The sequence below is a fragment of the Nicotiana attenuata genome, chromosome 6 (assembly GCF_001879085.1).
Source record: "Nicotiana attenuata strain UT chromosome 6, NIATTr2, whole genome shotgun sequence".
Taxonomy (NCBI): domain Eukaryota; kingdom Viridiplantae; phylum Streptophyta; class Magnoliopsida; order Solanales; family Solanaceae; genus Nicotiana; species Nicotiana attenuata.
Window position 1 is genome coordinate 69703572 of NC_031994.1, and position 66863 is coordinate 69770434.

General features: G+C 38.0%; 2 protein-coding genes and 1 long non-coding RNA gene across 3 annotated transcripts in view; 1 reads left to right on the forward strand and 2 right to left on the reverse strand.

The window, feature by feature from the left end:
- LOC109228309 overlaps positions 1-1659 on the reverse strand; it is a 1763-nt gene extending 104 nt beyond the window's left edge. Inside the window, exons 1-2 of the long non-coding RNA XR_002068362.1 lie at positions 1504-1659; positions 105-280 (exon numbers count right to left, since the gene is read on the reverse strand). This is a non-coding gene — a long non-coding RNA (uncharacterized LOC109228309). The remainder of the gene's footprint in view (positions 1-104; positions 281-1503) is intronic.
- On the forward strand, positions 34811-35643 carry LOC109227952 (expansin-like B1). The gene is made up of 2 exons (XM_019393141.1): positions 34811-35050; positions 35452-35643. Exons 1-2 carry the CDS (start codon positions 34811-34813, stop codon positions 35641-35643), a joined length of 432 nt encoding a protein of 143 aa, XP_019248686.1.
- Positions 37165-43704, reverse strand: LOC109227163 (histone-lysine N-methyltransferase, H3 lysine-9 specific SUVH6-like). The gene is made up of 3 exons (XM_019392213.1): positions 43503-43704; positions 43321-43387; positions 37165-40631 (listed from the first exon to the last, which is right to left on the reverse strand). The coding sequence occupies exon 3, from the start codon at positions 40550-40552 to the stop codon at positions 37295-37297; it is 3258 nt and encodes a 1085-aa protein (XP_019247758.1). The 5' UTR covers positions 40553-40631; positions 43321-43387; positions 43503-43704; the 3' UTR covers positions 37165-37294.

Below are 66863 nucleotides of genomic sequence, written 5' to 3' on the forward strand. Positions count from 1 at the left end.
CCAACAAGAAAATGGGAACAAATTAGTACTTGATAAGCAACTGTCCGCAAACTTGAAAAAAGATAAAAAGCACCAAACATTTCACTTAGAAAGACATTGAGAACCTCTTTCGATGATATTTGGATTTCACTGCAGCTTCAGACAATGCTTTTGTTCTACATGAGGTTCCCGAAAGTGTCTCATCATTGTCATGGAGCATCTCTCTTTCTTGCGTCCTTCCCCATGTTTTAGGCATCCAACTAGCTAAAGCAATTCCACTGCCCTCCACAGTACTCTGTGTCTGTATAGATAAAGAGAATCAAATATGTGAGTTATAGGGGTGTTCATAAAAACCCGAAAAATCGAACCAAACCGAAAACCAAACCAAACCGACCAAAAAAACCGATACTTTTTGGTTTGGTTTGGTTTTGGTTTTGAATTCTAAAAACCGATCAAATTTGATTTGGTTTTGGTTTTAATCAGAAAAAAACCGAAAAAACCCGAACCAAACCGACTATAGGAGTAGCTATTTCAAATTTATTATCACATCTATATATATATATATGTATATTTTTATACAAAGTTTCAAAAATTTAATGGTAAATGTTAATAGGTTGCACTTTTAGTATAGTTCTTTACCTTTACATTCTAGTTTGATTGGTAATGTTCCTTTGTTACGTGTAAGAATCCATTTCGTGTTAAAAATAATATATTTTTAATTGAGTCCTTAAATTATTCATCACTATTTGATTCAATTATCATCAATATATCTTGGTAAATAATAGATTTCTCAAATGGCAATTGATTTGATAGTGTTACATTGAAAATGTGGTCGTCGGAATATGTGTTTGGTAGTGTATGTCTTTTATTTAAGAAAAAACCGACAAATAACCGAAAAAACCAAAAAATCGACAAAACCCGACATAAACCGAATCGAGAAAAAACCGACTTAAATGGTTTGGTTTGGTTCTAATATTTGAAAAACCGACTTACTTGGTTTGATTTCTTTTTAGGGAAAAACCGATCCAAACCGAACCATGAACATCCCTAGTGAGTTATGTGTATGTGTAGGGACATATGTTGCAGACTGAAACTCCAAGAAAAGCTCTAATTTCCTCTTAGTGTCCCTCACAAAGTTCATTAACTAATAATATCTGTTGTTGCTGAAGAAAAAAATTACTTTAGATTAAGAAAAAAAGTCAGATTTTGCTGATATTTGTCCTGTGCAGATTAAAATTACCCATCGCACAGAAGGAACCTTGATGAGTACACCCGTAAATGTACCCCTCCATCAAAAATTCAACAAGTTGCTCTCATTACTGGGACTTACATTGAAGAACTACATTACAATATACAAGAAACTTGGATATGTCCAAAGTAAACATATGGGGGGAAATCATATGCAACACTTTTCTTTGCAGAATATTCCATGTGCAAAAATTTTTGAATTTTATGATGCACAAGCTCAAACTAATTATTCTACTGTCTAGTGAAAAAAAAAAAGTGATTCTGAGTAAGAGTTACCGTTCTCCGCTTATCCTCATATTTTCTTCTACTAATACCCTCAAGGTAAGATAATGTCCGATCATAGTGCTACTAAATGCTACTCCAATGGCATCACTGATGAGCCCTAGAAAACGGTTTTTTTTTTTTCACCTTTGATTTCCGATTCTTGCCTTCTTAAACAAAATGAACGAAGAAGAGGAGGATACAAAAATGGCTCCAACTTTTGCCCTAAAAATCGAATTGTCCCTCAACTTTCTCAAATAGACATTTTCCTCCCTTATGTCTTACGTAATACTACATTTTGTCCTTAACCTTTTTAATCCCCTCTCAAATACACATTCTAATGTTATAGGATTATAAGATATTATATTGTTTTCTTAAATTATGCCATACTTTATTATTAATTTTTATCTAATTTAAGTTAAAATATAAATATATTTTTACCGAAATATATTTTCTGCTATTTTATAAACTTTGTTTGAACATTATATTATTATGTATGCTAAATTTGTACTTGTGCAGTTGTGCTCCACTTCCTCCATTTATTCTCTATTGTTTACTTTCACATATAATTTATGTTATATCAAATTTATTCTAAATTATACATTTAAGAATAAATAGAGCAATCCTGTTGTGAATTTGTTATAAAATTTACTGCTTTTAATATTACATACATTATATGTATTTATATTCGCTCTATCTCTCTCTTCTATTGTCACATGCAAATAGAAATTTGATTCTTTCATTGTTGATTGCTATCAAGTGACTGATACAAGCAAATTATTTATTTTTTCCTAAAATTGCTTATTTTGTTTATTTTTTTCATTATTAAACGTTATTGGCTTATTTTTATTGCTGCATAACACTTTTTTATTCATAAATAAAATTTGGATAGTTATATAAGTAAATGAATATGTAAACTTTAAAAAATAAAGAGAACATAATATGACGACTGTTATAAATAGAATTCTATTTATGGTGAATGTCGATATTTAGAGAGATTCTAGGGTTTATTACTTGGTGGCTAAGTCAACCTCTCCCTATAAATAGAGGGTTCTATTCCATTGTAATTCATCCCAAAATTCAATAAGAATTTCCCCTCTCTCTTTCTCTACAATATTGCTCTTCTTTTGTTATTATTTTATAACACGTTATCAGCACGAGACTCTACCGTCTCAAGAAGATTAAGAAACATGTTTTATGTTTTCAATATCCAGTTGCGCCTATGCTGAAAGGTTGTGTATGTAAGTCGGTAGTGTTCGTTGTCTTCACTTACCTCTTAGACAAGAATTAGCAAACAATTGATCAAGACTTAGAAGACTTTTCAACTGTGAATCAAGATTAGAAAACGTGCAACAGTCTTTATTCAATGGATCAAACAAATGTCGATATCTCTCCAGGTAAACTTGGATCAAAGTTCAATTGTAAAAATATTTGTTTAATTGATTCATGTACGACACATACAATATTCAAAGAGAAGAAATATTTCTCTCATTTAAGTATGTGTAAGGCAGATGTTACTACAATTTCTGGTAGTAGTAATTTAATTGAAGGCTCTGGAAGAGCTACTATAACTCTGCCTAAGGGAACAATACTTATCATAGAGAATGCAATGTTCTCCTCCAAGTCCAAGAGGAACTTGTTGAGTTTTAAAGATATCCGTCGAAATGGATATCATATTGAGACAATAGATGAGAATAATCTTGAATATCTCATCATTACCAAAAATGTCTCTGGCCAGAAAAGGGCTATTGAGAAGTTCCCATCTTTGTCTTGTGGCCTGTATTGGACAAGAATTAGTGCAATTGAGGCACATTCTATTGTAAACCAAAAGGTTACCGATTCCAATACTTTTGTACTTTGGCATGATCGATTGGGACACCCTGGATCAATTATGATGAGACGAATTATAGAAAACTCAAATGGGCATCCATTAAAGAATTTAAAGATTCTTTTAAATGATGAATTTTCTTGCACTTCTTGTTATCAAGGCAAGTTAATTATTAGACCATCACCAACAAAGGTTGGAATTGAGTCCCCTGCGTTTTTGGAACGTATACAAGGGGACATTTGTGGACCTATTCACCCACCTAGTGGGTCGTTTAGATATTTTATGGTCTTAATAGACGCATCTTCTAGATGGTCCCATGTGTGCCTATTGTCATCTCGCAACCTCGCGTTTGCAAAATTAATGGCACAAATAATTCGATTACGGGCACAATTTCCCGATAATCCAATTAAGTCTATTAGACTTGATAATGCTGCTGAGTTTTCATCCCAAGCATTTAATGATTATTGCTTATCAATTGGGATAAAAGTGGAACATCCTGTAGCTCATGTTCACACTCAAAATGGCCTTGCAGAGTCTTTAATTAAACGTCTGCAATTGATAGCAAGACCGTTACTCATGAAAACGAGGTTACCCACTTCTGTTTGGGGTCACGCCATTTTGCATGCAGCAATGCTAGTTCGTCTCAGACCGACAAATTATCATAAATATTCCCCGTTGCAATTAGTTTTGGGTCATGAACCTAATATATCCCATTTAAGAATTTTTGGATGCGCAGTATATGTGCCTGTAGCACCGCCATATCGCACCAAAATGGGTCCCCAAAGAAGGTTAGGAATATATGTTGGGTTTGAATCGCCCTCCATTATTCGCTACCTCGAAACATTAACGGGGGATTTGTTTACTGCACGATTTGCAGACTGTCGATTCGATGAGACACTTTTCCCAAAATTAGGGGGAGAAGTTGGTGAAACCAAACGGGAAATTTTGTGGAAAAATCCATCATTATCTCATCTTGATCCACGTGCCTCTATTTGTGAAAAAGAGGTGCAAAAGATTATTCATTTGCAGAGAATAGCAAATCAAATGCCAGATGCATTTACGGATATGAAAAGGATAACAAAATCACATATCCCTGCGGAGAATGTTCCAATCCGTATTGATGTCCCTATTGGACAATCTTCTAGTGTCATAGCTAATGAGTCAAAAGCACGCCTTAAACGTGGCAGACCATTAGGTTCCAAAGATCGAAATCCTAGAAAAAGGAAAACAAATGATCAAAATGACACTACGAAAGAATCTCATGAAGAAATCCACAATTTAATAAATTCTGAGATTCATGAGGAATCCACTGAGCCCGAGACTCAAGAAAATAAGGAACTATCAATAAATCCAATCGATATTGAGACAAATTTGAATCGAGTGGATATAGTGGTGGATTATGTCTTTGCATATAATGTTGCATCTAGCATTATGCAAGAAAGTGAGGATCTTGAACCTCAATCTGTTGGAGAATGTCGACAAAGACTTGATTGGCCAAAATGGCAAGAAGCAATCCAATCAGAGTTGAATTCACTTGCAAAACGTGAAGTTTTTGGGCCTGTAGTCCAAACACCTAATGGTGTTAAGCCTGTTGGCTATAAATGGGTCTTTGTACGCAAGAGAAATGAGAAAAACGAGGTACAAAGATATAAGGCACGCCTTGTTGCACAAGGATTTTCACAAAGGCCTGGTGTCGATTATGAAGAGACATATTCACCCGTTATGGATGCTATAACGTTCCGTTATCTCATTAGTTTTGCTGTCCATGAAAAGCTTGACATGCATTTAATGGATGTGGTTACCGCCTACCTTTATGGCTCACTTGATAATGAGATATACATGAAAATTCCCGATGGATTTAAAATGCCAAACGCACATAATTCAAAGTCCCGGGAAATGTTTTCAATCAAATTGCAAAGATCTTTGTATGGTCTAAAGCAATCAGGACGAATGTGGTATAATCGTCTTAGTGAGTATTTATTAAAGGAAGGCTATATAAATGATGCCATTTGCCCATGTGTTTTTATAAAGAAAACAACATCGGAATTTGTTGTACTTGCCGTATATGTTGATGACATAAACCTTATTGGAACTCCTATAGAACTCCAAAAGGCAATTGATTATTTAAAGAAGGAATTCGAGATGAAAGATCTCGGAAAGACAAAATTATGTCTTGGTTTGCAAATTGAACATTTGGCAAACGGAATTTTTGTTCATCAATCTACCTACATAGAAAAGGTATTGAAACGGTTTTACATGGATGGAGCACATCCATTAAGTACTCCGATGGTTGTTCGATCACTTGATGTGAATAAGGATCCATTCCGACCTCAAGAAGAGAATGAAGAGCTACTTGGTCCTGAAGTACCATATCTTAGTGCAATTGGTGCACTAATGTATCTTGCCAATACTACAAGGCCTGACATAACTTTTTCAGTTAATGTCTTAGCAAGATATAGCTCTGCTCCCACAAGGAGACATTGGAATGGAATCAAACACATATTGCGGTATCTAAAAGGGACTACCGATATGGGCTTATTTTATGGCAACAATTGCAGTCCCGATCTTGTTGGTTATGCTGATGCTGGGTATTTATCTGACCCACACAAGGCTCGGTCTCAAACAGGTTATGTATTTACCTGTGGAGGCACTGCCATATCTTGGCGATCGACTAAGCAATCAATTGTGGCTACTTCATCTAATCATGCTGAGATAATTGCTATTCATGAAGCAAGTCGAGAATGTGTGTGGTTGAGGTCTATAATACATCTTATTCGAGACAAATGTGGTGTGAAATGTGACAAACTACCCACAATTTTGTATGAAGATAATGCAGCATGCATAGCTCAATTGAAGGGAGGATTCATAAAAGGAGATAGGACAAAGCACATTTCACCAAAGTTATTTTTCACACATGATCTTCAAAAGAATGGTGATATTAATGTGCAACAGATTCGTTCAAGTGATAATATGGCTGATTTGTTCACAAAATCTCTACCAACGTCAACCTTCAAGAAGCTAGTGTACAAGATCGGGATGCGAAGGCTCAAGGATGTGAATTGATGCTCTCATCAGGGGGAGTTAATGCGCGTTGCACTCTTTTTCCCTTACAAGGTTTTGTCCCACTGGGTTTTCCTTGCAAGGTTTTTAACGAGGCAACCAATAGGCGCATTTCTAAACATGTGTACTATTTTTTCTTTTCTAGAATTTTTTCCCATTGGGTTTTCTTTTAGTTAAGGTTTTAACGAGGCACATTATCTGTTGAATAGACATTCAGGGGGAGTGTTATAAATAGAATTCTATTTATGGTGAATGTCCATATTTAGAGAGATTCTAGGGTTTATTACTTGGTGGCTAAGTCAACCTCTCCCTATAAATAGAGGGTTCTATTCCATTGTAATTCATCCCAAAATTCAATAAGAATTTCCCCTCTCTCTTTCTCTACAATATTGCTCTTCTTTTGTTATTATTTTATAACAACGACACTAAAATAGTAAAAAGATACTAGGTAAAAGAAAACACAAGGTTATTTAAAACAAGTAAGCAATCGAAATAATTGAAAATTTGAACTATATAACTCTAAATAAGTAAAGTGAGAGATATAATTTCAGTAATTTTCAGTATACACGATCGTAGAGTATTTCCTTAAATTGTAGAAGTACAGTTTTTTCTTGATCTCCCTATCCCTTTCTTATTGAATTGCTCTGCTCCTTTGCGTTAGAGCTCCCTGGTAAATGTATATATTTTCTCTACATTTGGTGCAGTCGGATCGGGGCTTTTGCATCTATACTCGGTTATGGGTCACAATTGAACCTATACCTACTTTGCAAAAAAGTTTGCAAGCGTACCCATTTTACGACCAACTTTAGACTTATGGGTCTGAAGTTATAAAAAAAAAAGCCTGAAGTGAAAAAATTGCACTTCAAATGCACTTAAGGCCAAATAGGTTTGAAGTGCAACCAATAGTTTCATGCACTTAAGGCTAATAAGTCTGAAGTGAAAAATTGCACTTCAGATGCACTTAAGGCCAATAAGTTTGAAGTGAAAAATTGCACTTCAGATGCACTTAAGGCTAAAAGGTCTGAAGTGCAACAAACGTTTTCATTCACTTAAGGCCAATAAGTCTGAAATGAAAATTTGCACTTCAGATGCAAATAAGGCCAATAAGTCTGAAGTGAAAAATTGCATTTCAGATGCACTTAAGGCCAAAAGGTCTGAAGTACAACAAACGTTTTGCTACACTTAAGGCCAATAAGTTTGAAGTGAAAAATTACACTTCAGATGTACTTAAGGCCAAAAAGTATGAAGTGCAACAAACGTTTTCATTCACTTAAGGCCAATAAGTCTGAAGTGAAAATTGCCCAGAAACGAAAATTTATTCTTCGAATTATAACAATCCAATATACGATTTAATACCTAAATCTACTCCAAATGAGCTCACATTTGAAACATAGCCTCCAAATATCATCAGGAACAAACCTCAATCATCAATTTGTCAAAACAACCATAAATCTAATGAACCCATTTTGCAATTAAGAAAAAAAAATCCTAAGCAGTAGTAAAAAAATAAAATGTCATAACAGCTCACCATTGTAAGACATCATAAACTACATTAAAATATATTCACAACCACCATAAAAAATCATTGCCACCCGAAGAAGAAGAAGAAGAATAAGAAGAAGAAGAAGAAGAAGAAGAAGGAGAAGAAGAAGAAGGAGAAGAAGAAAATGAAGGAGGAGGAGAAAGATATCTGAAGTTGTTAATGGGTACAGGTTAAAACTTTTTTAAAAAGTGAGTATAGGTTAAATGGGGGTGACCGAATAGGACGCCCCGTTCAATTTTTACGTTGGATTGTGCTTTGAGTTGAAAGAAAGTACGTACATGAAACTTCTTGTTCTTCTTGAGAAATGCGGGCAAGCACAATAACTTTTTGACACAATGATTGAAGAGGGATTGGAACCCACTCCAGAATTCTATACAGCCTTGGTTAGTGCTTGTTAGGTTTTAGTTTTAATGATGAAAAATAATATAACTGTTTTTGGTATAGGAACTCAAGGAAGCATCCAAGATTGAAGAAATCAAAAGGAAGGAATCAATTAACCATCTGGAGATTCGGAATGGAAATCAATCAGAGATTGATTGAAATGTAAAAAAAGCATAAAAAATCTTGCAAGATGATCAATCAAGCTGCTATTTTCGGAAGGATCAATAGTCAATGAGTAAAACTCGCGTTATCAAAGCCTGTAGAAGGAAAGCTATTAATGAGAAAGAGCAACGGCAAGCAGCTATTTTCGGAAGGACCAACAATCAAGGAGTAAAACTCGCTCATCAAGATCTGTAGAAGGAAGTCTATCAATGCCCTCTCGTCAAGGAAGAGCAACGGCAAATAACTTTATTCTTGAAAAAATCAATCTCTTTCCAAGGATCAAATCTCTTGGGTTGTCAAATCTCTTAAGCAAACAGCCTCCTACAAAGTATTTATACACATCCTTAAGGCTTAAACAAACATACTTTGATCGAACCAAATACTCTCTCTTTGTTCTACTGCAAACAAACATTATAGCACTACTAGATCTGTTGTATAACAAGTTAGAGAAAAAAGAGAGAACAACACTGGTGAGGCATTGTATCAAAGAGAAATGAGTGATATAGGAATTGAGCTATTGGTGTAGATAGCTCGAGAAACTCATTCACTGAAAGAGAACTCCCTTGCAACCCAAGGGGGCTGGACTAGGATTCACATTGAATCCGAACTAGAATAAAAATTTTGGTATCTTTAATTCCTGTACTTTATTTCTGCATCTTAAATTCTGCCCTTACTATTATCACGTTATTACATCTAGTTGACTAATTAGAAAACTAGTCAACTTTTACCGATAAAAATATAAAAATAAACAATTCATCCCCCTCTTGTACTTTCGATTGGTATCAGAGCAAGGCTCACATTTTTCTTTTGCTTAACAGCTTGTGAGAAAAGATCATGGCAAATTAAGTTATTATAGGAGCACTCTTCCAAGAAGGAACTTCGCAAGTGAGGCAACCATACTTCAATGGACAACATTTATCTCACTGAAAAGTGCATATGGAAATATACGCAAAGGTCTATGATGTTAAAGTCTGGAGAGTTATCAAAAAGGGGAACTATCCTCTGCCAGCTGCCGCTCAAACACTTGTTGATCCAGAAGATATAGATTCATATACAGATGAGCAAATAGCAGTTGTACAAGTCAACAATAAGGCAAGGAATTTGCTCTACAATGCTATAAGTGGTGAAGATTATGAGAAAATCTCCAGTTGCGATACAACCAAAGAGATGTGGGATAAACTTAAAGTTACATACGAAAGAACCGGCAAATTAAGGAAAACACATATCAACATGTTGGTTCATGATTATGAACTCTTTCAGATGAAAGAAGGAGAATCTATTGAAGAGATGTTTGCCAGATTCAGCAAAATCATTAGCGATCTAAAAGCTTTTGGCAAACCATACTCAAGTGGTGATCAAGTTAGGAAGATTCTTAAAAGCCTACCCACTACTTGACAGACCAAAGTAGTCACACTTGAACCACATGATCTGAATAAGCTATCGTATGATGAACTTCAGGGAGAACTCATAGCATTTGAGAAAACTCATCTCAAGAAAACAAAGCAGGAAGAAAAGAAGAAAACAGTTGCATTCAAGGCCGCAACTGAAATAGCAGAAAATAATATCAATGATGACCCTGAAGCTCTTCAAGAAGAGATTGCCATGCTGTCAAGAAACATGAATGGTTTAATGAGAATATACAATAATGCGAGAAAAGGAAGGATGCCACCCAGGCGATCTAAGCAATATAATGAACAAGACAAAAATGATCGCAAATGCTATGAGTATGGAAGATTTGGACATGTTCAAGCTGAATGTCCAGATCTAAAAAGAAAAATCTCAGAGGCTTCAACAAGAACAAATCATTTGGAAGCTGGAGTGACAAAGACAGTTCAGAACACGAAGAAATAGCAAATCTTTGCTTCATGACAATTCAGGAAAATGACATGAACAAACTGTCAAGATGCTGGACAAATGAGGAAACTTCAGATGATGAATGCAAAGATGACAATGAGAACTATTTCATGGCACGAGGTGAACAAGCGAGGAACACCACATGAGGAGTCATAAAGGAAAATGGTACTTAGATAGTGCGTGTTCCAGTCACATAACAAGCGATTAAAACCTGTTTAAAGAAGTTACAAAAATAGATGGAGGCAGTGTTAAGTTCGGTGATGATTCAAAAGGAAAAATAGTCGGTCCGGAACAGTCCCTTTCAATAACAATTGTGATATCACCGAGGTCTATCTCACAACTTCTCTGCACCAAGATCACCCTAAAAGAATGGAGTCATTGAAAGGAAAAATAGGACCCTGCAAGATATGGCAAGAACTATGATACTAGAATATTCACTACCAAATCACTTCTGGGCAGAAGGAGTAAGTACTGCATGTCACATTCTCAACCGATATCTCATAAGGCCTATTTTGAAGAAAACACCTTATGAATTGTGGAAAGGTAAACGACCCAATATTAGTTACTTTCATCCGTTTGGAAGTAAGTGTTTCACTCACAATAATGATAAGGACAATCTTGGAAAATTCGATCCAAGAAGTGATGAAGGTATTTTTCTGGATTATTCATTGAAGAGTAGATCTTTTAGAGTTGATGTTTTAAGCGTCAATACCACACAAGAGGGGGTGATTTGTGTGGTACCCAATTTTCATTTAACTAAACTATAGAAGAACCTGGTGTTCCGACTACTACTATTTGCGGAATAATAAATACCGAAAATAAAGAACACAGAGATTTTTACGTGGAAAACACCTAGCTCAAAAGGTGAAAAAACCACGACCTACTACTCAGTAGGATTTTCCCAAACTTCCACTAAATCACTGAGCCAAAATAGCATTTACAAAAACTCTTTGTAAACCTAAGGATTAACTCTAATCCCATTGTGGCACACAACCTCAACTGTTGCGACAACTTCAAGTTAACTCTAACTTGAACACACTAGGTACCTAATACAATTGCTTCTATGAAAGCTGAAAGGTACAATGTAAAATCACCTACTACAATTGAACTAGAATAAAAGATAGACACATGGAATTGATTCTTCTATCTCGTTCAAGTAGCTTCAGGATTGCATCTCAATCACACATAAATTGCTTGTAAAATCGCCTTGCTCTTTTGCTCTCAGTTTAAGTTTAACTTCTGCTTATGTGCATTACCTGTAAAAGAGAACAACACTAACATTTAATAGGTTAGTAATCATAGTTTGACTGGGATTCAATTGCTACTCTTCTATCATAGAAGAGTTTATGATGATCTCAAACTCTAACACTATCTTCATCCTAAACTGTGTTCTCTTCATGTAAGGAGTCTTTCTCTCCTTATCCAATATGCAACCTTTTCGATCAAATCAGGAGATATTGCTGCTTGATCAGTTAGACTTATCTCCTTCACGTGNTGTGCAATACCTGTAAAAGAGAACAATCACTGTTATTTAATGAGCTAGTAATTAGAGTTTGATTGAGACTCAATTTCTGATCTTCCATCGAAGTTGAGTCCTTGAACAACACAAACTCCAACCCTATCTTTTCATCCGGATTGTTTTCTCTTCTCATAAGGAGACTTTCTCTCCTTATCCCATATGCAACCTTTTCGATCAGTTCAGGAGATATTACTGCTTGATCAATGAGACTTATCTCCTTCACGTGCATCGTATATGTATAGGGTGACAAACACTGTGCTTCACATGATAGACCTGGTCCATGACTGAGTTCATTTGTCATTCTTCAAAACTTCACCTGTTCTTGGGCCAACATGTCCCAAGTCACCGGTTTAGAATCCCGAATCAAGGAAAGATTTGACTCTGTTTTACAGTCAGCGACCACAGAAATCCGGGTAAGGAATTCTGTTAACCCGAGAGAAGGTGTTAGGCACTCCCGAGTTCCGTGGGTTTAGCACGGTTGCTTTGATCATACTTGGCTTGATCAAATTGTTTAATTACTAATTTTAGAACCTATGTGCTTTAGCCTTTTTTAAGAAAAATTATCTTGAAACGGGTCACGCGTACGTGTACCCGTTTGTTTGGCGCGTCAAAAATCATGTCACGCAAACGTATCCACAATTAATAACGCTTTATTAATATTAAGAAAGTTTGGTCGAAGTTGCGCGAACACATACTCCGGTTTTGTTTTTAGAAATCGTAATCATGTCACGCGAACGTGTCCACAACCGCGATAGTATATTGAACGTGCCTAAAGCAAACTACGAACATTTGTCATTTTTATATCTAAGTTATGAAATTAATACGAGGGCCGTGTATGATTAATTGTGGATGGCACACCTCGGACTATATGAACTAAATTAATTAGCGGCCTATTAGCAACCATTTTATTATCAAGAAGGTTTAATCGAAGTTGCGCGAACGCATACTCCGAATTGATTTTTAAAATTGAAATTATGTCACGCGAACGTGTACACAATCATAATTGTATTTTAAACACACCTAAAGGCTTTTCTACGAGCGCTGATTTTAATTAGCTAAGCTACAATATGTGAGAGGAACACAACTTATGCGCAAGTTGGAAAAAGGGTAAACAAGTTATCATGTGCCCAAAACCCTTGGCCAAAATACTGAAGCCCAAGACTCAAGAAGATGCGGCCCATTCAAGTCCAAGACATGACAAGGTCCAAATCCTCTATTTTTAAATAATGAACCACCAAATTCCACGGCCCAAACCAGACTGCCATTAGCCACAACTGATTGTTAGCTAGTAATTCAGAGAAACTTCATTATGTGTGCTTTACTTTTCACAAATGCTTTCAGCTTTACTCAAAAGGTTCTTATTCCCAGAATGTTGTTTCCTGCAATCACTCCCTCCCTCTCACTGTATCTCCTCTAGCAACAGACCTTAAGCTTGCTAGCCTTTGATAGACAATTATCATCCCTAAGTATGAACTCATAAAAAATATGAAAACAACACATCAACTTTTGAAAGTTTGCATCAGTTCTACAAAAACACTCCGACACCTGAATCCAGATTCCCTTAATTTCAAACAAGCATCAAGCAAGAGCAATGAACCTATCTTCCCTAAACCTTAATGAGACTAGACAGGCCTGTTTTAAATGCTCGTCACATTTAAGCTATACCAAGATCAAGCAGATTCAAGCAGCCAAACATAAAACTCATCATGATAACACTGCAGCAGTACGAGATCCAAGCAAACATTCATCAGTTATGCATTCGACACTAAAAGCAATCTGTGGCTCTAAGCATGAACAAAGAACCAAGCAGCAATCGTTAAACTTAATTCATGGATCGATTTTCTCTTCAGCATATCACTGCTCCTTCGAGTGTAAAACTATATGGATAAGTAGTTTAGCAATACACCAACAAAACTCCAATTCAATCCCATCTTGAGTAAGAAAATTTTCACAAAACTACAGAGAAGCAGAAAGCTGCCAAGTTTTCTCCATCTAACTAAAAGAAATCATTGTTTGAGAGCTGAGATGATCCAATCTTATTCAAAGGTGAAAACAAATCACTGGAAATGGAAACAAATAGATAGAAAATACAAACTGGTCGGGATTCAAGTGTCAAGATGGTCTGTACATTTAGCATCAAGGCATGAACAAAACTACACGCAACTGGACTAATTTGCGACTAGTACATGAACAAGCATGAAATTTAAGGAAAATACATGAGTCATTCAACTGATTCAACTAGCAATAACACACCAACTTTGACAGCTCAGGATGCAATAAAACCGAACAAAGTTAAACTTCGAATAATTAGAAACCAGATTTCGAACATTTTCCCCAAAACAAACCATGGTCGAATAGTGATAGAAGGGCAGATGAGCACACGCAGCTACATGATTAAATGGATTTCAAGATCGAAGAATCATCTGAACACTCGTTAACCAACATATGAAATCATGGAAGAGTTGAAAGCAGAACAATAAATAAAACCGAAAATAACCACACAGTCCTCATCTATTGTTTTAACTGAATCATTTTACAGTTCGTCCATGGCTCACTTCACAACAGAAATAAAAAGGAGGAACAGAAGTGAACCTGGAATGAAAATTGAACTAGCCACAACACTGAACTAGACAAAAAAAAACAGCAGCCACAAATCGATGCCTCGAGCAACAACTAATCCAACTATCTCTCAATCGAACTCCATTTTTAACAAAATCGGGATTGAAAGAAGAGACAGAATCTATCTATATATTTCGAAGTTTGTAGACAGTAAACCAAACAACAATGAAATCACAGGATACTGAACATGTTTTTGTATTCTTTTTTTTTTCTGGAATTAAACTAAGAATGAAGAGAGACAATAGAGAAGAAAAAGAATATTTTTGGAACCCTAATTTTAATTTCTTTCCGAAATTCCTCTCGAATCCTTTCCAAAATCTCTCTCCCCCCCTCTACACAAGAAAAGTCCTCACCTTATATAGACCTCCAAAAGATCTCGAACCTTCTTCCTTTCTCTCCAAGCAAATTCCCCAAAACAAAAAATCCTCTCCCGAACAGATTTCTCACCCTCGTTTCTGATGAAAGAGGGACAAATGGAGGGAGTAGATTAGCTCAAATCCAATCTAACGCTCCCCATTTTTCCTTATTTTCATCTGAAGGGTGAAAAAAATCCGAGATAAATCAAAGAAGCATGTGAGGGGAAAGGGAATCTGTCAGAAACGGTTGTAATATGGTAGGAGGAGAGAGGGGAAACGCGAGGTATGAGATTGGTGTTCACTCGCCATGGATTTTGAGCGATTTGGGGTCTGATTTGGGTGAGGGAGGCGAGTGAACAGTGAGGTGTCCGTTTGGGTTCTTTGGGAATTAGGGTTCTTTTCATTGTAGGTATATTTGGGTGATTGGGGTGCTGTGGGCCGTTGGATGAGAGGAAGTGAACGGGTGAGATTAAAAGGAAATTGGGCCGGGTGGACTTGGGTTGGGGCGGGTCGGCGGATGAGTGGTGAGATTTGGGCTAGGAGTTTGTTTGGATTTGGCCCAAATTGGTCTTCAAGATCAAATCCCCACTCCCTTTTTCTCTTCTTCGTTTGTTTTTCTTTTCCCTTTTTAATTAATTAAAAAAACTAAATTAGACTCTTAAATTAAACTAAGCTGTAAAATTAAGTTAATTACCTACTAAGATATTTATGAAAGTTAATTACTCCTAAATTAAAAGAAGAAATTACTAATTTAATATTAAAAGGCTAAAAATGCAAAAATGAGCCATTTTTTCTGATTTTTCATTTTTATAAAACAACTAATTTACTAATTAATCTAAAAATGTAAAAAATAAACCCTAAATTCAATGCAAGGTATTTTTTACTTTTCATGATTTAAATAAAATAAACATGCATGGACAAATGCAAACAATTAGCAAAAATCCTACGAAAAATCTATAAAAATTGCAAATAATGGGAAAATTTTATTTTCTTGAATTTATAGGAGTAATTCTTATCGGGCAAAAATCACGTGCTCACAAACACGGGTAATTACTTAGAGCTTTTAAACGGTTCTACTACCTCATTTAGAGATTATGCCTATAGGATTAATAACGCCTATAATCTATAAACTCATTGTTCCAACATAATCAGCACTGCATGTGCGCTTAAAATCAAAAATCACATAGAAACCATGTCTATAGGTTTAAAGTGACGCCTTGAACTTGAAACTGCTTATATGTAATGTAACATCTGCCTGCGAGCATTGGTCTTTATGTGTGGAGGCTAACCTGGGCCTTTAACTGCCTTTACATGAAGTTATATTTGTTTTGTATGTCCCAGTTTTATCATTTTGAGCAGCCTAAGTAAAGTCTAGAACCACCCAAATAGAGGTCCAATGACTCCTGGATCATAGGCATGGGACGGGTAGTGCACGCAAAGGGTACAACTTAGAATTAAATTAGAACGCTTTTAGGTAAACAACTTTAGCATAGTAATCGGGTAGCAGGAGATGATAGTCTGTGCCCGCTGAATAATATGAGCAACTCCTACCTAAAAGGAGTTGCGAAGTATTATTTATGTTGCACGAGGTGATCCTTTAGGCTAAAAAGCTTAGGATCCCCCTCCCTCCCTTTTTTCTTTATACACTTAGTCATAGAAAGTAGACCGTTATAATTGTATCCTTGTGGTCTTTAAGATGTGTATCAATTCTCATTGTGTTATAATGAAGTTTTTTGACCTTCTATTCTCTTCGTTTATGTGATCACCTCGCCTAATTATAATCCACAAAGTCTTAAGTTCGGCCGGGACCCACAGTTGTGGACCTCGAAGAGTGACTAGCACTTTCTCTTTGAGGTAATTTGAGCCCTTACCCGATCTTTGGTGGCGTTGACTAGTTAAATATAGTTATCTGCATAATAGGTGCCCTAACGCACCTTAAAACCCGTTAGGTGGAGACTCTTCTTCTTTTTACACTCTACCTCACATTCAAAAGAGTTGTCACATGTCGAAACCCGCTTTCGCGAGAAAATGGGGCGCGACATGTACAATACCTTGACAATCTGTTAGCTGAATGATATTTTGTTGAAGTTTCCTGTGCTTGATCACAGAGAAAAAATATCTGGTGTTGTCATCTCCCGGCCTTATCCATGTTGCTTTACTCTTTTGTTGCAAGAATAGCTCAGCTAAGTAGGAAGATTGTCTGAATTTCTGGAATAACTCCTTTTCTTTTGCTTGCAATGCTGCATCCTAAGGGTGTAAATGTAGTTCTGCCTGCGCCTGAGCAAGATTAGTTTTGTCTTCATCATCTACTACAACTACATTACTGAAATGTTGGCCATTTAGCTTCCTCAATTTGTGCTTCAGATATTTTAGTTTTTTCACCACTCTAAACATATTGTATCATCTACTTGTTGATCCCACCCTTCCTTTACTACATCAAGAAAGGATGAGTGACTAGCCCATACATTGCAGTACTTAAAAGTTGCTCTATCTCTTCTAGGGCCATCAGTTAGCACTAACATCATAGGACAATGATCACTTATTCCTTCAGGTAAGAATTGAGCTTTGAAACTTGGCATACTATTTAGCCACTCCGTATCAATAAACACCCAATCTATTTTGGACATCACTCTTCCATCTTCATGTCTATCATTCCAAGTATATTTACTTCCACATCTGGGCAATTCAATCAAACCACAAACATCCACACAACTTTAAAATTCTACTATTTCTGACATCCTAATGGGGTTTCCTCCAATTCTATCATCTGGTTGAAGTACAGAGTTGAAATCTCCCATCACTATCCATGGCATATTGAGTCCTGCACTTATAGACTCCAAATATGACCATAATTGTCTTCTCTCCTCTCTTGTATTAAAGGCATACACTACTGTTGACAAGTATGTAAGCCTTAAACTAAGATGATTAACCTTGCATGTGACTGCTTGAGCAGTTATACTGATTAGATCAATTTGAAAGCAATCTGGTCTCCATGTTAACCATATTCTTCCATTGTAATATTGCTCTAGATTAGTAATATATCTCCAACCTCCAAATAATCTGTTTGCTAGTTGATTCATCCTATTGACTTTAACTTTTGTTTCCAAAATTCCAATCATACCTATATTTTCTTTTGTACAAAGGAGCTTTACCTCCTTTTGTTTGTTAGGGGCATTAATTCCCCTAACATTTCAACAAAGAATACTATCTATGATCAGAGGAGGGATTAACTGTCCCACACCCATTCTTTACTTGACTTTGTACTCCTTGAACATTTTGGTCTACTAACTCACTAGGAGCATGAGCTAGGGGTTTGAAAGTGTTCCGTTGATTGATCTGAACTCCTCTATTTCTTTGTTGTTTGCTAATGGTATTCCTTTCAGTATTAATAGGTGTTACCCATCCTGCTGAGTTTATCTCGTGTCTACCTGCTGGCCCTTTGCTTGTATTCACACCTTGTGTCTTCTTTGCAGCCTTTGTCACTGATTTTTCCTGCTTCTGAGCTGGTTCTTGTTGTTTTTGCACAGGTGAAGGTTGCTGCACCTTCTTTGCTCGACATTCCTTTTCCTCATGATCATATTTCTTACAAAACTTACATAAAGTAGGGTTCCAATCATATTTTACCTTTTGTTCCATAAGCATTCCTTTTTCATTTTTAAAGAAGACCTTTTCTGGTGGCTTGGCATCCATACCTACTTCAATAAGTAATCGTGTAAAGCTAAGCCCCATCTTCTTTTCTATGTGATTGTCTACCATCAATAGTTTACCAATTAAACTCCCTATTTTGCTTAGTCCCTTTAAGCTCCAGTATTTGAAATCCAAGCCTGATAATTTCATCCAAATTGGAACTGCATAGAGCTCCTCCCTGGTAAACTCCATGTCTGGATGCCATGCTTTCACAATAAAAGGTTTGTTATTAAAGTGGTATATACCTCCCTAAACAACTTCATTCTTCTCTACTACATCATCAAATCTCACTAGGACTATCCCATTTTTCATCATAGAAATCTATTAATGCCATGTTTGCCCCATATTTTCTGGATATAGCTGTTCAAAAATGAGAAGGGAGGGTGAGCCCCCAATACATAACACACTACAACAGTTTTTCAGTATTCCAATTCTGTACTGATATCCTCTGTTTCAATTTCAAATATAGGGTCTTTGCATGCACCTCTAGAGCTATGTATTCTAGTTTAAAACCAGCATTAGTACCTTTGTGATATTGAAGTTGTCCCAGATGGAACCCTTGCTTGTGACTTCATCCATGCACCTCTGGAGCTATGTATTCTAGTTTAAAACCAGCATTAGTTACCTTTGTGATATCGAAGTTGTCCCAGATAGAACCCTTGCTTGTGACTTCATCCATGAGTTCTGCTTCGTCTGCCCATGAGAGCTTGCTTTGACTCTTTGACGAGCTTCCTGAAGCTTCTTTTGAGGTGGATGTGACCTCCAATTGCTGAGGTTCCCTAGCTATTGAAGATCCCCCAATTTCCTCTGAGTTTGCATCTCTAGATTTTTCTTGTACAGTCAGACATCTCTATAACAGCATCCCTGTATAACAACATTTCGCTATAAAATCCAAGCTTTTCCGGAACCAATTTTTATGTTATGTTATAATATATGTTCTCTATAACAGCACTTCGCTATAACATCCAAAAATATTCGGAACAAACGAGGCTGTTATAAAGAGGTTTGATTGTACTGTTCCATTGATTTTTGTCTCCATCTCCTGCGATTTCGAAATTTCAATTGCCTTTAGTAGCTCATCCTTTTTCTGTTGATTTCCCACTAACGCAGCTGCATTCCTGAGCCAGGAATGCCTTCTGCGATGGATTCCGAGCTCTCTTCCCCATGAACGGCGCACGTTAAGCTAACATGCGCCGAGAGAGAAACGGTTTCCTTTCTTTACCTCCACTTATGACTTGGTTATGTAAAGTTGAACAGCCTATTTATCTCTCAATCAAACACTCAGCCAATACCATTTATGTACAAAAATATAGATATAGATTCTAATAACTACTACTCCTATTAGCTATGAATTTACCACCATTATAGTATTTAACTCAACATCCAATTTTAAAAATGGACATTAAATAAATGCACGTCAATTCAAATAATCCAATTTTAATGGAGATAAAGAGATTATTATAAAAATATTATTTATTTCTTTGTATTAAGTATATTCTGTCAATTAATTTTTTTATTTTAAAAAATACAAATAACTTAGGTAATTGGATCAGAGGCAAAGCCAAGTATCACAAGGAAGTGGATTCTCTAACTCTCGACATCTGACTCTTTAATCTTCCTACTAAAACAACGCCTTATATATAGAGAAGAAGTAGATTTATTTTTGAGAAATTGAAAAAGTAGGCAGAAGCTATTTTTAATTTTCTCTTGGCAAAAATACATTTAAAAAAAAGATTATATGTACCAAAATACCACTCAATTTAACATAATATTTAGCTATTCATTCTAAACAAAATTATCCTAATGTATAAGTATTTCCTTTTTGTATATGATAACTTTTGGGGTGAACATTTTTATATTCGTGACATAATATTTTGATGTATTTAAATCACTGAAAGAATAAAATACTTTTTATTTGTTTTCAAAATCGTATTTTACTTAATAAAAATGGAAAATTTAATTATAGTCTTTCATAGTAAATATATGAAATTATTTATATACTTCAATAATATTAACTATTTATTACGTAAATTTTTTTATGTCCTTATTTGTAGTTTGACACTTAAGAACACTTTTTAAAAAGCTTGGCCAAACATAAATTGTTACTTAATTAAAAGTATTTTTCAAATTGATTTCCAAAACACATTCAAAAGTATTTCCAAAAAGTACTTTTAAAATAAATACTTTTCAAAATAAATTGATTTTAGAAGATCGGCCAAACCGGCTATTGCTCTCGCACAAAAGAAGCCATCGACTTTGATGTCTTCATCTATAAAGAAGGCATGATGTTATTTATTTAAAAAATGTAATGCATCAGTAGCAAGAAATATGAACTGTTTTCCGTTTTTCTTTCTCATAAAAAATGTTTTCATTCTTCATTAAGTTTACAGGCAGTGGCAGATTTATAGTCAAATATATGGGGCAAGTGAATCCATGGTCTCTCCGTTAAATTAGATATTTTTTGAATATATTTTCTAGAATTGATCTAATAAAATTCGTTGGCGCCCATTCTCCAAAGAGGCTAAATGGTGCATTTGATTGATGTTGAGTTATTACATAGAAGAGTATGGATCTATTCACATTTAATACTTTCTTTTTTCTCCATTTTTTTAGTGGTGCACCCATGTTATAAAAATTCTAAATCCGCCACTGCTTACAGGAGATATAATATTTTCTGAAGAGTATGATCAGGCAATTGAACAAAAGTTGCCAAGTCATTAAACAAAAGTTGTGATATTTACCTAAAAACATCCATTGCCTAATAAATCATCATTAATTTGTCCACTATTACACCAGTAGAAATGACGTTGTGATATTTACCCACATCGTATGAACATATACATCGTTAAATTTTAGAGCACTTACCTTTTGTAACGACCCGACCGGTCGTTTTGAGCAATTGCGTCCGGTTCGGCAGTTTGAGGTCACGAGTAGCTTCACACAATGTATTATAACTTGCGTGCATCATCGATTCGGGTTTTTGAGAAGTTCAGAAAGGATTTTTAGGAGTGACTCTCATTTGAGAAGCTCGAAAATGAAAGAATTGACCAAGGTTTGACTTTTGAGTATTTGACCTCGAATTGGAGTTTCGATGGTTCCGATAGGCTCAGGTGGTGATTTTGGACTTACGCGTATGTCTGGATTTGTATTTGGCGGTCTGTAGGGTAATTTGAAGCATTTTGGCGAAAATTGGAAAGTTGAAGTTTTGGAAGATTAAGAGCTTTGACCGAGAGTTGAATTTGGTGATATCGGGGTCGGTACGCGATTCCGAGAGTTGGAACAGCTCTGCTATGTCATTTAGGAATTGCCTGCAAAATTTAGTGTCATTTGGAGTTGATTTGATGCGGTTCGGATGCTTGGTTGCGATTCTAAAAGTTATTGAAGTTCATGGTGATTTTCATGTGTTTGGGCATCTGATTCGTGGTTCTAGAGGTTATTTTGATGTTCCGATCGCGCGAGCAAGTTCGTGTTATATTTTCAGACTTGCGTGGATGTTTGGTATAGAGCCCCGAGGGCTCGGATGAGTTTCGTACGCGTTTTGGAGTGTTGGAAGAAGGTTCAGCTGTGCTGGTGTCTCTGTTCTCGCATTTGCGAGGTTTTTATCGCATTTGCGAGATTTTTTCTCGCTTTTGCGATGATGGGCTTGGGAAGGGGAGTTCGCAATTGCGAGCTACATCACCGCATTTGCGATTGCAGCTCCGCATTTGCGACACAAACGGTCGCTTTTGCAAAAAACTCAGAGCTCGCATTTGCGAGTCTTGTGTCGCATTTGCGACCTGAGCAGAGCTGGTCAGCCTTCGCTTTTGCGGCGCTTTTGTCGCATTTGCAAGCATCGCAATTGCGATACAGATGTCGCAAATGCGACATCTGAGGCGGGTATTAAGAGTCCCATTTCAGGACTTAGCTTCATTTTAACATATTTTGAACCCTAGGTCCGAGAGTGGGCGATTTTGAGAGAGGATTTTCATATCAAATCATTGGGTAAGTGTCTCTAATCAATTTTCAATTATGTTTTGTGATTATACCTTAGATTTAATCAAATTCATGAGAATTTAAAGGAAAATTTGGAGAAAATTGTAAAATCTTTCAAAAATGTAAAATTAGGATTTGAAGGACGAATTGGTATCGAAACTTGATAATTTCTGTATGGTTAAACTCGTATCGGAATGAGTGTTCGGGTTTTGTAAATTTTATTGGGTTCCGAGGAGCGGGCCCGAGGAGTTGACTTTTTACAGATTGTATAAGGATCATAGCTTTGTTAATTTAAATTATTTTCTCTTACATTTTTTGATGTATTTAAGTCGTATTTAGCTAGATTGAGCCGAGCAATGGGGAATTGGTAAAGGAAAAGCTAAATTGAGTATTGAGTTGGCCGAATTGAGGTAAGTGTCTTGTCTAACTTTGTGTGGGAGAAATCACCCCTTAGGAATTGAGTTAATTGTGTTATCTTGTTATGTGAAAGCCGTGTACGCAAGGTGACGAGTGGGTACACAGACTATTTGTGGTATCGACCAGTTTAGATTGTTTAGTCTCTTTCCATGCCTTTGATTACATTGTCGTAACATGTGGTATCTTGTTGTTAGACTACTCTTACATGCCCTATATGATGTTGTTAGCACTTATTTACCTCTTACTCGTTATTTGGCCCTTATATGCCTTGGTTGAAGTCATTGCCTTCCTTATTGTCTTGTTTACCTCTTAATTGTTGAGTTCTTCTATGACTATGTGCATATCTGCCACATGCCAAATTGTTGTGATTACCTGCTTAGTTATCACGTGCCTTACATGTCTTGTCATTTTGTAAAGGTTGTCGTATTCCTTGGATTTTACGTAGTTACGTTGTTGCCGTGTACTCATACCTTTTATTGTAGAAATTCTTGTAAATTTAGTTATTGAATTGTTGTTGTTGATTTAAATTATTGTACGGTGGATCGGGTTGCACGCCGCAACAGGTGAAATAAGGAAGGTGATGGAATAAGGGAGGATATTTATATTGTGATATTATTATTGTACGGTGGGATCGGTTTGCACGCCGCAACAGGTGGAATAAGGGTGAATTAATATGGTGGAACAAGGGTGAATTATCAAATTGATATTATATGGTGGGATCGGGTGTGTGCCGCAATATTTTTTTTTTATTGTTATGATATTGATATTGTACGGTGGAATCGGGTTGCACGCCGCAACAGGTGGATAAGGGTGAATTATGAAATTGATATTATATGGTGGGATCGGGTTGCGCGCCACAACATATTTTATATTTTGTATTCCCTGCCTTATTGTATTGGCTTCGGTTCCTTCATACGAGACTCTGAGATTTGGTAAATTTCGGTTTTCTACTGTTTTTCTGAGGGTTGAGTTGTTATCATTAACTTATTGCCTTGCCGTCATTTCCTAATACTATTATTTTGGTGAATTGATTTTCAAGGTGAATTTACTACGTTGAGTCATTACCTCCTACCCTGCTGAGTTGTTAGTAATATAGTGAATTACAATAAAAGAATTAATATCATGCTACCTTGTGTGACCTTTTAATCTAGAAATCGTTGTATATTTCAGTATTTACTATTTCTAATAATTGTTATATTTTATTTCAATTGATTTATCAACTTAATCTCCTTAACCTCCTTAACCTCTGAGGTTTTTTTTTATTTACTTAAAAAGGAACTGTTATTATGGTTTGATTTAATAAATTCTATATTAAATGCAATAGCTACTCGATGTTGAATTTTATGTGAAAATATTATTTTTCTTCACTCAAATGATTTCTAAAATAAACTCATCTGTCTTGCTGATTTCCTATTTGGTTTAGAAACTGTAAATGTACATTATGATACATAAATAGAATCTCTTGAACAATTTAATTAGCATTTGACACAAATATCATATATCGAGTAGTACGTGGATTTTGCTGTGCAAAGTGAGATGGAAAGATGTGGGCACAAGGTGTCGTGTGTGTTAAAGGTTTGGGAGTTGTGATTTATGGTATGAGATTACGAGAATTGGGATTATTGAAATCGTGTATTAGAAATGATTTATTTGGTTGAGTTGACATCGTTTTCCCTACTTGAGCACATTTATACTTATCTTTATCCCAACTATGTTGTTGTTTAAATACTTGGCTATTCTTGTTGCCATTCGTGTTCTCCTTGTCATTACTACTGTTTGCAATCTGATTCCTTTTTGGCTATTGGTATTGCTTGATATTCCTTCCTTGTTAGTGTTATGTTATATCCTGAACAAGTTTATATGTTCGGTAGGTGCCTTTACCTGGCCTCGTCACTACTCTACCGAGGTTAGGCTTGACACTTACTGGGTACCACTGTGGTGTACTCATGCTACACTTCTGCATATCTTTTGTGCAGAACCAGGTACTTCGGATCGAGTTGGTTTGAGACTTATGCTTGGTGAGGCTGGAGACTTCAAGGTACACCTGCTGGGCGTTTGCAGGCTCCGAAGTCACCCTCTATTGTATTTATTTCCATTGTTTCCTTTTATTCCGGAACAGTGATGTATTCATTACGTATAATTACTCCTAGAAAGGCTTATGACTTGTACTACCGGTTTTGGGATTTTAACTTTGTAGAAAGATTTCCATTTCGAAATTGTTCGATAATAGTTAAATATTGTTGTTATTTCAGTTAACGTTAGGCTTACCTAGTTTTAGAGACTAGGTGCCATCACGACTCCTTCAGATGGATTTTAGGTCGTGACAAGTTGGTATCAGAGCTCTAGGTTCATAGGTGCTACGAGTCATAAGCAGGTTTAGTAGAGTCTTGCAGATCGGTACGGAGACGTATGTACTTATCTTCGAGAGGCTACGGAAACTATTAGGAAATTCCACTTCCTTCATTCCTTATCTTGCAATGTTGATTCAGCTTGAAGTATATATCTTATGTTCCTTTGCATCCACTCATGTATGGTATTGCGCTCTCGGTATTAGTTATGTGCCAACGGTTTGTGATGCGGCAGATGGGCTACGATGGAGTCAGGGATGCTCAATCATTGTCTCAACGTGTCGTCCAGACTGTGGATGCGAAGGTATTGGGAGGCTATTCAGTTGTTCACATGGGGTGCAACGGGTCCCAGCATCTGGTTGACTAGTACAAGCTTGGGAAGGTTTAATTGGTTGAATGGTCGTCGCGATTATGGTAGGATCACGGGGTGGATGTTGATTGAGGATAGCGGGTGGTATTAAAGACTATGTGGTTGGTATGGGATTTCAACTCAGTGAAAGGTGCATATTATCATTCAAGGCATTGAAGGAAGCGAGTTTGACTGTCACGAGAATGGACATGCGCTTAGTAGATGAATTGGGGTACCTTGTGATTGGTGTTGTACGAGCTATAAAGGTTAGTTTTGCGGATCATCATATGTTGTTTTCTATGGCTTCGTTCCAAGTGGGGAGAGTCCACTAGCGGCATGCAGATTGCAGAGTCAGGTGTTATATCAGTTTTGGTCTGAGATGTGTATATATGGTATTGGAGGGGTTTCCCAGAATTTATATATGATTATGATCTGAGATCTTGCATGGGATGATATTGGGACTTACGGTGTTCTGCGCCATTAATGGATCTACATTTCAGTATCAAAGGGGGTCAGAGAAATAACTTTAGATTCACGGAAGGTCTGTTCAGCGTGGGCATCTTGGTTGCGGTTTTGTGGGGGTGCTACAGAGGAAATGTGGTGGTTTATGAGCTTCTGGGCTACGTGGTTCATGCTAGGATTATCTGCATTTGGGCTTTGATTGGGATCATTGCATATCGACAGGTAGAAGTATTACCCTAGAGGAAAGACAAGGAGTATCCGAAGAAATGGGTCAGCTCTATGGTGTTGGGTCAGCATAGCAAGGGAAGTAATTGGTCCTTTTGAATGGGAATTCTCTACCGGCATTTGTGGCAGTACTCTTGGGTTGGACGGTTTGTGTGACTCGGTTGAGTTGGGGAGTGCGGTCCTGATGGCTTAGTTGCGTGTGGGTGGATCTCGGAGAGTTCTCGATGGTGTTGGCCACGGCTTGAGTCGGTTGTCTGCTACGGGCATAAGGAATATGTTGTACATTATGGTTTTCTCCTGGATGGATATCAGAGGTTAACAGAATGTGGGCATTATTGGATATCATATGTGAAGAGCGTGCATTTTAGGAAGGAACCCTGAGTTTTGGGTTGTGGGTGCGTGGCTAGTGGCATGATGATTGCTAGGTTTTGAGGCTTTTGAGGTTCAGTTTTGTTACGCGGCCGAAAAATCTAAATGGGTGCTTCAATAAGATGATGGGGTGTGAGTGATGTACCAACCATTCGAGTAGCGTCGTTGAGTTTGGGTATTTTTGGTATTCCTGAGGTTCTGGGGCTAGATGTCCCCACATGCGGACTATTTCTTGTTTGCGGATTGTGAAGGAATGTTAAGAGTGGGATAACTGATAGCATACATTATCGATTGGTTGCTATGGACTTGTGGAAGGATATTTACCTAATTGAGAAGGATCAGGATTTGGTTGGGGGCTATTTGAAAGCTCAACGAGAATGTGTATTTTATATCAGATCAAGTTTGGGTGCTCTTGTGAGATTGTTATCACGGTTATGTTACCGACAGAATGGATATTATTTGTGCCCCTGGTCTATGTTATGTGCTGCTCTTTTATGCTGTAATGGGCTGTAAGGTTGTATGATTATTCTCGATGCATGTTGTAATTCCGTTCAGGCCTTATGGTGATGCGGGCAAGATAGCCCTCGTGATGTTGATTTGCTCATTGCACCTTAGTTGTGCTTGCTTTCTTCCATGTTTTGTTATTTTTATTCTTTTTCCCACAGTTATACTTGTGCACTCTACTGTGCTTGATATCAGTATTCATGTGATCAGTGAACCCGAGCACTTTGGCTTGATGAGTATCTGGGACCGGGCTGCACCCGCCGCAGCGGATGTTATGTGGGATACTCTTTCCTTATGTTTATTTGGTGTTTTGTTTTCCCTCTGTGGGATGATTTATTGAAATTGTACTTTTGTTGTTACACCTTTTGTACTTGTTAAATAATCCTCATACCTTGCTTTCCTTCTGTTTGTACTGCATAACTGAGTTATTGCTGGGTTGGTGTACAAACCGTATTGTGTGAGAATCTGTGTGGTTCAGTAATGAGTTGCCATTTGGGCTGCTTGCTTTATGTACGGACGAGAGAGCTTTTTGACTTGTTGACTTCATGGGCGGTTATGTGTTCCCGCATGTTTCTTTATCATGGGCAGCATGTTGGAGGTCCGGAACAAGGTTCTATTCAATGTGAAGTGTATTGCCGACATCCAGAATGTTATTTGGGCAGTTCTGGTGGTCAGAAGTTATCGCTACGGGCATTTGAGTTGTGTGTAACATCATGTGATTGTACCCTGGGTTGGAATTATGGCTCGATTCGGCTTGTTCAGGTTTATACAGTGTGATGATGCGAGATTCGGATCCTATGATAAGTTTTAGATATTGAGGGTTGGGTTCTGTCCTAAGGTTATGGACTAAGGATGATGTGAGATCTTCAGTTAAGTTGCGTTGTCAGGCCTGCATATGTTTGGGTGATGGGGAATCACCCCCCGGGTGTATGTATGATGAGCTCGTGCAGTGATCTGATAGCTTTAGAACGACTCCTGGAACGTTCGAGGACGAACGTATGTTTAAGTCGGGGAGGATGTATCGACCCGACTGGTCGTTTTGAGCAATTGCGTCCGATTCGGCAGTTTGAGGTCACGAGTATCTTCACACAGTGTATTATGGCTTGCATGCATCATCGGTTCGGGTTTTTGAGAAGTTCGGAAAGGATTTTTAGGAGTGGCTCTCATTTGAGAAGCTCGAAATTGAAAGAATTGATGAAGGTTTGACTTTTGAGTATTTGAATGGAGTTTTGATGGTTCCGATAGGCTCGGGTGGTTATTTTGGACTTAGGCGTACGTCCAGATTTGAATTTGGAGGTCCGTAGGGTATTTTGAAGCATTTTGGCGAAAATTGAAAAGTTAAAGTTTTGGAAGATTGAGAGGTTTGACCGAGAGTTGACTTTGGTGATATCGGGGTCGAAATGCGATTCCAAGAGTTGGAACAGATCCGTTATGTCATTTGGGACTTGCCTGCAAAATTTGGTGTCATTTGGAGTTGATTTGATGCAGTTCGGACGCTTGGTTGCGATACTAGAAGTTCTTGAAGTTCATGGTGATTTTCATGTGTTTTGGCATCCGATTCGTGGTTCTGGAGGTTATTTTGGTGTTTGGATCGCGCGAGCGAGTTTGTGTTATGTTTTCAGACTTGTGTGGATATTTGGTATAGAGCCCCGAGGGCTCGGATGAGTTTCGTACGCGTTTCGGAGTGTTGGAAGAAGGTTCAGTTGTGCTGGTGTCTCTGTTCTCGCATTTGCGAGGTTTTCATCGCATTTGCGATGTCCTCAATTGCAAGATTTTTTCTCGTTTTTGCGATGATGGGCTGGGGCAGGGGAGTTCGTAATTGTGAACTACATCATCCCATTTGCGATTGCAGCTCCACATTTACGTCACAAACTTTCGCTTTTGCGAAAAACTCAGAGCTCGCATTTGCGAGTCTTGTGTTGCATTTGCGACCTGAACAGAGCTGGTCAGCCTTCGCTTCTGCAACGCTTTTGTCGCATTTGCGAGCATCGCAATTGCGATCCGGATGTCGCAAATGCAACTTCTGAGGCTGGTATTAAGACTCTCATTTCGGAACTTAGCTTCATTTTATCATATTTTGAACCCTAGGTCCGAGAGTGCGCGATTTTGAGAGAAAATTTTCATATCAAATCATTGGGTAAGTTCCTCTAATCATTTTCAATTATATTTTGTGATTATACCTTAGATTTAACATCAAATTCGTGAGCGTCAAAAGGAAAATTTGGGAAAAATTATAAAATCCTTCAAAAATATAAAATGATGATTTGAATGCCGAATTGGCATCGGAACTTGATAATTTTTGTATGGTTGAACTCGTATTGGAATGGGAGTTCGGGTTTTGTAAATTTTATCGGGTTCCGAGGTGCGAGCTTGGGGAGTTGACTTTTGTTGACGTTTTGCAAATAGTATAAGGATCATAGCTTTGTTAATTTAAATTATTTTCTCTTGCATTGTTTGATGTATTTAAGTCGTCTTTGGCTAGATTGAGCCGAGCAATGGTGAATTGGTAAAGGAAAAGCTAAATTGAGTATTGAGTTGGCCGAATTGAGGTAAGTGTCTTGTCTAACTTTGTGTTAGGAATTGAGTTTTGTGTTATCTTGTTATGTGAAAGTCGTGTCCGCAAGGTGACAAGTGAGTACACAGACTATTTGTGGTATCGACTGGTTTAGATTGTTTAGTCTCTTTCCATGCCTTTGATTACATTGTCATAACATGTGGTATCTTATTGTTAGACTACTCTTACATATTCTATATGATGTTGTTAGCACTTATTTACCTCTTACTCGTTATTTGGCCCTTATATGCCTTGGTTGAAGTCATTGCCTTCCTTATTATCTCGTTACCTCTTAATTGTTGAGTTCTTCTATGACTATGTGCATATCTGCTACATGTCCAAATTGTTGTGATTGCCTGCTTAGTTATCACGTGCCTTACATGTTTTGTCATTTTGTAATGGTTGTTGTATTCCTTGGGTTTTACGTGGTTCCATTGTTGCCGTGTACTCATACCCTTGATTGTAAAAATTCATGTAGATTTAGTTATTGAATTATTGTTGTTGATTTAAATTATTGTACGGGGGATCGGGTTGCACGCCCCAACATGTGAAATAAGGGAGGTGGTGGAACAAGGGAGGATATTTATATTGTGATATTATTATTGTACGGTGGGATCGGGTTGCACGCTGCAACAGGTGGATAAGGATGGATTATTATGGTGGAATAAGGGTGAATCATGAAATTGATATTATATGGTGGGATCGGTTGCGCGCCGCAACATATTTTATTTATTGTTATGATATTGATATTGTACGGTGGGATCGGGTTGCACGCCGCAACAGGTGGAATAAGGGTGGATTATTATGGTGGAATAAGGATGAATTATGAAATTGATATTATATGGTGGGATCGGGTTACGCGCCGCAACATATTTTGTTTATTGTTATGATATTGATGTTGTACGGTGGGATCGGGTTCACGCCGCAACAGGTGAAATAAGGGTGGATTATTATGGTGAAATAAGGGTGAATTATGAAATTGATCTTATATGGTGGGATCGGGTTGCGCGCCGCAACATATGTTGTATTTTGTATTATTGTATTGGCTTCAGTTCCTTCGTACGAGACTCTAAGATTTGTTAAATTTCTTTTTCACTATTTTTCTGAGGGTTGAGTTGTTATCATTGACTTATTGACTTGCCGTCATTTCCTGAGCTCTTTTCCTAATACTATTATTTTGGTGAATTGATTTTCAAGGTAAATTTACTACGTTGAGTCATTACCTCCTTCCCTACTGAGTTGTAATATGTGAATTACAATAAAAGAATTAATATCATGCTACCTTGTGTGACCTTTTAAGCTAGAACTCGTCGTACATTTCAGTATTTACTATTTCTAATAATTGTTATATTTTATTTCAATTGATTTCTCAACTTAATCTCCTTAACCCGTCTGAGGCTTTTTTATTTATTTACTTGAAAAGGAACTGTTATTATGTTTTAATTTAATAAATTCTATATTAAATGCAATATTTATTCGAAGTTGAATTTTATGTGAAAATATTATTTTTCTTCACTCAAATGATTTCTAAAATAAACTCATCTTTCTCGCTGATTTCCTATTTGGTTTAGAAACTGTAAATTTACTTTATGATACATAAATGGAATCTCTTGAATATCTTAATTAGCATTTGATATGGATATCATGTACCGAGTAGCACGTGAATTTTACCGTGCAAAGTGAGATAGAAAGATGTTGGCACAAGGTACCGTGTGTGTTAAAGGTATGGAGTTGTGATTTATGGTATGAGATTACGAGAATTGGGATTATTGAAATCGTGTATTAGAAACGATTTGTTTGGTTGAGTTAACATCGTTTTCCGTACTTGAGCACATTTATACTTATCCGTATCCCAACTATGTTGTTGTTTAAATACTTGGCTATTTCTTGTTGCCATTCGTGTTCTCCTTGTCGTTACTACTGTTTGTAATCTGATTCCTTTTTGGCTATTGGTATTGCTTGATATTCCTTCCTTGTTAGCGTTATGTTATATACTGCACAGGTTTATGTGTTCGGTAGGTGCCTTGACCTGGCCTCGTCACTACTCTACCGAGGTTAGGCTTGACGCTTACTGGGTACCACCGTGGTGTACTCATGCTACGCTTCTGCACATCTTTTGTGCAGAACTAGGTACTTCGGATCGAGTTGGTTTGAGATTTATGCTTGGTGAGGCTGGAGACTTCAAGGTACACCTGCTGGGCGTTTGCAGGCTCCGAAGCCACCTTCTATTGTATTTATTTTCATTGTTTTCTTTTATTCCGGACAGTGATGTATTCATTACGTATAATTACTCCTAGAAAGGCTTATGACTTGTTCTACCGGTTTTGGGATTTTAACTTTGTATAAAGATTTCCATTTCGAAATTGTTCGAAGTTAGTTAAATATTGTTGTTATTTCAGTAATTAACGTTAGGCTTACCTAGTTTTAGAGACTAGGTGTCATCACGACTCCTTCGGAGGAATTTTGGGTCGTGACACCTTTTCGTTAGAGTGATGTGTCCTGAAATGTATAGTACAATTCAAATTAAAATGCAGCATAATAAACTTCTATAATTCGGAATGGATCTCCTAATCCTCTTGATTAATTACAATGCAGCTTATAACTAAGCAAATAATTCATTCGACGGCTTTATAAAACGAGCTAACCATTTTCATGCTTACCTTGCAAAAAGTAGAAAAAATTTTTTAGGTTCAAATATTTTACTTTTGGGGTGTGTTTGGTACGAAGGAAAATATTTTTTCGGAAATGGAGTGATTTTTTACTTATTTACTCATGTTTGGTTGGTGAGTGAAAAACTTCTTTTAAAAATTATTTTCTAATATTTAATTAGTGAATAATAAATATTATATTATTTTGAAAAATATATAATTTACGCAAACATTATGCGTTAAGATGGGGTTGGGGCGAGAAGGGGTANAGACACTAGGGTAGTGACTACCGCCTAGGTGGTCAACTGACGGGTACTTGAATCCAAGGCATGCTTGACACGTTTGGGGAGTATGTTATAACCGTTGCACGACTTTACCCACTCTACACCTCTCGGTGGTTCGAGTGATTTTGCCCGAATTGGCTTTCTTAAGACCAATTGGGTATGCAAATAGGGTTCAATTCGGGTATTACTCTCTCGAGGTTTAACCCTTTAATTAGGGCTATCAATCTACTTGAGTATGCCCCAACTAATTGTTGGACCAATTTCGGAGACTTAGGTTCTCTTTCTCAAGAAGAGCTCAAGTCAACTCAACACAAACTAGTGTTTGGAACCACTAATTCAAAAATTAACCATGAAATTGGTCCAAATAACAAACACCCATAGTCAAATTAGCCCTAAAATATAAGACCCATCAATTACCCACACTAGGGTTGAGCCACAACCCTAGCTTATGGGTCTAGCTACTCATAATTAAAGAAGAAAAACAAGAAATAGATGAAGAAAAGCTCATAATAATTAATATTATATTATTTTGAAAAATATATAATTTACGCAAACATTATGCGTTAAGATGGGGTTGGGGCGAGAAGGGGTAGGGGATGGGCTGGTTGGGAGTGGGGGCAAGGTGGGTGGGGGTGGGGATTGGGGGTAGTGGGGCGGACGGGCAGTTGGGGGTGGGTGGTGGGTAAGGGTTGGGGGGGGGGGGGGAATAATGTATGGGAAAGGTTGAAAAAGAGTATTGAAAAATGTTTTCCCTCCTCTTGGTACGAAACATATTTTCCTCCAATTGGACAAAATTTGAGTTCATGAGGAAAATGTTTTCCAAACACTTAAGCTAATCAAACATGAAAAAATTAAAAAAAATATTTTCTTTCATATCAAACACACCCTAAGGTGAAAGCAATACGATTTTTATATAGAAGTGAACATTGACAAATTAAATGTGAGATCTGCTTATAATGTACATATTTAGTGTAACTATATCGCATCAGACTCATGTACTTAGAGTGAAACGTTTAAGTGCTCTACTCATGTAGAAAATCTGGAAGGAGCGCGCGTATGGTTGATCTGTCCAGGTTTACATTGTTCAATGATGAAGTAATTAGTGAAACTATGTGTCATCAAGTAAATATGGGGCTGAATTCTCTTTTAGTTTCCATCTGGTTTCCACTGTCTATTGTGGAAATAGAAATGTGGCAGCAATCGTCCATCCTCAATTCTGTAAACCTCTGCTATAAATTTACAGGATTTTCTCACTCAAATATCCCATTCACAACTCTTCTAATTACACTTCTTCTACCTCTTTTCTTAAAGGCAAAATGATCTCTATAAAAAACAATTGCACTTTTCTCTGCATGGTTTTGCTGTTGCCTACGCTTTGCTACAGCGGAAATTACGTTTCCAGAGCTGCCTATTACAGTACCCCTGATGGCATGGGAATACCAAGTATGCCCTTTCTCAATTCCAAAAGAATTGTCAATTCTATTTAAACAGTTTACCTTTATGCAATGAGTTATAGTCACATAACATATATGTGTCTCATTTTACGTCACAAGTTTAAAAGATAAATTGAAATGGATGGAGTAGTACTTAATTATGAAATTAATGTCACTTTTTTTGACAAACAGTGATTCATTAATTTGATTTTCAAAATCAACTTTTAGTGTCACATAAGAATAATGAGATGAAAATGTAACTAAATTTAAGAGGTCCCTAACATATACACTACTTCATAGGAGCATCACATCTAAATACATAATCTTAATCCCTACCACTAACACACACACACAAAAATAATCAATTAAACTTGTGCATGCACTAGCTATTTTAAACATTTAATTATTGTACATTTTGATCAGCCGGAGCGTGTGGCTATGGAGAAAATGGCAAAGATGCCAACAATGGGGAAGTTTGTGCAGCCTCCAAACGGCTTTACAAAAAATGGAGCTGCCTGTGGAGCTTGCTACCAGGTAATTAATCTAATCCTTGTTCTTCTTATTCAGTTTAACTTCTATATATTTTTTACATTATCAGGTCACTTAAAATATTAACTATAAGTAAGCATCGATTAAAAAAAGTTGGATTATTCAATAGCATTGATAACAAAGAAAACTTATATATACGTAAGGTGCAATGACAAGGGATTGTGCAGTGACGAGGGAACAAAAGTAGTGGTGATGGACAATGGAGAGAACAGATTTCATTCTCAGCTACCGCGTCTATGCTAAATTGGCTAAGCAACCTAATATGGCTCAGCACTTGTTTGCTAAAGGCGTGGTTGAAGTAGAATATCGTAGAGTTTCTTGCAAATATGGAAATCTCTTGCTTAAAATTCATGAACATAGCAAGTACCCTCACTACCTTGCTATAGTTGTTATGAACCAAGGTGGTGCCACTGACATTCTTGCTGTCGAAGTCTACGAGGTTCGTCTCATTTTATTATATTAACAAAGTCATTTTAATTAGGCTGTCAACTATTTTGGTTTTTTGAATGTCACCTGAAAGACAGGCGTATGCACGTTATTGCATGCATATGGTGTCATGTGATACCGCTTAATCGAAATTTTTTATTTAATATGCATAAGAAAAAATAAAAATATTGAGGATAAATATGAAAAATGAAATATCTTATTACTATAGTGAATTTATTTATTAGTGCACTTCTTCGAATTGTGATACCACTTATGAAATATCTTGCGTACGTCACTGGTCTCATAGACAAATAAAGGATATCATTGTGTATTGGACGAGCTTACAACCTTTCATGTTTATGTGAGCCTACCTTGGCATATATTTAATTATTATTATTATATATGTTGATGCAGGAGGAAACAAAAGAATGGATATCAATGAGGAGGGCTTATGGAGCTGTGTTCGACCTGTCGAGCCCACCAAGTGGAGAACTTAATGTGAGGCTCCTAACAAGTGCTCGTGCTGAAACCAAATGGGTGCAGTCTGACAAGGCTGTAATCCCTGCTGAATGGAAAGCCGGGGCTACTATTGAGACTGATATTTAGCTCTCGTAGACATGAAAATAATAAAAATATAAGTATTATAGCATATTATAAGTGGTATTTTGGTCCCGAAGGGACGGCCCAGTGGGTTTGGAGGGAGTTTTCCACACTGGAGACGCGATGCGGGTTCGATCCCCCCTCAATGCCTTCTGGGTCTGAGCCTGTCACACGGGGCTTGCCTAATGCGGTTTACATCCCTTGTGTGGTTTGCAGGCTATTACACAGTGGGGGGTTTACCCAGTGCGCACAGAGTGCTCACCACAGAGTGCTCACCCGAAAGGCAGAGGCTGTGGCAGAGGCTGTAGCGGCTGCGGGTTTTCCTGGGGTTCCAAAAAAAAAATAAGTGGTATTTTGTGCTGTCTCAGCTATCGGTTGACAGATAAATTTATATATAGATTAGTTGCGTATTAGGGATCACCCTCCGTGCAGAAGGTGCTTTAATTAAATAACGTACCTTGAGTTATCATGGCTTAAGTTATTGTACTTGGTTAGTGAATATATATCAATAAATCTCTTTACTATTGTATCTTGTTGAGTTATCATGGATTAAGTTCTTGTACTTGGTTCTCTAATAGAACTAAACATAATTATGTAAAATGTTACCTTAAAATTTATGTTTGCTAATTGCTAGTTTTCCAAAAGTATGAAAAGTTATAAGACTTTGGGTGTGTTTGGTACAACTGAAATGTTTTCCGTGAAAAATATTTTCTTGGAAAACAAGTAATAATCTTATTTATTTTTCGGTGTTTGGTTCGCAAATTAAGGAAAATGACTTCTCAAGAGTATTCATAAATAATTTAAATATAATAAACATGAAGCCATAAACTTTCAAACCAACAACCTTCCGAATCCACAAATTTCATAAAATTTCGAAACCGCGGAATTTCGACATAACTTTGGTACTTGTAAAATTTTGAATCTTTAAACCGATAAAAAAAAACTAAAACTGAAAAATATATTTAAAAAATATTTTTTTACGCTGGGGGGGGGGGGGGTTGCAGAAAAAATAAAAAAAATAAGGTAAAAAGAATTCTTTTTTTTTTTAGGAGGAAGGGGTGGAGGGGTAGTAGGATGGGTGGTAACAGAAAAACTGAAATTTAAGAAAAAAGCTTTTTTTGGAGAGAGGGGGGTGGGTTGGTGAGGGTGGAGAATGTTGAGAAGGAGTTTTGGAAAATATTTTCCCTTCTCTTAATAAGGAAAACATTTTCCAAAACATTTAAGCCAACCAAACATGGAAAAATTGGAAAACATTAAACACACCCTTTATATCATCCATTTTAGTGTGGTTAGACTTTGCAACAGCTTCTTTCCACTACTGAAGTTAGGGAAGTCATTTTCCAAGTATTAATAGAAAACTTTTTCCTTGGAAAATATTTTCTGGTACCAGACATCAAAATTTGACTTTCTCCCCAAAAACATTTCTCCTCGAATATGACCTTTTTCATACCAAATACACTACGTTTGCCATTTTATAGGGAAAGAAGAAGTAGATACCGAAACTATGCAGCATGATTCATGGGTGGAGAAAGGAAAGCAACATTCGTGCAAATGCAGCTAAAAGCAAAACGTAAGGGACAACTATATTGCAGAGAAACATCTTAAATCAAATATGAGGAATTATTCACCTCAACTTGAAATAAAGCTATACAAACCCCTAGTACATCCGACCGCTACACTCTGAAGATCCACAATAGCATTTCTTCACCTTGATATTGCCATTGGAATCACGTACCTGATCCACGGAATAATTATAATGGTAACTGAGCTCCGCCAAAGGAGGAATGTTATCTGCTGCAAAGAACATGATATGAGGCATTTTCTTATCTTCGTGATCATAAAGAACGTTTTGTGCATACAAGTTAGGTGAACAACTGTGATTGATAAATCGCCCGACATTTCCACACTGAGCTGCATCAATTGTATAACCACCCTCTTCTACTACCTCACTTAATTCTGCTTGTGCGGAAGAGTTCACAGAACAATCACTATAGTTCTGTCCAATATCAAAAAGGTATTCGTCACTACCAATTCTTCGTTCAGCTTCCTTGTCTTCAAGAAGCTCTCCTGCATACTCACAGATAAAGGTTCCTGAAGGAATAGATGTTAAAGCTCTCACACCCCATCCCCTTGAATTTGTCTTAAAGATCTCAAGTGGAATTTTAATACCGTGTTGGCCGACTCTATTGTAGCAAGAGGGGGGACATTTACAAGAAGGACCACATTCATAGACAAGAGGCTTCACTTCAACAATAGCTCCATTACGATTGTACGGGATCTCGCCTCCATTTTTAACTGCACATGAGCACCTCTTGGAATCAGAACATCTACCGATACAATCACAACCTTTAGGAGGAGACGGCTGGAACCAGTCAGGATATATCATCTTCTTGATGTAAGTGAATGGTGGAGGTTTCTCACCATCAATTGTGTTCACAGCACTTATCGGGAGTGTATCCTTTCCTTCTGTAATGTCATGGACACAAACACCATGCCGCACTTTGGACTTTTTTGATGACTTCACTTCTTTCCAAGCAAGCTCTGGTTGTCCAGGAACTCTCACCAACTTAAACATAAAAACCATCTTACCCTTTGGCCCTTGTTCTGTCCAAAAATTATCAACCTTGTACAACCCATCATAAACATATGTTGTCACTACCTTAACTTTACCATCCACGGATTCAGAGGTTTTCGTCTCCTTGGATCCACGAATCACCCGAACAGGATTCTGAACTGATATACTATTCTTCAAAGCTAAATTACCTCTTTCAAGCTTCTGATCTTCAGGAGTTTTGACCTTACCTACCACATTTCCGCCTTGCCCAGAATAAATCAATACATCAGCATCTTCCACAGCATCATCATAGACCCCTGAAGAAACAATACTAATCGCGATCAGCATACCTCCCTGCTTCATGTAATCTATACCAGCCTGATATAGGCGATGAACCCCCACAATAGCAAGTTCCACCCTGTATTGGAACTCATCTCCGACTTCAACTCCAGGAACTTCTCCCAGTATGTGCAGACCTGTGTTAACTTCTTTTCCTTTTGCCTTGATGATTTTTGCTGCTTGAAGATCAATTCTGTTTGACCCCTGCCTCGGTTTTGCTTCTTCAGGTCTTGACTTTGACTCTTCTTCTTGCAAGAGCTTTCTACATATAGCCTGAAACATACGAAGAGTCTCTCTAACTTTAGTACGGGCATCACCATGACTAGAACTGTTTGGACCAAAAGGTGGTAGGGTCACGTCAAATTCACGCCGTCCTTGTCCAACGGGAGAATCTTCATGTAGTGCTTCCCTATTCAAATTGCAAGCTCCGTCTTTGCTGACAGCCTGTAAAGCAGATCCTTCGTCATCGAACACAACTAGCGCCCTTGAAAGTCCATCGGTAGCTTTGCCACCAGAAGCTGATTTCTTCTTACCCCTAGGATTACTTTTTCTGGCGACAGCTTTAGCCTTCTTGCGCCAAGACAGAGGAGACTTCTCATCTTGGTTTCCACTCACCGCACAATCTACACTAGTTTGCTTTCCCTGCCTCCATGGACAGTGCGGCTCGGCCATCAGACCTTGCACAATTGGCTTAACTATTTCATGCCCAGAACCACAAGCACCGACTGCAGTCTTTGTCAGATTGTCTTTGACCTGTGAGACAACAATTTCATTTCCACTCACAGGGCCATCTAAACTCTTTTTTTTTCCTTGCTCCCGTGCACAATACGTCTCAGCACCCTGCGTAATCGGCCCAACCATTTCATTTCCAGTACCAAGAGCACTACTTGCAGTAGTAGTCTTTTTACTTTCATCCTCTGAATATACAACAATCTCCTTTCCCACAACTCCTACATCATTCTCCTTTTTCGTCATTGTCTCGGGCATAACCACAGTTCTTTCCATCTGACTTCTTCCATCAAAATCATTTTGGATACCTCCCTGTTCTTCGCTGTGAACCATTGTTATTTGCTCCAACACCCTATCTTTGGGACTAGCAATGTCCCTCTCTCTCAGAGAATCAGCCTCCTCACTTTCAACCAACCTCTCTTGCAATGCCCCACTGTCCTTAACATCTCTCAGTGTCTCAATCACTTCATTCTTTGTAACTTCCTTATTGAGCCCAACCACATCCTTGCTTTCTTCAGTAACACCATAGCAATTCTGTTCAGTTGGCTTAGGAGCATTTGTTCCACAAAATGGAGGGAAGTCACGAACAGCAGATACTCTTCTTTTGCGGTACTTATTCTTTGGCGGGGAAGAGGCATTTTCCATAACACTAATTAGCTGCTGAGGTGGCAACAACATTTTGACTTGACTATCAGGACTTGGTTCATCAGTCGCACCGCCAATTTCCCGCACAGATGTCTTGTGTCCACCACCAACATTTTCGACCGAAGGTAAACTTCTCTCTTCATCAACTCCCTTCACTAAAGTGTCGCTCTGGATGTCTTCCGTTTCCTTGGAAAGCTCCATTTCACTAATTTCAAGATCTTTAGGCAACTCATATCCAAGCGATTTATCGTGACTTATTTTTTTTCCCAACTCATTTGCTATTGCACTCATGTTTGTCGATACCACTTCCCCTATTAACCTATCCAACTTTTCATGCTCTTCCATGTTAACTAGACAGTCCACAGCTTCAGCCGACCGTGATTCGATCTCACTGTTAGAATCTTTAACAACATCAACCAACACAATGTTAGCCACATCTTCATTAGTGGACACAACAGCATTTTGTTCATGATTCACATCAGCTTTTGGAGAAATTTTACCACATCCTGGAGGAAAATCTCGTACTGCTGAGACTTTCCGAACTTTATATTTTGGTATAATGCCCAAATACGAGGAGTGGTAACCATTTTCTGTCAGCCGCTTCTTCACGCTCTCATTGGATAACCCATCATTTGACACTGACGCCATCCTTGACCAACTAAAGAGAAATCCCTTTTTTTTATAAGGTAAGATAAACGAAGGAGAAATCAACTGGATGCTAAGAATCCTGAAACAGAAAAGAAGACATTTGCTTTAGTAGAGATGAATCATGAATGAGGTGAAGCACTTTCAACTCTATCTATTTCCTCTTTGGTCCAAAAGCTATCTTTTTGTATAACAGAAAATATTTTCCACAAGAAGTCATTTTCTAGTGTTTGCAACAGCAACAGTTAGGCCTCAAAGTCAAGCAAGCCGGGGTCGACTATCTGAATCCTCACTATAATATTACAAAAAATTAGTCCCTAACACTAGAGGTATCTGCATTTACTACTGTCGCACAGAGTTGTTAAAGGCGCGCTTAAGCCCTGAAGCGAAGCTCAAAAACACATTGAGCGCTTCGCCTCGCTTTGTGGGCGCTTTAGTGTCGCATCAAAGCCCTAAGGCATACTTTTCCTTGCCAATGAGTGTAATCCTGAAAAAGCGACCTTAAACAATTGAAATTTCACTTTATCGTTAATTTTTTTTAATTTCTTTGTCCATATATTTATTATTCATGCTTATAATGATTAGTCTTGGACTACATGCATATTTTTACTTTTTCTCCCGTTGTGCCTTTTTTCATTAACGCCCAGGCTTTATTTGCGCTTTCCGCTTAAAGCCCCAACGGACCTTAGAGCTTTTTCGCGCTTTTCGCATTTGATAACACTGTTGTCGCATAAATCACCAACAAGACTAAAACTTAATCTTAGCTAGTTGGTATCACCGATAGAGTTCTTTTTCTTCCACTTCCACTGTGCTATATTTTTTGCTTAATTTGCATGGAATCAAGAGATAGGTCTTGGTCTTGCAAGAATAACTTTCTTCAATGTGATTTGAGATCTAACTCTTCTTCTTTCCGTCCTTTAATTCCTTGCAAATATTGGACATAAAAGAAACATCCTAACATGACTAAAACTTAATCTCAACACCTATACAGTTCTTTTTTCCTATTATACCATAGTTTTTGCTTTGCATGGAATCCAGGGTTTACAGGTCTTGCAAGACAACTTCCTTCGATGTGATTTTAGGCCTACCTCATTTTCTTCAATCTTTTATTCGCCATGGTTGTATACTTATGAACAGGTGCATCGGCAGGTCGATGTAAGACATGTCCAAATCATTTCAAGTCCTCTTTCATTTTATCCTCTTTTTGTGCTAGTTGCACCTTCTGCTGAATTTGATAATTTTTAATCTTATATGACTGATCCATCTTAGCGTCTGCATTTCTGCAACATTTATCTTGTGGATATGTTGGACTTTGGAGGCCTAACATTCACTCCCATACAATGTGGCTGGTCTACAACCATTCATTGTGGTATTTGGTCATTGGGAATTCTTTTGCAATGAAAATATTTCCTCTCAAAAAGGGGAAAATGACTTCCTTCACATATATACAAAAAATTATTTTCCTTTACAATTATCCAAACTCTTACTTCATATCACTTGCTCCAACCAACATTTAGACATTATTTTTTGATACTGAAAATATCATGAATACTATCCATTTTATTGGTATTATTATCAGTCTTAGGTGAATATTTTTCACTGACCAACCAAATACAACAACAACAAACTCAGTGTAATCCCACAAGTGGAGTCTAGGAGGATAGTGTGTACGCAGACCTTACCCCTACTTTCAAGAAGGCAGAGAGGTTGTTTCTAGTAGACCATCGGCTTAGGAAAGGCAAAAGGAAGCGCAACAACAAGCGCGCCAATCAGAAAACCGAAGCAAAAATACAAAACTAACACTAGGTACTGCATCAGAAAGCCGAAACAAGCAACAATAAGTAATAACAAAAAACAAGGAATACAAAAATACACAAATAACACTAAGTCATGTACTAAAGCTACTGTTACAGACAAGGACAACGTTCAGCTACCTATCCTAACCTTTTACCTTTATTCTCAACCTCCACACCTTCCTATCCATGGTCATGTCCTCTGTGAGTTGGACTAACGTCATATATTGCCTAATCACCTCTCCCCAATACTTCTTCGGCCTACCTCTACCTCTCCTTAGGCCCTCCAGGGCCAACCTCTCACACCTCCTCACAGGTGCATATGTGTCTCTCATCTTCACATGCCCAAACCATCCAAGTCTCGCCTTCCGCATCTTGTCCTTCACAGGGACTACGCCCACCTTGTCCCAAATAACTTCATTTCTAATTCTATCTAAACTGGTATGCCCGCACATCCATCTCAACATCTTCATTTCAGTCACCTTCATCTTTTGGACATGTGAGTCCTTGACTAGCCAACATTCCGCCCCATACAACATAGTCGGTCTGAATACTGCTCTATAGAACTTACCTTCCGCCCCATCACACAAAATACCGGAAGTGAGCCTCTATTTCATCCACCCCACCCCAATACGATGTGTAACCAAATACTGAAAAATAAGTGAGAAAACCACTTATTTCATTGAAAACATTTTTCAAAAAATAACATTTTCTTCATAGCGAACGCATTTGTTACAAACAAAAAAATTTATCACAAGCTTAGGCAGTAAGAACTTGGGAGTTTAAACTCCACTACAAGACTAAAAAAGAACAACGAATAGGGAGCAGTAAATTCATATCCAGTTACAAGGGTAAAAAGGGAAATGAAAGCAAATCATTCTCTCAAATGAAAATAAAGCTACAGTTAGTACAGAGTAAAATTGCACATAAGGTTTTGCATGCTTGAGACAAAGCGATAATAAGGAAAAAAAAACGTACCAATTTTAAGGATGAACTTCAAGCTTGCTCTTCAGATGATAGAAAATAACTCAACATGCTAATAGTTCTGACAAAAAAAACAGAGAAAAATGATTATTAATCTCAAGTTGAAAAAATACAAATTTACATAAACAACTCGATTCCATAATTGAATAAAAAAAAAGGAGAAGAAGGAAGCTTACAGTAAGGAGTTTCTGGATCCAGAAATGAATTCAAATTTGAAGGGCGTCTAATTAACAATGGATCTAAAAGTGGGTTTGTGAGATTTGCATGGTAAGAGCAAGAAATTAGGGATTGATTGAAGCGAATGGTATCTGCTTACTTGGTCTCTGTAACCGTTTGCTTTGTTTTCCTAAAATTGTCTGGGAGAAAGACGGTGAAATCGAGAAAAGTTAGGGGTAACTTGACATTTGCAATTAGTGCTGTATTGTGGGCCGGTCTGGGACCGGGATCGGACCGGGCCCGCGGTCTTAACGGGTTAAACGGTCCCGACGCGCCGGTCCTGATGGGCCGGTCCCTGATGGTGTAGAAAGCCCGTGGCGGGCTGGTCCCTTGCATGAGGCCCACGAGACCGGGACCGCTAAGCTCGGGACCGGCAGGCGGTCCTGGGCCGGTTCAACCGGGCCTAACGGTCCTAACGGGCTCCAACGGCTCTTTTCTAAAAAAAAAATTTTAAAAAGACCAACGGTCAGATTTTAAAATCTAGCCGTTGGCCTTTAATTTTCAACCGTTTGGAACTTTAAAAAATAGCCATTTGGCGCCAAACTTTATTTTAACCCCAAACTTTATATAATTACACTTTTTTCCAATTCTCAACTATAAATACCCCCTCATTCTTTCATTTTTACTCACCAATTCATCAATCTATCTCAATCTCTCTCAATCTATATCTAATTTCTCTTCTATAATTGCTTATTTTATTATTGCAATTTCGTGAAAAATTGTGAAGTTGGTGAATTGAAGTATTCAAGTCTTCAAGTCTTCAACGATTTTCAATTTTCAAGAAGTTGTTCGGCAATTCGGTGAACTCGTTCCAACTCTTAAGTTTTAAGAATATATTTTTGTGTGTTTAGTTTGCATAATTGTAATTAATATGGCATTTTCTTTGAAAAAAATGTTTGGTGGTAAGGGAAAAGCTAAAATTGGTGAAAGTAGTCTCCAACCTACTACCCTTCCCCCGGCTCCCCGACCCAGACCTATTACCCGTCCTGCTGCTCCTATTATTCTTGATAGTGATAACCCTTGTTTTCAATTTTTCGATAGTGAATTTTGCCATAATGTTGCATCAGGTGAACAATTAAATGAAGAAGTTATGAATGCTCTTTATCCTAATCAAACTATCTTAGAAAATGATGAGGAAAATGAGGATGTAGATGAAACCCAACCGGATTTAGATGATTCACCTACTAGTCCTGTTAATAACCCAACCGATGCCCCGCCCAACCCACCTGTAGAAACCCCTACTTTTAATAGACAACCTTCTAAGCGCCTAGAAACATCATTAGTTTGGAATTGTTTTACTCAAGTAAGAGAACAAAATAAGGCTAGGTGTAAAACTTGTGGGAAATTGCTGGCGCATAAATATACTGGAGACCGTAGCGGTACGGGTAGTTTGGCTAGGCACATACAAACACACCCTAGAGATAAAGTTAAATATTTACAAATGAAAGCGCAGCAAGAGGGGACAAGTGTAGATACTGCGGTTAACCCTAATACAGGTTCAAATCTAGTTCAACCAGGAATTAACACTGTGACCAGTGGTATTTTATGTTACGATCCTAATAAAGATCGTGAAGAATTAGCAAAGATGGTTACCGTTATGTGCTTACCATATACTTTTCCTTCTAACCCTAATTTTGTGCATTATATTAGAAAAGTTTTTAATCCTACTTATAAAGGTTGGCCTCGCGCAACAGTTAAGAGCGATATTTATAAATATAAACATGAATATGAACAATATTTGCGGTATTTATTTACTCATATAACTAATCGGATTTCTATTACTACTGATATTGGTAGAAGTAATAATGACTGTGATTATCTAACTGTTACAAGTCATTGGATAGACGAGGAGTGGATAATGCAAAAACGCATTATTGCGTATAGAATAATTAATTCACGTCACACAGGTAAGTTTATTGCTAACACTGTTGCAGATATTTGTAGATATTTTTGCATTAGAGATAAAATAATGGCAATTTCTATGGATAATGCTTCTAGTAACACTAGTGCTATAGGCATACTTACAACAACACTAAATCCTGCATTTAGTAATTGTTTCCATGTGAGATGTATTTGTCACATTTACCATTTAATCGTCGGTGATGGTATGAGAATTTTAAATTTAGAAATTGAAAAGGTTAGAATGGCTCTTAATTGACTCTTTTATTCAAACCGTAGAAGTAGACTTAGAGAGTATTTTAAAAAATGTGATGAATTTGGCCTTAGAGAAAGAAAGGTTCCTAAACCTTGTCCAACTAGATGGAATTATATGTACGAAAGTTTAGTAGTTGCATATGAATATAGAAACCCAATTAATGCAACGTTCAATGCTCGTGTTGGTGGTGAGGATGATGATGAAATCCTTACAAATCAAGATTGGACGAATGTAAAAATTCTTATAGATTTTTTAGAACATTTTCAAATTGCTACAAATGCATTTTCTGGACAATATTATCCCACTATTTCAAATTGTTTAGTTTATATTGCAGCACTATGTGATTTGTTTGTTGAATTTTCGGAGGGTGGGGAAATTTATAAACTTGCTATAAATGCAATGAAAGAAAAGTTTAAAAAATATTTTTTCCTTATCCCCCTATTTATGGTGTTGCTGCAATGTTAAATCCTACAATGAAATTAGGAGGTCCTCACTTTTGGTACTCAAATATTTATAATGGTGGTATTAGTACCTTGTTGTGCTAATTCCATTGGGGGAAGAAGACTAAGAAAGATATGCCATTTTTGGTAATAAAAATTATAAGACATGCCCTTGAATATCTCTTTGCAATATTTTTTTGTCTTTAACTTGCAATTATTTATAAGCTATAATATATATACATAACATACAATATATACTACAAGAAAATATATAAGGGAATATATATACATAGCATACAATATATACTACAAGAAAATATATAAGGGAATATATATACATAACATACAATATATACTACAAGAAAATATATAAGGGAATATATATACATAACATACAATATATACTACAACAAAATATATAAGGGTATAATATATATACATAACATACAATATATACTACAAGAAAATATATAAGGGAATATATATACATAACATACAATATATAGTATACTATACTAGTATACTATACTAGTATACTATATATATTATATTTACATGAAGAAGTAGTACTATATATACTACAAAATAAGATTTTTCAAAATGAGGGCCCCACCCCCAATGACCACCAATGGTCATATTAATTGCACAAATAGCCGATTTTTTTTTCAATTTACAAAACTAACCTTCTCTAACACTATAAGTACCCCCCTCCCTCTTCTTCATTTCAATACTCAATACTCATTTCTCAATCTAAATTTCTCTCAATCTCTCAATCTCCAATTTTCAAGACTTCAAGTCTCAATCTCAATTTTCAAGTTAAATCATGCCTCGTTCGGAAAGAGTGCGCTTATTTGTTTCGCAAATTTTTATGAAGTGCTTGAAGAAAATGAAGAAGGCCAAATATTAAAGTGCAAGAACTGTGGAAGAGTCTTAAATTTTCGTTCAGGGTGTACCACAGGCATTTTAAGGAGGCATATAAAGTATTGTGTTGAGGGTATTTATCCGCAAATTCGTCTTTAAGATTTTTCAACAATTTGTGTTATTTTAAAATTATTAGACGTATTTATGCTTCATGTTGTACTTTGTTATTAATTTATTATGCATGCCAATTTAGTTTTACTATTGATTTGTTATTTTACATTTTCGTCAAACACTTTAATAATTAGATTTCTATATTATATATACTACATATATTTATATAGCCATGCATAAGAGCAATTTATATATATACATACACATATGGTTTACAAGAAATTGCCTTAAATAAAAAAAATTAAAAAAAAAGCCCAGAAATTAAGAAAAGCCCGTTAGGCCCGCTAAGCCCGCGAGCCCGACCCATTTAGCCCAGGACCATATGGGCTTAGGCCCGTCACGGGCTAGTCCTACCCGTTGAGCCCACGAAGCCCGGGACCGCTAAGCCCAGGCCCGTTTAGCCCGGCCCGTTTAGCCCATTTAGGCCTGGGCCCGGCCCACCATACAGCCTTATTTGCAATTGAGCCCTCCGGCTTTTGTTGTAATTCACTTATTTCCAAAAGAGCCGATTAAGAGCCCGTTTGGATTGGGTTAAAAAAAGTAGCTTTTAAGCACAAGTGCTAAAAGCACTTTTTAAGTGCTGGAGCTGGTTTTATAAATAAGCAGTTATGCGTTTGGATAAAAGTATTGGAGCTGAAAAAAGCTGTTGAAATGTTTGGTAAACAAGTGCTGGTAAGCACTTTTTTTATTAAAATGACTGAAATATCCTTAAAGCTGTTAACACTATAAAGAACCTTATTACTATAATATTTTATTTCAAACTTACTAATATAAATACGAAATAATTAATATTAGAACTGATCACCTAAGATAATTTTTATAATATAATTGTTGAACTCTTATTTTTCACTTCTTTCAACCATGTTAATTATTTATTTATTTCTTGAAATTCCAAGCTTACTGGAAAAACATATGAAATGACTATCACATTTTATTATTCTATTCCTTATTTGAACTATGTAAAAATTCCTAATATTTAGGAAATCAAAATAAAATAAACTTGTACTTTTTAAAGTTATTTGAAAATTGTACGTATAGTTAATAAGAAATTACAATGATGTCGTATTCATCTTTCAAAGCAAAGCTAAACTTCAAAGTAAGTTCACGTTCTAACAAATACTGATGAATTCTCTAAGGATTTAAGTAGAATATACTGACCACATAGGTTCAATGGACAATATAATGGATGTTGGAAAACTAGAATGCATGACTTAATCATGGCTGAAGATTCTGAGCTATGGGATGTCATATGTGATGGACCATTTGTTCCTACCAAAAACCTTGGCAACCCACCAGTAGCCATTCCCAAGACAAGAAAAGAATTCAACGATGCAGGTAGAAAGGCCATAGAGAAGAACTTTCGTGCTAAGAAAATTCTGGTGTGCGGTATTGGACCGGATGAATACAACAGGAAATCAACATGTCAGTCAGCCAAAGAAATCTGGGAAGCCCTGCAGACAGCTCATGAAGGAACAACACAGGTCAAGCAATCCAAAATCGACATGCTCACAACTAAATATGAGCTCTTCAGGATGCAAGACTATGAATCTGTCCAAGAAATGCATACCCGGTTCACCTCCATCATTAATGAGCTTCACTCTAAGAAAACTATTCCGAGAAACAAGCTGGTTAGAAAGATCCTAAGCGTGCTACCCAGTTCTTGGGAAAGCAAAGTGAACGCCATTACAAAAGCGAAGGACTTGCAGGAGCTAACTATTGATGAGCTTGTCGTCAATCTAAAAACATATGAAATGAAGAAGAAGAAAGACAGTGAAAGAAGAGAGCCCAAGAAGGAGAAGAACCCGGTCCTCAAAACAGAAAACAATGAGTCAAGTGGTGAAGATGGTGATATGACATACCTAACAAGAAGATTCCAGAAGATGGTTCGCAGGAATGGAGGCATTCCAAAAAGGGGAAGTTCTAGCAAGCCAAAGCATTATGACATTTGTTATAAATATGGCAAGCCAGGATATTTCATTAAGGATTGCCCTCTCCTAAAGCAGGATCAATATAAGAACAACTCTGATAAAGCAGCCAAAAGGAACCTGGTTCCTGACAGACGCTTCAATAGAAAAAATGCCGCTGACAATGTCGTGAGACAAGCTCTTGCTGCATGGGGAGATGCATCAAGCAAATCTGGAGAAGATGATGAACCAGGTAACAACTTTATGATGGCAGTAGAAAGTGAATCAACCGAGTATGATTCAATTTTTGCTTTGATGTCCCAGTTTGATGATGAAGATGACGATGATGATGAGGTAAATTTTCTGGATGTTCAAAGAAATCTGAAATCTTATTCTCCTAAGAAACTCATGTCTTTGGCAAATGTGCTAATCGACGCTAATCATAGTCTTATAAATGACAGAGATGTCTTAACAGTTGAACTAGGAGAAGCAGAACAGTCTAGAGATGACCTAGTAATAGTTGCAGTTGATCTAAGAGAGTCAATTGAGAACCTGAAGAAAGAAAGAAATGTCTTAAAGAAAAGGATTGAAAATGTAGAACAGGAAAGAGATGACCTTCTAGTGGTAGTAATGGACTTGAAGGAAACCATTGGGAAACCTACAATGGAAAGTAGGGCTGAAAATTATTAAAAAGGAAAGGAAGTTGCAAGTGAGGCATGCATTAAGCTTGAAAATGAGCTAAAGTTAGTGTAGTTTAGTCTGTGTGCTAAGCTTGAGAAAAACAAACAATTTCAGGAAGAACTAGGTAGAGTGAAGAGTGATCTTGAAAAATCACTCAAGTGGACCTGGTCCTCTGATGCTATCACTACCATGTACTCCAACAATGGGGGAAACAGGCAGGGATTGGGTTTCAAAGGGAAAATATCCCTTACAACCCTCATAGCAAGTATGTTACTGTACCTAACAATTGGCTTTGCACCCACTGCGGTAACAATGGGCACCTTAAGAAAACTGTAAGGCCAGATGTCAGTCACAGCAAAAAAACAAAGCCTTTGCTGAAAAAATAACTACAAGTAGAGAACCTGATCCCTCATTTAAGAAACGCATAATGCCTGCATGGACCAAAAGATACCTTATTCACCTCTTCCCTCATTACAAGGGACCCAAATTGGCTTTGGTTCCTAAAGCTAACTCCTAATCTTCTTGTGCAGGGAACAATGAAGGAAGCAACCTACAATGGTACATGGATAGTGGCTGCTCAAAGCATATGACTGGAAGTACAAATGATTTCCTTTCACTAAAGGCCCTGTAAGGAGGGAGTGTATCCTTTGGGAATGGCAAGAAGGGATACATTCTAGGAGTTGGAAGGATTGGGAAGTCTCTCTCTCACTCAATCAAAAAAGTTTACTACGTGAATAGATTTAAGTACAGCTTACTAAGCGTTTCCCAAATCTGCGACAAGGGAAACAAGGTGGAATTTGTGTCAAAAATCTGTACAGTGACAAACCTGGTGACGGGTGAGGTGGTGCTAGTGGCAAAAAGATACAAGAATATCTATGTATCTGATTTTGAGTCGCTGAAGAACGATGATTTAAGCTGCCTAAGCGCTGTTGATGATGATACTGAGCTATTGAACAAGAGGCTAGGTCACACAAGCTTCACGCTGTTAAACAAATTAGTAAGGAAGGACCTGGTTCGTGGTCTGCCCAAATCAAGCTTCAAGGATCACATAGTGTGTGATGCATGTGTAAAAGAGAAGCAAGTCAGATCTTTGTTCAAGCCTAAAAAGGAAGTCAGCACCGCAAGGCCACTTGATCTCCTTCACATGGATCTATGTGGACCTATAAGGGTACCAAGCAGAGGATGAAAGAAGTACATCTTTGTAATAGTTGATGGCTATTCCAGATTCACCTGGACCTTGTTCCTCAGGACCAAGGATGAAACCTTTGAAGTGTTTGTTGCCTTTGTTAAAAAGATCCAAGTGAATATGGGTAATAAAGTAGCCTGCATCAGGTCTGATCATGGGACGGAGTTTGACAATGTCAAGTTCGATGAGTTCTGCACGGAAAATGGCAGCACTCACAATTTTTCTGCTCCAAGAACACATTAACAAAATGGTGTTGTGGAGAGGAAGAATAGAACTCTTGAAGACATGGCAAGAACAATGCTAATTGACAGTGGGATCGTAAAATATTTTTGGGCAGAAGTTGTCAATACTGCATGCTACTTGGTAAACAAGTGCATGATCTGGTCCCTTCTGAATAAAACTCCATATGAACTGCTGAATGGAAGGAAGCCCAAGCGGACACATCTAAGAACTTTTGGGTGTAAATGCTTTGTTCATAACAATAGAAAGGAAGCTCTTGGGAAGTTCGATGCCAAAAGTGATGAAGGAATCTTTCTGGGATACTCATCTCAAAGCAAAGCTTACAAGGTTTACAACAAAAGGACTCAATGTGTAGAAGAAAGCATTCATGTGATCTTTGATGAAGCTCACCTCTCCTGTTAAAAGGACATACATGTTGATCAAGATGGAGAGCCATTATCTGTGCCAGGTGAAGTAATTGACATGGCAAATGGAAAGGCAGACATAATGAGCCATGTCAAGGAATCCAGTGAAGATGATGCAAATACATCTCCATCAATTAGAGAGGAACCTGGTCCCCCGATTACAACAACTGAAACTGAAAACAGAGTTGTTGATGCAGTCCAAGGAACCCCACTCTGTGCAGTAAGAAGCACTCAATAATTCCAGTCAGATGTGCCTGGTTCCTCTACCAATGAGACTCAGGCACCAAATTGGAGGTTCAAAAGTTCACATCCTCTTGACAACATAATCACTCCTCTTGACTCAGGAGTGCAAACCAGATCAAAATCAGAAACTCACTTGCCTTCTCAGCTTTTCTTTCCCAAATAGAGCCCAAAAATATAAAATAAGCGCTGAAAGATGCAGACTGGATCACAGCTATGCAAGAGGAGCTGCATCAATTTGAAAGGAACAAGGTATGTCACCCTGTTCCTCGACCTGCTGATCGAACCATTATAGGAACCAAGTGGGTATTCAGAAAAAAACTTGATGATTTTGGAAATACAACTTGAAACAAGGCAGGGCTTGTGGTTCAAGGCTACAATCAGGAAGAAGGGATTGATTATGATGAAACATTCGCCCCTGTAGCTCAAATGGAAGCCATTAGAATTCTAATTGCCTTTGAATCTCATATGGAGTTCACTCTGTTCCAAATGGATGTCAAAAGTGCATTTCTAAATGGCTATCTAAAAGAAGAAGTCTATGTCAAGCAGCCTCCTGGTTTTGAGTGTCACGAACACCCTGATCATGTGTTTAAACTAGATAAGGCATTGTACGGGTTAAAACAGGCTCCCAGGGCTTGGTATGAAAGGCTGTCAAAATTCCTTCTAGAAAATGGCTTTGCAAGAGGGAAGATTAACAACACTCTGTCCTAAAGAAATGAGGGAGGAACCTACTCATTGTTCAGGTGTATGTTGATGATATCATCTTTGGAGCCACAGCTGACTCTCTCTGCGAAGAATTTGCTAAACTCATGGGGAGTGAATTTGAGATGAGTATGATGGGAGAACTGAATTTCTTCTAAGGACTTCAAGTGAAACAATCTAAGAATGGAACATTGATAAGTTAGCAAAAGTACATCAAGGAGCTGCTGAAAAGGTTTGATATGGAAGCCTCAAAAGTTATCGACACGCCCATTGCAACAGCTACTCGTCTAGACATTGATGAACCTGGTTCCCCTGTAAACCAGACCATGTATAGAGGGATCATAGGGTCACTATTGTATCTCACTGCAAGCAGACCAGACATTGTTTTTAGCGTGGGTCTCTGTGCAAGGTTTCAATCCAATCCAAAGGAATCTCATCTGAAGGCTTCCAAGAGAATATTGAGATATCTTAAAGGAACACAGGACCTGGTCCTCTATTATCCTTCAGGAGACAGCTTTGATCTTATTGGGTATGTTGACGCTGATTATGCTGGATATCTGGTGGACAGGAAAAGCACGTCTGGGATGGCACACTTTCTGGGTTCCTGCTTAATCTCATGGGGTACAAGGAAGCAGAATTTTGTGGCACTTTCAACTGCAGAAGCTGAATATGTAGCAGCTACCTCTTGCTGTGCTTAACTTTTGTGCATCAAGCAATAATTAGAAGATTTCAGAGTATTCTCAGACTTACCTCTTTTATGTGATAATACTAGTGCACTCAACATGGCAAAAAATCCAGTTCAACATAAGAGGACAAAGCACATTGATGTACGTCACCATTTCCTTAGAGACAATGTTGAGAAAGGGCCTATATGCATGAAATTCTGTAGCACTGAAGACCAAATTGCAGATATATTTACCAAAGCCCTGAGCAGAGAACACTTCGAGCAAAATCGTATGCCATTGGGGTTGATAAAACCCAATTGAGAACTCGGTCCCTCAATGATTGGCTATGAAAGAAAGGTTCAGGTAAACTTAGCTAAAAGGTGTTTTCTAGCAAAGTCTAACTCATCTCTATACCGTTACAGGTAGACACGTTTGATGATTACAGAGCAAATAAGCATTTAAAGTTGTATACACTGGTAAAAAGGGCGAAGCCTACGGACAAGAGATCAGTCAGGGAACTTGGTTCTCCTGACACAGGTTACTAGTTTCTATGTTCTCTCATGCACAATTCTGAACAATTAAAACAAGTGTCCCATCATCATCATGTCAGCTTTTAGTTTTGTATCTTTTAAACCCAAATGCCTCACCAGTTATAGATTGACCCATCTCCCTAAAACATGCCGCCTTTTTTCTAACCAATCCTCCTGTCATCATAAATACATTGGCCTAAAAAGTTGATTTTTGTTGACTTCGGTCAACGTTTTGGGTAAACGGACCCGGACCAGTGTTCAAACGGTCCCAGTGGGTCCGTAGTAAAATATGGGACCTAGGCGTATGCGCGGAATCCAATTCCGAGGTCCCTAGCCCGAGAAATGAATTTTTGATGAAAATTGCTAAACTAGAATTATAAAGGTTTTAAAAATTTGGTTAATAATTGATCTTGTTGATACCGGGTCCGTATTGTGGTTTCGGAGCCCGGTACAGGACCGTTATGATACTTATACCCTATCTGTGAAATCTGGTGAGAAACGAGACTGATTTGACGTGATTCGGACCTTTGGTTGAAAAGTTAGAAGTTTTAAAACTTTCTTGAAAATTTCATGCAAATTGTGTGCATGTGTGATTTGGAGCCCCGAGGGCTCAGGTGAGTTTCGGATAGGCTACGAGATGTTTTAGACTTGAAAATTCTGGTGTTTTGGCTTCAGCTGTCATCTGGTATTTCCTTCTTCGCGTTCGCGAAGGGACTATCGCGAACGCGAAGAGTAAGTTGGTCTGAAGGAGAAATCCTTCTACGCGAACGCGAAGCACTGGTCGTGAACGCGGAGTGTTGGGGGCATTACCCTTCGCGAACGCGACCAGGTTATCGCGAACGCGAAGCATGGGACCTGGGGGAGGGGAAAGTTGCTCATCACGAACGCGACACTAGGCTCGCGAACGCAGAGGCTGGGGGGAGTATGCCTTCATGAACGTGATGGGTATCTCGGGAATGCGAAGGCCTTTGGCCGCTGCGCATCGCGAACGCGACAGGATTCTTGCGAACGCGAAGAAGGCCTGTCCAGTGATTTTAAAACAGAACCAAAGTCGGGATTTGTTCAAATTTTCATATCTTCTTCACTATAACTCAGCCTAGGGCAATTTTTGAAGAGGGATTTCAACACCAAATCATAGGTTTGTGTTCTTTAACTCATTTCCTTCAATTTTCATCAACACCCATTAGATTTCTAGCCCTAAATCTTGTTCTTTCATGGTAGAGTTAGGGATTTTGGGAAAATTGGGAATTTTGCAAATTTGGGGATTTAGACCTCGATTTGGGGTCGGATTCCGAAACTAATTACATACTTGGGCTAGTGGTTGAATGGGTGAATGAGTTTTGGTCCGAACCTTGAGTTTTGACCAAGCGGGCCCGGGGTCAATTTTTGACTTTTTGGGAAGAATGTTGGGAAGCCTATAATTATGCATTGGAATTGATTTCTTTAGCGATAATTGATGTTATTAAGTTAATTATGACTAGATGCGAGTCGATTGGAGGTGGAATCTAGAGAAAAAGCGGTAATTGAGCTTTGAATTGGCCGTTGTATTGAGGTAAGTGTTGTGTCTAACTTTGACTTGAGGGATTAGGGATCCCCGACTTATTTGCTATGTGAAAATCTATGTGGGTGGTGTATAGGTGAGGTGACGAGTACCTATGCACCGCCAATTCACCTGTTTAGCATGTTCCTTTCCCCGTTCCCAATATAGTATTTTTCTGTCTTAATTGCTACATGCTTATTGGTGCTTTAATGCTTAATTGTTCTTGTTATATGTTGTTTTCGTTATTGAAGGTATTAATTATTCCGTAGTTCATTGTTTTACATTATTGGTTCAAGTTGGTTTATCGGTGCTTCATGGTATATTTTGGTTGGTCTCACTGTGTAGTATTAATTGATGAAGTTTTATTATTGTATAGATTTCCGTTTGCTTTAGTTTGAGGCATAAATATTGTAGAGGGCTTTTAGCTAAATTGTGAAACGCTTGTTCTTATTGTGTGATTGGTACTGATATGGTGGGATCGGGTTGCGCGCCGCAACATGAGGAATAAGGGTGAAATGTGATTATCTGGTGGGATCTGGTTGCGCGCCGCAACAGGAGTAATAAGGGTGGACATGTGGGATCGGGTTGCACGCCGCAACAGGAGGAATAAGGGTGTGATAGATAAATATTCTTACCTTATGTTTTGATGATCTAACAAACTTTCTGACAAGAACCAGTTAGGGAACCTGATCTACCTTGGATTGCTGCAAACTCCAACGGACTCCAGTAAAAGATGAATTGCTACACTGATAGGAGCTAGGAATCAGACAAGGACCTGATGCTCTTGTGGTTCCTATATAGCAGCACAAGTCATTTGGACACAGCTGGAACTGAAGTGACTGGCGGCACTGTTTCTGCCACACTGCACCACACTGTCAGCCATTCTCTAACCAAACAAAGTACTCACATCATTTCAAGTGATATGACCAAGATGTACCAAAGGGGTTCTTATACAAAACATCACTGAATGGTTTCAGTTTCATTGATTCAAGCCTTTAGCAAAAACAGAAAAGATCATTCTCTCAAGCTTGAAGAACAAGGTTGAACGCTACTACGGATCAGTTCCAAAACGATTGATTATTGATGTCCTAGTTGAGTTGTAACCTTGTTATTGCACTTACAATATCTCCTAAATTGCTTACTTAGAAGTTTACTGATTAGGAATTCTCTTGTAAATCCTCAGACTCATTGAGTTTAGGTTGTGGCTAGATTTAGTCATAAAGAAAAGTCTTTGTAATTGTAATATTGCAAAGTGGCTTGTGGTGATAGCACCACAAGTTAGAAAAAGCCTTTGTAACTAGGATAGTCACAAAGAGGCTTGTGGTAAAGGTGCCACAAGTTAGTTTGAAGTCTTTACAATCGGAAGCATTGTAAAGTGGCTTGTAATAGGTAAGCTTATAAGTTAGTGAAGTTAAAAGCCTACAGGGTAGGTCGTGATTTTTTGATCCCCTTGTGCGGGATTTTTCCACGTAAAAATCCTCTGCCTCATTTACTTACTGCCTTACTAAGTGTTTTCAGCAGAAACTTGTAGAGGACCAGGTACTCTAAGATTTGGTGGACCCATACAAGCTAACAGGGTGTTATATTGAGGAGCAATAAGGGTGGACTGGTGGGATCGGGTTGCACGCTGCAATAGGAGTAATAAGGGTGAATGTTCATATTGTTACTGATTATATGGTGGGATCGGGATACGTGCCGCATCATTTTGTTATTTATATATTCTTCTTCTGCTGTGATCTTATTCTGTAGCATTGTAACTCTTAAGGATTGGTTATAGCTGATCATGTCTTATCTCTTGGGGTACAAGGAAGCAAAATTCAGTGGCTCTTTCAACAACTGAGGCTGAATATGTAGCTGCAGCATCCTGCTGTGCTCAACTTCTGTGGATCAAGCAGCAACTGGAGGATTTTGGAGTTCTCACTGAGAGTGTGCCCCTCCTATGTGACAACACTAGCACACTTAACATGGCAAAGAATCCAGTTCAACATAAAAGGACCAAACATATTGATGTGAGACATCATTTTCTAAGAGACAATGTAGAGAAAGGGTTGATATGCATAAAGTTCTGTAGCACAGAAGATCAAATTGCAGACATTTTCACCAAGGCACTAAGTAGGGAACAGTTTGAAAGAAACAGAGTAAAGCTGGGACTTTTGAGGCCAAATTGAGGACCGGATTCCTTTTGAGTTGGCTCGTGTTATTAAGAAATAATAGGTTCAAAGTGTTTTCTGGCCCTGTCTAACTCACTTCAATACCTTTGCAGTTAAACACGCATGATGAGCATAGAAACAGTAGATGCAGTACATGACTGATAAAAGAGAATTGATTTTTTTTAACAAAAAAAAAGGAGCATGAAGACGGAAATGTGTCTCAAGAACCAGGTTCTTGTACAAAAGGTTAGTAGTTCTGTGCATCCCTTTATTCACGTCTTAAAAGGTACAAAATACAGCTGCCCTCTCATCAACTTTTCAGATCCGCCTGTCACGTCTCTTCAATTCAAACGTTCCATCTCCCTCTGAAACATCACAATTTTCCACGCCCAACCGCCGTTTCAGAACCGGTGCCTATTCTTCTCCCTTCATAATTATCCTCTCTGTTTAAAAACCCTCCCTTCTTCCCCTCTTCAGCATAAGCCCTCTTCTAACTTCACCCAAAAAGGGAAAGACTCTTCACATCACCTCTCTCATGGCCGAGAAAAGTTCAAATCACTCTGCATCATCTGTACCCCCCTCCGACCCGTCTATGGGGATTCTCGGCGTCTCTGAGTCAATGTCACCCTTTATCATCCCTACCTCTACAGTTACCTCTTCCCTAGCCTTCCAACCTCCTTCCAACTCGAAAACCACTATTTTGTTCTCCCCGTCTTCCGTTGCCCACACCAGTCAAACCTCAAGTGTGGAACAAGGTCAGATTACTGAGATCACGAAGGACTCCGCCATTGGTACAGTCGACTCCTTGGTCGTGGCAGCACCGGTTGTTGAAGAAAAGATGGTGTTTGTGGTATCCGCTGATGGGGTATTGCATGAGGTCATTTCCCAGAACCACGCGTCACAAAGTGTAAGGGACGAAGAGACCACTGTAGGAGATGTAGTAGTATGCATTACTGGGGGTTCACATGAAGAACCTGATCCCTCTCAGGAAAACCCATGTCAGGAGTTTCAATCCCAGTGTACTGCCGTTCCTGCTTTTGATGCTGTGCCTCTGGAAATTCAAGGACTAGAGATGCACTCTAGTGATGACGAAGACCTTGACAATGTGGCCCTTTACGCATTCATCAGTAAGCGACGCCCTGTTTCGACTCCTGAGTCTGAACTCAAGCGACCCACCACCAGGCTCCAAGTCAAAGTGGCCTACGATTCTGCTCTCCAAAAGAGCAAGAAAAGTAGTAAGAATAAAAGAAGAACACTGGCGAAGGATGGTGTACCTGTAGGTAATGAAGCTATCCCCGTTGTTGAGGTGGAAGAAGAAACTCCTGAGGAACCCGGTTCCCTTGTAAGGCGGTCCTCGAAAAAGGCTGAGTCTATTTCTCTGGAGAAAGGGTCTATTTCCAAGTCTAAGATGCAGAAGGTAGTGAGTGATGAGGATATTCATGTCAAGTCCAAAGGGAAAAGTAAAGTAAGTGGAGAAAAACATAGGAAACGCAAATATGAAATAGTTGAAGAACCTAGTTCTGAAAAGAAAGCACAAAGTGAGGTCTGCATGGGCTCTGAGCGATTGAGGCACCAGAAAGTTCTGCTGGGGCGTACGTTTGACCCTACCATCTCAGAAATGGCCGGGATGTGTCCACTCCTGGAAATGGTGGAGTTTCAACAGTGGACGCATCTTTTTTACGTGGATGCTCCCAAAGTGTATGAGGAGGAGGTCCAGAGTTTCTTTGCCAGCTTGTTTTCGGTGGATACTGACCATGTTTGTGCTTTGGTAAATGGTGTGGACATTGTATTTGATGTGAAAGTGCTTGGGGAAATTTTGCAAGTTCCTACAGTTGGAGTGAAGAGTGTTCGAGATGTTTGCCAGTACAACTTCCGAAATGCAGTGGTGAGAGATAATTCCAATTAGAAAGGGGACCAGATTCACAAGAAAGCACTGCTTCCTGTCTACCAGTTGTTGTTTGAGCTGGTTAACAAAGTCCTGTTGCCTCGAGCAGAACAACGATCTGTCACTTCCAAATCTGATTTATTCTTAATGGAGAAATTGGATGGTTTCCACCCTGTGAGTTTGCCTGCCATAATGATTGAGCATATGCAGAAAGTGGCTGATTTCAAGGACGGCAATCACGGGCTTCCCTACGGATTCTTGCTCACGCGAGTGTTCAAACACTTTGGGGTTCCTTTAGGAACAGGTAAAGTAGGGACCCGCAAACAGACATTCTCTCAGACAACCTTGGAAAGTGTGAGTGTATTGAGAAGTATGGGGGTGTAGGAAGCACTTCAACTGTGTCTCAGCTCATCAATGCCTAGAACAGTGCAGCTGAGGAGATACGTCGATTGAAGGCCATAAACGCTATCCTGGAAGGCCAGCAAGCTCGAGCGATTCCCATGTCGAATGATGAGGTGATTCGCTTGACCCAAGAAAATGCTGACCTCAGGGCGCAAGTTGAGAACCTGAAGGCTGAACTGCTCGCCGAGCAAAAGTCGGGAAATGCCTGAATAGACCTTATTCTCCAAACACTTGCTGCAGCTTCGAAGCCTTTTTCTCCTAGTGCCCCCTAAGATTCTCTTCAGTGACCAGTTTTCTGGATATTTCTTTTCTGTTGATGTTTGGTGGTTGTTTTTGTTCTTTTTTTTGTGTATGGTTGGAATGTACTACTACTACTGCTCCCGTGAACAAGTCCAATGTTGTCTCTTCCTTTTTCGAAGGAATGGGCATATTAAAAATATATTAATATGCATTCTCTTTTATTTTGTCTAGTGCTTCTTCTTTGTCTTCTATTTTCCTCATGTTTGTGTGCACATATGTGGCATGGGTTATCTTGGATGGACTTCTTTGCACTTTTATTCTTTTTAATGATGCGAAAAGGGGGAAAAACAAGAAAGACTAATATAGGACTCAGGGGGAACCACATTGGGGGAACTGGTTCTTGTGTAACTGAAGGCATCGTCTCAGGGGGAACTCTTTGACACTGCTGCTCTCTGATGCCTTAATTCTGACCTTATAACTGTTTATGTTTGTCATCATCAAAAAGGGGGAAATTGATAGATAAATATTCTTACCTTATGTTTTGATGATCTAACAAACTTTCTGACAAGAACCAGTTAGGGAACCTGATCTACCTTGGATTGCTGCAAACTCCAACGAACTCCAGTAAAAGATGAATTGCTACACTTATAGGAGCTAGGAACCAGACAAGGACCTGATGCTCTTGTGGTTCCTATATAGCAGCACAAGTCATTTGGACACAGCTGGAACTGAAGTGACTGGCGGCACTGTTTCTGCCACACTGCACCACACTGTCAGCCCACTCATTCTCTAATCAAACAAAGTACTTACATCATTTCAAGTGATGTGACCAAGATGTACCAAAGGGTTTTTTATACAAAACATCACTGAATGGTTTCAGTTTCATTGATTCAAGCTTTTAGCAAAAACAGAAAAGATCATTCTCTCAANGAGTTTCCTTATTGTAAAGATAGAAATTATTTCTCACAAGAAAAGAAGGTTATCTTTTTACCATTTTAAGAATTAAGCGTACGAAAATTTGTACTCTTTATATGAGATTAGAAAAAATTATGTGGTACTTGTTCATACGCCTCTTTTTTACTTATGTGCTCAAGATATGCTTTAATTATTTGGTTACTATAAACACTAGTCTTTCCTGTAGGAGATGATAAAGAAGACCCGTTGTTTATTTTTTTTTTTGCATGAAAATGCCATTATTGGAATTTGAGTAGTACGTTGGTTTCTTTAATATAGTTCATATCTTATTATGGGTCTATTTTTAGCTTTAAACTAAAGGCAGAACTTTCTTTTATTAAAATTATATTTATTATCCTTTTATTAGTTATTTTAAAATTCAAACACTTAAGGAGTTTTATGTTCAATCTTATCATTAGTTTTTGGTTGGTTTTTATTACATGATAGGCTATTGTTCAGTAGACTAATATTTCGCTTTTATTCAATTTTTTTTGAGTATACTATATATTGGATAACTATTATTTTTACTCTAGTTTATTCTTGGTAAAATTTTCACCCATTTCTCTTACTTCCTATGCATATAACTATTTAGTTTATTTAACATGGATGTTTTAAATAATTTTGTATATATTTATTTTATATGGTGCCACATGAACATGATAGTTAGTTATATAAAGTGTGTTAAAAATAAGTAGTATTTTAAGTAATTTAAAATAATTCTTAATTATGCGGGTAATTGGTTAATTACCGGGTAGCGGGATATCACCTAATTAATTAATTAACTATAGGATAAGACTAAAATCCCCACCCCACCCCCTGGAAACCATGCAATACCAATTAGATGAATCTAAAACTAAAACTTGCAAGATGGCACTTTGAGAGGACTTTCGATAAGATGAATTCAGATTATCGTTTCTTCCTCGTTAAAAAGTAAACTTAGTGTATTTAATTTAATTTGGCACCCCTACAGGCTTTCTTTGGGCTTAACGTTTTAATGAAAGGATTTGTTAAGACTGGGTTGTGTACTCGGCATTTTTACCTCTAATAAGCCTAGATCTTCTTCGAGTTAACGGCTGAAATTTTTTAAACATGAATTCCAATATGTTGGGTGTACCCATTCACTATCAAAATGATGGGTCTTATTTATACATGTTGACTCCTGTATATTCACCACCACGAAGTGAATGTGTTCAACAATGACTGTCACTTGATTGTATAAAATCTTCTAAAATGAATATAGTTTCTGGCCCACCAGTGTACCCGTCAATAAAGGTTTGCTCTGATGATGTAGCTGAATCGACTCAGGTATGTTAAGTCTATCCTTTTATTCTTTTTGGCATGATCTATACAACACGAATGAAACGAGCAAATGAACAAATACCATAAATGACTCTATTCATAGAAATATTAGACTCCCATATGTCTTATTATTCTATCGTCTGTTCATGGGTCTCATAAAACACGTAAATTGGTAAAGTTTATTTCATGATATTAATCAGAGGCATAATGGTCTTATGACGCACCGAGAGATTTTATTAACGTATTCCATATGCATTTCATGCATTTATACATGCACATTGACCCATGACCAGATGACGTTATATACACATATAAATATGTATATATATGTATATGGGATATGGGAAAGGTTATGGCGTTATATACGCACCACCACCTGATCAGCTGGTATACGATGATGATTTTGCTCACTGTGACTGAGATGATATGATGAGATGCCCTCAAAGGCCTTATGATGTTATGTACGTATAGACCTATGCATTACATGACATTTATATGCATATGCATGATACTATAAATATTTCATTGTTTACAGAGCTATCCAGACTTACACGTTGAGTTCTTTGCTCCATGTTTCTTCCATGTCCTTAATTAATCTTGACTTCCTGTTATGTTTCAGTTCGCCTTACATACTCGGTATATTATTCGTACTTATGTCCCTTTTGCCTGGGGACGCTGATAGATCTTAAATATTCCTACTTTATGTTTTGATGATCTAACAAACTTTCTGACAAGAACCAGTTAGAACCTGAACTACCTTGGATTGCTGCAAACTCCAACGGACTCCAGTAAAAGATGAATTGCTACACTTATAGGAGCTAGGAACCAGACAAGGACCTGATGCTCTTGTGGTTCCTATATAGCAGCACAAGTCATTTGGACACAGCTGGAACTGAAGTGACTGGCGGCACTGTTTCTGCCACACTGCACCACACTGTCAGCCCACTCATTCTCTAACCAAACAAAGTACTCAGATCATTTCAAGTGATGTGACCAAGATGTACCAAAGGGGTTTTTATACAAAACATCACTGAATGGTTTCGGTTTCATTTATTCAAGCCTTTAGCAAAAACAGAAAAGATCATTCTCTCAAGCTTGAAGAACAAGGTTGAACGCTACTACAGACCAGTTCCAAAACGATTGATTATTGCTGTCCTAGTTGAGTTGTAACCTTGTTATTGCACTTACAATATCTCCTAAATTGCTTACTTAGAAGTTTACTGATTAGGAACTCTCTTGTAAATCCTCAGACTCGTTGAGTTTAGGTTGTGGCTAGATTTAGTCATAAAGAAAAGTCTTTGTAATTGTAGTATTGCAAAGTGGCTTGTGGTGATAGCACCACAAGTTAGAAAAAGCCTTTATAACTAGGATAGTCACAAAGTGACTTGTGGTAAAGGTGCCACAAGTTAGTTTGAAGTCTTTACAATCGGAAGCATTGTAAAGTGGCTTGTAATAAGTATTAGTGAAGTTAAAAGCCTACAGGGAAGGTCGTGGTTTTTTGATCCCCTTGTGCGGGATTTTTCCACGTAAAAATCCTCTGCCTCATTTACTTACTGCCTTACTAAGTGCTCTCAGCAGAAACTTGTAGAGGACCAGGTACTCTAAGATTTGGTGGACCCATACAAGATAACAATTGGTATCAGAGCAGGTTCCTCCTATCAGTTTAACACCTAGGAAGGATCCTCATGACGGCTCCACTAAATTTTGAAGAAGGTCAATCCATATACCACCCACCCAAGTTTGATGTAAAACACTATTGGTGGTGGAAAGCTAGAATGCATGCTTTTATCATGGCCGAGGATTGCGAGCTTTGGGATGTTATCTGCGATGGTCCGTTTGTTCCAATCAAGGTACAAAATGAATTTCCGTTTTCAAGAAAAAGGACCACCGATGAATACACTGAAGCAGACAAAGAAGCGATGGAGAAGAATTTTCGTGCCAAGAAAATCCTGGTAGATGGATTGGAACCTAAAAAGTACGACAGAATCTCTACATGCGACACTGCCAAGGAAATATGGGAGGCTTTGCAAATAGCTTATGAGGGAACTATACAAGTAAAACTAGAAAAATCTGGCACTGATGATAGTTTTACGATGGTAGTTGAAGGCGAGGAGATTGGATATGACTCAAAGCTTGCTTTGATGGCTCAATCAGACAATGATGAAGTCAATGGCAACAAAGAGGTAACCTTTAGGGATGTTCAGAGAAACCTGAAATACTATTCTCCAAAAAAACTCATGTGTTTAGCTGATATTTTAATTACCGCCTTTTGTAATCTTGCGGAGGATAGGGATTCCTTGTTATTAGAACTAGAAGAATCTGAACATATTAGAAAAGACTTAGTTGCTGCAATTACTGATCAATCGAAAGCCATTGAAATTCTTAGAAAAGAAAAGAGTGATCTCTTGGCAGAAACTTCTGACCAAAGAGAACTAATAGCAAAGCTTTTGACTGAGTCAAAACCTGAAAGCTCTGAAAGAGGAGAGGAGATAGTGAGTAAGGAATATTCTAGGCTTGAAGATGAGGTGAAGGCCTTGAGATGTAGGATGAGTGCTGAAATTGAGAAAAACGAGCTCCTCCAAGTCAATTCAGAAAAAGTAATGAATGATCTTGAAAAGTATCTAAAGTGGACCTGGTCCGTAGAAGCTACCACGGCCTTGCTCACTAATGTCAGTGAAAAAGGGCGGACAACAGGGTTCCCAAAGAAGAAAGATCCTTACAACCCTCATAGTAAGAACGCCACTACATTTGATAACTGGCCTCGTACCCAATGTGGGAACACTGGGCACTCCATGGAAAGTGTCCAGGCCAAGAATCAGTCAGTACCAAGAGATAAAGTGGCTGCTGAAAGTGTGACCACAAAAGAGGGACCAGATTCCACTCACAGAAAGCGCACTTTACCTGCATGGACTAAGAGAGCTCTTATTCATCCTTTTGGTTACTACAAGGGACCCAAACTTGTGTGGGTTCCTAAAACTAACTCCTAATTTTCTTGTGCAGGGAACAGTGAAGGGAAGCGGTCAACAATGGTACATGGATAGTGGATGTTCGAAACACATGACTGGGAACACCACAAACTTTCTTTCACTAAAAGCCCTGCAAGGAGGGAGTGTATCCTTTGGCAATGGCAAAAAAGGGGTACATTCTTGGAGTTGGAAAAGTTGGGAAGTCACTCACTCACTTTATTGAAAATGTGTACTACGTCAATGGACTTAAGTACAGTCTCCTGAGTGTTTCTCAAATTTGTGATAAGGGAAACAAGGTGGAGTTCTTGTCCAAAATATGTACAGTCACTGACCTTGTGACTGGTGAAATAGTTCTGGTGGCCAAAAGATACAAGAACATCTATGTTGCTGACCTTGAATCCTTACAAAATGGTGATCTGAGTTGTCTGAAGGCTGTTGACGATGATGCTGAACTTTGGCACAGAAGATTGGGACATGCAAGTTTTTCTCTTTTGAACAAACTAATTCAGAAGGACCTGGTCCATGGTCTGCCTGTGTCACAATTCAAGGCTCAAAAGGTTTGTGATGCCTGTGCGAGAGGAAAACATGTGAAGTCCTCCTTTAAGTCAAAAAGAGATGTGAGCACCTTAAAGCCGCTCGAGCTCCTGCATATGGATCTGTGTGGACCTATGAAGGTGCAAAGCAGAGGAGGAAAGAGATACATTTTTGTGATTGTGGATGACTATTCCAGATACACATGGACTCTGTTTCTCAGAACAAAAGATGAAACTTTTGAGGTATTTGTGGCCTTTGTGAAGAAAATCCAGGTAAAGATGGAGTCTAGAGTGGTCTGTATCAGATCAGATCATGGAACAGATTGACAATGTCAAATTTGATGAATTCTGCGATGAAAATGGAATCACTCACAACTTCTCAGCTCCCAGAACTCCCCAGCAAAATGGAGTAGTAGAAAGGAAGAACAGAACTTTGGAGGAAATGGCAAGAACAATGCTGATTGACAGCGGACTTGCAAAAAATCTCTGGGCTGAAGCTGTCAACACTGCCTGCTATTTAGTGAACAGGTGTATGATCAGATCACTTCTGAATAAGACACCTTATGAAATGTTGAATGGAAGAAAACCCAAGCTGACTCATCTTAGAACATTTGGATGCAAATGCTATGTTCTCAACAATGGAAAGGATCAGCTTGGTAAATTCGATGCCAAGAGTGACAAAGGAATATTCCTTGGGTACTCTTCTCAAAGCAAGGCTTACAAGATATATAACAAGCGGACTCAATGTGTTGAGGAGAGTGTACATGTTATCTTTGATGAATCTTATCCATCATGTGAGAAGAGTGCTGAGGAAGATCAAGATGGAGAACCCTCACTTGTTCCTGGTGAAGTCATTAACATGACAAACGGAAAGACAAACATGATGAGTCAAGTAAAAGAGCCAAATGAAGACAATGCTGCCTCATCATCAACAGAACCAAGAACCTCAATCACGACCACAGAAGCTGAAGAAAGGGTGGTTGATGCAGTTCAGGGAACTCCACTAGCACCTGAAAGAAGGATAGAGGAAGACCAGCCAAACATACTTCCCTCCTCTCAGAGTGAACCTCAGGTGTCTAATTGGAGACACCAAAGCTCTCACCCTATAGACAACATCATCACTCCTCTAGACTCTGGAGTACAAACCAGGTCAAGAGCCAGAAATTCACTTGC

Bases quoted from the DNA above. Each gene is read 5' to 3' on its own strand.
- LOC109227952 (XM_019393141.1), top strand. From the start codon at position 34,811: ATGGAGAGAACAGATTTCATTCTCAGCTACCGCGTCTATGCTAAATTG. The intron at 35,051-35,451 runs GTTCGTCTCATT...ATGTTGATGCAG, and splicing joins TTGCTGTCGAAGTCTACGAG to GAGGAAACAAAAGAATGGAT.
- LOC109227163 (XM_019392213.1), bottom strand. From the start codon at position 40,552: ATGGCGTCAGTGTCAAATGATGGGTTATCCAATGAGAGCGTGAAGAAG.